A 72,089-nucleotide genomic window follows, 5' to 3' on the forward strand; every position below is an offset into this window, starting at 1 on the left:
CCAAGGACTCCCCCAGGACTCATGGTGATACTGCCGGATATCTCTGGTATTGTTGGGTTGTGGGTTTGTGTTTTTGTTAATTATAATTGTGGAGTTCCGGTCTTCCTCGTTTTCTTTACGTCCCAATCTTAGAAGGAGTGTTGACGGGAAGAGTAGCCATCCCGGCCCTGACACCCCCTTAAAAAAAAAAAAAAAAAAAAAAAAAAAAAAAAAAAAACGCACCGGACTTGCTTTTCAGCTACCACAGTGAAGACACACTTCTCCAGAGCTCCCAGCTCCCAGCACCAGCCAAGAATGGTACTAAACTTTAAACTTACAATATCAATCTCATACTAGATTAAAAAGAAGGTCCTAGTTTTCCCTCAATGTGTATAAACTCGAGTTAAATGATACCAGTATTATTGTTTTTTGTATATTAGGTTTTCAGGCTTCATTCCGCCAAGGAAAGGTGCTCTAGAAAGCCTTTATGATTACAAATACTTAGCATATTATCTTAAAAGATTACAATAATATAAATAAATATTCTCTGACACACACACACACACACACACACACACACACACACACACACACTATATATATATATATATATATATATATATATATATATATATATATATATATATATATATATATATATATATATATATATATATATATATATATATATATATATATATATATATATATATATATATATCAGGGTGTCTCAAAAAAATGTACTCACTCTTAGAATTATGAGAAAACCTTTATTTATGGACATAGAGTGAAATGAAATAGCATCGAATACATGAGACAAATGTGTTTGAAGAATCATGTTTGCGAATGTTCAAATTGATGACCATTATTGTCCAGACAACGCTGATAACGCGCACCAAGGGATTCGCAAACGTCGCGAAACATGTCATTAGGAATATCACGACATTGTCTTTCAATTTCTAATTTCAATGCATCAATTGTCCTTGGTTTGTTGGCATAAATGTTGTCTTTTAAGTATCCCCATAAAAAAAAGTCCATGTTTAGTGCCCTCTAAGGGGTGTGATGTTCCCTTGTGGCAGACGATAATTACAAATCCTATCACTGGACTAAGAGAAAAACAAATACTGACACTTTTATGATTTTTAATAAATAATGGAATAATCCGAAATAATAATAATAAAAAGAAAGCAATTCAGAAATACAAAATAAATGGTAGCGTATTCTTCAATTACATAAAAACTACGATGGAGATATTTTCGCGACTACTGAGTTGTGGGGGAGACCAGAGAATAAATAAATAAATAACAAATATATACCCAAAAAGTATGTATAGACCTGAGGACAGTCTCACACGGTGATCTCGAACCAGGTGGTTTCACTAGTCCCGTGGAGAAAACCAACAAAAAAGAACGAAAAAATGCGAATATCTATCCACTCAGAAAACAGTTTATCAACAGGAATATCTGAGGGGAATCCAAGAGGGTCTGAGGAGAATCCGAGAGAGACTCGCTTTAGTAAATTATTGTTAAATAAACACTTACTTAATATTACAAGAAATGGAGGAGGAGATTATCAGACTGCATGCTCACCTGAGGAGAATCCGAGAGAGACTGGCTTTGCTTGTGAGGAAATCGGCGGGAAACTAAGGATAAAGGTTTCCAATGGGGAAATTTATTAAGTTATAATTTTGTTTTTAGTAGGGGGGGGGCGACTAGGTTGTGAGTTCAGGGATGAAAAATATGAATAATTAAGTTACTGTTTACTTTATAGTTGTTACTTTAAGAAGTTTAATTCAATGGACTTTTGAAATCAATTGGGGAATTAGTCAAAGTCTGGTATCTCTTCCCGGCTTGCGTAGCAACAGGGGTAACAAGGCAGCGAAGCAAAGAAGACTTATCAGATTCGTCAACCTCATTGGCGCGGCGTAATTATCTGGGATTTGTTTGAGCTGGTTTAAGACCTTACCATTATAGAATTAATTTTATCGTATTAAGGGCTCCCCATTCTCTGGGATTAGGTGAAAAATTCGCCTCTATAACCTGGCCAAGCAGGAGAAATTACGTTTATTCACTGGGTAAATTTGTTATAGAAGTGGTCAACACAGTGACGCTGAGAGGGGGGGGGGGAAAGCAAGGACAAAAGGACACTGAGGAGAGGAGGGGAAGGGGAGGGGTTAGTCACATGGTACATGAGATTCTGGTCACCCCCGCACACTACATGGGCCCTAGCCTAGGAAAAAAAGTAGAAATATACATAATTAATTTCTCAGCACTACACGAGCCTTTCATCCGTTCTAGAATTTTTCACCTCTCTCTTTTCTCCTTACCAAAAAAAATAAAATAACACCTTCACATCCGAGTAATTAGAAACTCCCCTCACCACCACATAACCAAGCCAGGCTGACGAACTGCACGTGATCTCTGTCGGGAAATAACTCTGACATTCTCTCCCATACAATGGCTTGTGGGCCATATTACCACAATGTCCCTTGGAGACATAACTCGGCTCTTTCTCTCATCTCAAGGAAAAAGAAAAGAAATTCCACCCCAACCAGCCTCTTGACCTCCTGTGGTGTGAGGACTTAACCTTAAGTCACTCCGTCACTCTCTGAAACGAGATTCGGCCACCCCAGTACTCGGTTCCTTCCACTCGGACAGTCATTTACTCATCCACACATTCACTCATACCACGAGATACTACAGATGATTACGCGAAGCGCTCGCCACGTCCTGAAGTAATCCACCACAGTATGGCCCGAACGGGTTGTCGAGTGCAGTAGTAGTCTGCGAATTAAAGTGGTTCCTTATTCCTTCTCAAATTCTTACATCACCTCTCACATAGTACCCATACCCGTCATACCACGATTCATTACAACCAGTCCAGCCAGACCATGCAAAAGTAAGGGGGGGGGACTCTATTTACCCCAAGCACTCTGCTCTTTTCTATACCGTCTTTCCAGCGACATTAACATTCCTCAATATAGCGTCTGGGACGGTTACGCACTCTAGGCGGTAACACTTCAGTTTCTATATCAGGTTGGAACACTGTGTCTTGAGCTGCAACTACGTACTCTTCCTCACTGTGAAACTGTTTGATCTTTTCTGCCGCTCTTTGCACCATCTTTCCCGAGAAAGGGTCTTTCACCACATAACCACCGCCTCCTCTTAAAACTTCCACCACCTTATATGGGCCGTCCCAACGAACACACAGTTTCTTACACACTCCTGACTCTGTAGTTTCTCGCTTCACCCACACCAACGCCCCAATGTCTACCTTCTGCTCCTTGCGTTTCCTGTTGGCCGCATTACGGTATTTCCGAGTCATTTTCTCGTGTGTTTCCCGGATCAGCCGGCGGACCACATCCACGTCTTGCTCGTCACCATCAATTGCGGGTAGCCTGGCACCCACCACTCGGGGCGCATGCCGGGAGAAAAACGCGAAGAAAGGTTGTTGGGCGATACTGGTATGGACGGCGGCATTCATAGTGGCCTGACACACAGGGAGTAGGCGAGGCCACCGTAGCGGGTAACCTCGGCACATGGAAGCCAAGATGGATTTGAGCGTGCGATGGAGTCGTTCGGTGATGGCGTTCCCTTGCGGGTGGTAGGGAGTGGTGTAACAGAGGGTGATGAGGTGTTGCTGGCAGAATTGTTGGAAGATCTGGGAGGTGAACTCGCCCCCGTTGTCCAGGACGATGGAGTGAGGAGTCCCGAAGTCGGTAATGTACTGCTGCAGCGCCTCTACAATTCCCTCTGATAGTTTGTTTTTGAGTGGATAGAACTTCACAAATCGGCTAAAGTGATCTACGATAGTCAACACATATCGGTAGCCACCACTGCCTGCAATCATATCCGTCAGGTCTATACCTATCCTATCTAAGGGCTTCTCTACTGAAGGTAATTCCTGATAAGGCTGCTGTAACCCTGGAGAGGTTTTAAATCTTTGACAGGTAAGGCAATTCTTTACGTACTGGGTTACGTCAAACTTGAGATTACACCAGTAAAACAATTCTTCGGCCTTTTTAATTGTCTTTTTCTGACCCAGGTGGCCAGAAAGCTCATGTGCATGTTCTAAAGCTTTAGGAATCAGAACCTGAGGAACTACCAATGAATAATGAATGCTGCCATCAATGTTTTCCTTAGCGTAGTACAGCAACTCATCAATTATAGTGAACTGGTGCAATATACTCTTATGATACTTTTTGGTAGGTATAGACCCTCCTTCCAGATACTCTATCATGTCTCTCCACTTAATTTCTTCCCTTTGTTGAATCTTGATTTGTTCTAAAGTCAGGCCTAAATAGTTTGGAGTAGGACATCGCTGAATGATCCTCACTGGGCGAGAGAGCTGATCGGCCACGTAGTTATACTTTCCCTTCACATATTGGATGTTGTATTGGTATTCTCTCATCTCTAGTATCCAGCGGTTCATCCTGGCAGATTTGGTCTTTCTTTTGAATATACTAGTAAGAGGCTGATGATCTGTGAATATAGTGAAGCTAGTTCCCCACAAATAATGATGGAAATGTCTACAAGAGAGAAGTACTGCCAAGGCTTCTTTATCTGTAGCTGAGTACCTATTCTCAGTGGAGTTTAATTTTTTTGAAAAATAGCCCAAAGGTCTGACGGACCCATCCTCCTGAGTTTGACTTAAGACGCCTCCTACGTGGGTATTACTGGCATCAGTTGTTAAAATGAACGGCTGGTTACTTTGCGCTCTCGCTAGTATAGGGGCCTGGGCAAGAGATCTTTTTAAGGTATCGAATGCCTCCTGACACTTGTCTGTCCAAAGGAAAGGTTGATCTTTTTTCGTTAGGTTGGTAAGTGGAGTGGCTATTTGAGCGAAATTACTGATGTGTTTCCTATAAAATCCTGCCATACCTAAAAATCGTCTCACTTCCTTGACCTTAGTGGGCGGTTTCATTTCCAATACTGCCTCTACATTCTTTGGGTCGGGTTGACTACCTTCTTGTGAAATTTTATGACCAAGAAACGTAACTTCAGTCTTTGCCATTTCGCATTTAGATAAGTTAAGCTTGACTCCGTTTTCTTTAAGTAAAGCGAAAGTTTCACTGAGTCTTTCGCTGAGTGTGGTGAAGTCTGAAGCCCAAATGATTAGGTCGTCTAAGTAATTTTTCATCCAACCCTTCTTCACGAGAGGAGCTAACAATGAGGCCATATGTCTAGTAAAGATAGCTGGAGAACAGCTTAATCCAAAAGGTAGCCTTTTAAACCTATAGAGAGTCACCCCATCACTGAAGGCTGTGAGGTCTCTGCTACCTTCCTCCAATAGAATTTGAAAATAAGCCTCCCTCATATCTAGCGTGGCATAGAACTGATGGCCAGCTGCTTGTTCAACTAATTCTTCTAGGCGGGGAAGCGGGTAAATATCAGTAGTTAGGTGCTTGTTGACATGTCGGTAGTCAAGGCACATTCTTTTACTTCCATCCGGTTTATTGACTAATACTATAGGAGAGAGCCATGCAGATGTAGATTTTTCAATGATATCTCTGTTCTCCATATCTGTTAACATGTTTGATATCAGGGTTTTTGCTTCCTCGGGGTATCGGTACCTAGGACCACGACTAGGCTCTGGATTAGAGATATTAATTTTAGCAGGAGGCCCTTTCATTAATCCAAGTTCGTTTTTGTCTACTATGAATAAATCATGGTGATTGAGAATGATATTTTTTAAGATTGTTTTCTGCTCTCTAGTAAGGTTACTCCATTTCTGTTGTCTTATCAACTCCTCGAGTCTTTGTGGCCTACTCTTTGATTCCTGACACCTTGTTTGGTCGTTGTGTGGCAACAGATCATTGTGGATTTCTAGGGAAGGAGTGGCTTGCTTTTGGTGGATGACTCTGATCATCGGGGAGGAGATGTTTTCAAAAGTGCCTAATAGGGTTCCTGGTTTGATTGTTTTCCGGCCCTTAGTATCATTAATAAATGGGAGGGGGACCTTTTTATTCTCATCTACTGTCACAATCAAGGGGTGATGATTAGGCGTTAAACATGGCTGAGGCTGGATTAACAAAGTTTCTCCTGGGTTTTCTTTCACCGAGATAGGAAGAAACTGAGCTCGGTAGGGATCGCGTTTGATGGTATGAGTTAGACGGATGTGTTCTGTTTGACTGGGAGTGGTAGGAAGAATAGGTACCTCGTGAACTCGTTCCACCTTGCCTTTCTGCCTTTTGATATGATTAACAAGGTATGTGGTTTTACCCCACTTTACTGTATTTGTTTTACCATTCCATTGAAAAGGAGCTTGTGAAAGTATGTCTGTCCCGAGTAAGACGTCAGCGTCAAGGTAGCTATTCGGGACTACAGGGCACCATTGTTTGTGTATAGTCTCTTCACCTACTCCTATCTCTAGTAAGGTCATCCCCAAGATTCGTAAGGGTGAACCAGTTACCCCTTGTAGTATAGGTACTGCTCGCCTTTGTGATATAGTTCCTTCTAATTTCTCTACCGCAGCCTCTGTGATTAAAGTATAGCCGCTACCAGTGTCAATGACAGCTTTAAGAATTTTCTTGTTAACTATGAGATTGATAGCGGGGGATGTGAATCCCTGGGTGAGTCATATATTCTGATTTGGTTTTCCGGGGCAGCTTTTATTTCCTCTCCAGCACCCATGCTGTCTACAGTCAAAGCATGATCCACGGGCAGGTTTTCTCCAGCACTCTCTCAGCGTGTGACTATGGGTTCGACAGTGTGAGCAATATTTAGCGGGTTGTGTTGGAGAGGGGGAGGTTCTCAACCTTCCTACTTGATCAGTGAGACTTTTAATCTGCTGCTTAAGTTCCCAAATTTCCTTTGATTCCTTGGATGTTGCATTTGTTAGGTCTGGGGGATTTTGAGTTATTGGGTCAGGACTACCAATGAGTTTTGAATTAGATTTTTCCAGTTCAGGTTTAATTCTAGCAATGGGGGAAGTATGGGCAGCCTCGAGCAGTTGGCGCTCATGTTCTACCCTGTCAATAAATTTATCAAGAGGATAATCCTCATCCAGGAAACCTTCTAGTCTAGCCTTTGCTTCTTGGGTTAAGCCCTGCCACAACTTTCTTTTGATAATTTTCTTACATTTAGGGAGTTTCTCTCCTGGAAAGCTCGTCTCTAGAGTGGCATATTTGCAAGTGAATTTGTTGGCAAATGCTTGGGGAGATTCTACCCAATCATATGTCTGTGCATCTATGTCTCTCCACGCCCTGTCAAAGTTAACCTCGTGGGAGAATTGTGATAGAAGCAATTGTTTAATACTATTCCAGGTGTGACAATGATGTAAGGTTTGATGGTTATGTATGAGAGCTGCGAGCTCGCTGCTGACCCTACTCTTTGCAATTTGCACTTTGCGGGTGTCCTCATTGCTACTTTGCTCCACCAGTTCAATGAAAATTTGCAATTGGGTAGTTGAGTCAAGACCTTGTAGGTGGTGGAGTTCAAGAATTGGGATATCTCGGGGTTTGGTGGGAGTGCTAGGTGCTCTGTGTAAATTAGGGATGTTAGCCAAACGCCCAATTACCTGATTTTGTTGATTTAAGATTTGCTTTAGTTCCTCTACTTCCTGTTCTAAAGTGTTCAAGTCTTTCCCTTTACTTTCATGTTTAACTGCTCCCAGGCTCTCTCTGGTGTTATGATCCATTAAGTCCTGCCACGGGTCTAATCCACCCCCTGGGAGGCGAACATTATCAGTCATCTTTGCTCACATGGAAGTTTAACGTACTGGGTGTAGAACACAATCTCTCAGGGTGATTGTTAGGTGACCTGCGATACACAGTATGCGCTCAGGTTTTCTTCTTCCAGGACAATGTGTTCTACTCCATTGCCTCTCTATTGCTACTGTGACCTTCAATAACTCTTTTGATCTTACTGATTACTTGAGCTTGGCCTCTCTCATCCCAGTGAACACCATCCTCGCTCAGTTCTTGTACAAATTGAATATTATTAAAATGAATGTTTGGGGTCTTCAGGGCTCTCTTTACTCTATTATTGATTCCTACTTGGAATTTCTTATATTTCTCCACTGATATTCCCCTAGGGTTGGTCCTGGGTTCAATTTGGCAGACATGCACTAGTGATTGGCATTTGGCAGTGATTTCTTTGATGATGTTCTTAACATCGGAAAAAATCCTAGCGGGATTGGTAGATGTTTCTATGTCGTTGCTGCCTATCCACAAGATGGTCAAGTCATGTTGCCACTCGAGTACTCGATTTAATCGATCATCCTCAAAGAAAGTCCTAGCCTTTGCTCCAGGAGCTCTGAATATCCTAATTTGCACATTTGTTACCTCTAGATGCCGGGGAATCTGGCTATGCCCTACAAGTGCCACCTTCAACATTTACACTTATTTCCAGTCTCCACCTCTTTCGGTCAGTCGCGAAATAAATGCCACCGCTGCTCACCAGTTTAGTGCCCTCTAAGGGGTGTGATGTTCCCTTGTGGCAGACGATAATTACAAATCCTATCACTGGACTAAGAGAAAAACAAATACTGACACTTTTATGATTTTTAATAAATAATGGAATAATCCGAAATAATAATAATAAAAAGAAAGCAATTCAGAAATACAAAATAAATGGTAGCGTATTCTTCAATTACATAAAAACTACGATGGAGATATTTTCGCGACTACTGAGTTGTGGGGGAGACCAGAGAATAAATAAATAAATAACAAATATATACCCAAAAAGTATGTATAGACCTGAGGACAGTCTCACACGGTGATCTCGAACCAGGTGGTTTCACTAGTCCCGTGGAGAAAACCAACAAAAAAGAACGAAAAAATGCGAATATCTATCCACTCAGAAAACAGTTTATCAACAGGAATATCTGAGGGGAATCCAAGAGGGTCTGAGGAGAATCCGAGAGAGACTCGCTTTAGTAAATTATTGTTAAATAAACACTTACTTAATATTACAAGAAATGGAGGAGGAGATTATCAGACTGCATGCTCACCTGAGGAGAATCCGAGAGAGACTGGCTTTGCTTGTGAGGAAATCGGCGGGAAACTAAGGATAAAGGTTTCCAATGGGGAAATTTATTAAGTTATAATTTTGTTTTTAGTAGGGGGGGGGCGACTAGGTTGTGAGTTCAGGGATGAAAAATATGAATAATTAAGTTACTGTTTACTTTATAGTTGTTACTTTAAGAAGTTTAATTCAATGGACTTTTGAAATCAATTGGGGAATTAGTCAAAGTCTGGTATCTCTTCCCGGCTTGCGTAGCAACAGGGGTAACAAGGCAGCGAAGCAAAGAAGACTTATCAGATTCGTCAACCTCATTGGCGCGGCGTAATTATCTGGGATTTGTTTGAGCTGGTTTAAGACCTTACCATTATAGAATTAATTTTATCGTATTAAGGGCTCCCCATTCTCTGGGATTAGGTGAAAAATTCGCCTCTATAACCTGGCCAAGCAGGAGAAATTACGTTTATTCACTGGGTAAATTTGTTATAGAAGTGGTCAACACAGTGACGCTGAGAGGGGGGGGGGGAAAGCAAGGACAAAAGGACACTGAGGAGAGGAGGGGAAGGGGAGGGGTTAGTCACATGGTACATGAGATTCTGGTCACCCCCGCACACTACATGGGCCCTAGCCTAGGAAAAAAAGTAGAAATATACATAATTAATTTCTCAGCACTACACATGGGTGTTAGGTCTGGGGAACGCGCAGGGTATTCAATGGGGCCCCTTCGTCCAATCCATGTGTCGGGAAACACTGCATCAAGGTAAGCTCGTACATCGCGATGGTAGTGGGGAGGTGCTCCATCTTGCTGAAAGTAAATATCGCTGTCTTCACCAAACATCTCTGTAATTTGTGGACCAACAAATTCCTGAAGCAAGTTGAGGTAGCTCTCACCATTGACAGTTTCGTTGAAAAAGAAAGGTCCTATGATGCCCAATGCGGATATTCCACACCACACTGTTACTCCTGGTAAGTTTACATGGCGTTCAATTGTTACGTGAGGATTTGCAGGACACCAGTACGTGCAATTATGGCGGTTAATGGTACCGTTTAATTTGAAGGTTGCTTCATCGCTCCACACAATTTTGTGTGCAAACTCGACATCGTCTGCACATTTTGCCAGGTACCATTCACAAAATTCGACTCTCCGGTCAGGATCGTCTTCGTTGAGAGCTTGACACAGCCTTGGAATGTAGCATTTCCAATGCAGACGCTTCATGATGCGGTTTACGCTATCTTTTGAGATGTGGGTTTCCCGAGCAGTTTGGCGAAGTGATTTCTGTGGTGATCGAAGGAGTGTTTCCTGCACCTGCAGTTCTTTTCCAGGGGACGTAGATGTCCGTGGTCGTCCTGAAAGTTTATTGTTGATATTCTGAACGGTTCCATCTGCTTCAAATTTGTCTCTGATGCGGGCAATGGTCCGACGCGTGGGTGGCGGTTTTGCAAATTGATTTGTGAACCGGCGTTGCACTTCAGTGGCGTTTTCGGTCTTCCAATAGCATTTCAGGACAAACTTCCTTTCTTCGAAACTAAGTTGATTTCCTGCCATAGCTTCAGTAATTCAGGATATCTGCAACACAAAAAAAGACTGAGTACATTTATAATAGTCATCAATTTGAACATTTGTCTCATGTATTCGATGCTATTTCATTTCGCTCTATGTTCATAAATAAAGGTTTTCTCGTCATTCAAAGAGTGAGTACATTTTTTTGAGACACCCTGTATATATATATAGTTGAGTGTCATTGAAGAAGAGGGGATAGTTGTCTGGAAGGTTGTGTCGAGTTGATAGATGGAGGAATTGAGTTTTTGAGGAATTGAACAATACCAAGTTTGCTTTGCCCCAATCAGAAATTTTAAGAAGATCAGAAGTCAAGAGTTTTGTGGCTTCCCTGCGTGAAATGTTTACTTCCTGAAGGGTTGGACGTCTATGAAAAGACGTAAAAAAGTGCAGAGTGATATACATCAGCGTAGGAGTGGATAGGACAAGAAGTTTGGTTTAGAAGATCATTAATGAATAATAAGAAGAGAGTGGGTGACAGGATAGAACCCTGAGGAACACCATTGTTAATAGATTTAGGAGAAGAACAGTGACATCTACCACAGCAGCAATAGAACGGTCAGAAAGGAAACTTGAGAGAGAGAGTTACAGAGAGAAGGATAGAAGCCGTATGAGGGTACTTTGGAAATCAAAGCTTTGTGCCAGACTTTATCAAAAGCTTTTGATATATCCAAGGCAAGAGCAAAAGTTTCACCAAAATCTCTCAAAGAGTATGACCAAGACTCAGTATGGAAAGCCAGAAGATCACCAGTGGAGCGGCTTTGATAGAACCCATACTGGCGATCAGATAAAAGGTTGTGAAGTGATAAATGTTTAAGAATCTTCCTGTTGAGGATAGATTAAAAAACTTTAGATAGGCAGGAAATTAAAGAAATAGGAATTAGAACGGTCACCCTTTTTTAGGGACAGGCTGAATGTAGGCAAACTTCCAGCAAGATAGAAAGGTAGATGTTGACAGACAGAGCTGAAAGAGTTTGACTAGGCAAGGTGCAAGCATGGAGGCACAGTTTCGGAGAACAATAGGAGGGACCCCATAAGGTCCATAAGCCTTCCGAGGGTTTAGGCCAGCAAGGGCATGAAAAACATCATTGCGAAGAATCTTAATTGGTAACATGAAGTAGTCAGAGGGTGGAAAAGAGGTAGCAACTAGCCCAGAATCGTCCAAGATAGTGTTTTTAGCAAAGGTTTGAGCGAAGAGTTCAACTTTAGAAATAGATGTGATAGCAGTGCTGCCATCTGGTTGAAATAAAGGAGGGAAAGAAGAAGAAGCAAAGTTATTGGAGATATTTTTTGGCTTGATGACAGAAGTCATGAGGGTTTTAGATCTTGAAAGGTTTTGACACTTTCTTTTAATGAAGGAGTTTTTGGCTAGTTGGAGAATAGACTTGACATGGTTCTAGGCAGAAATATAAGGCGCATGAGATTCTGGTGATGGAAGGCTTAAATACCTTTTTTGGGCCACGTCTCTATCATGTATAGCACGAGAACAAGCTGTGTTGAACCAAGGTTTGGAAGGTTTAGGTCGAGAAAAAGAGTGAGGAATGTACGCCTTCATGCCAGACACTCACCTCTGTTATGCGCTCAGCACACGAAGACGGGTCTCTGACACGGAAGCAGTAGTCATTCCAAGGAATATGACCTAGAGCAAGTGGTGCAACACCCTACTTGTATTCCTGACCGTCTTGGAGATACGCCCCACATTCTTGACCTTTTCCTGACCTCTAATCCTTCTGCTTATGCTGTCACCCTTTCTTCTCCGTTGGGCTCCTCCGATCACAATCTCATATCTTTATCTTGTCCTATCACTCCAATCCCTCCTCAGGATCCTCCTAAGCGAAGGTGCCTCTGGCGTTTTGCCTCTGCTAGTTGGGGGGACCTGCGGAGGTATTTTGCTGATTTTCCTTGGAATGACTACTGCTTCCGTGTCAGAGACCCGTCTTTGTGTGCTGAGCGCATAACAGAGGTGATAGTGTCTGGCATGGAGGCATACATTCCTCACTCTTTTTCTCGTCCTAAACCTTCTAAACCTTGGTTTAACACAGCTTGTTCTCGTGCTATACATGATAGAGAGGTGGCCCACAAAAGGCACTTAAGCCTTCCATCACTAAAATCTCATGCACTTTATATTTCTGCCTGGAACCATGCCAAGTCTGTTCTCCAACTAGCCAAAAACTCCTTCATTAACAGAAAATGTCAAAACCTCTCAAGATCTAACTCCCCTCGTGACTTCTGGCATCTAGCCAAAAATATCTCCAATAACTTTGCTTCTTCTTCTTTTCCGCCTCTATTTTAACCAGATGGCACCACTGCTATCACATCTATTTCTAAAGCTGAACTCTTTGCTCAAACCTTTGCTAAAACTCTACCTTGGACGATTCTGGGCTTGTTCCTCCCTCTCCTCCACCCTCTGACTACTTCATGCCACCTATTAAAATTCTTTGCAATGATGTTTTCCATGCTCTCGCTGGCCTAAACCCTCGGAAGGCTTATGAAACTGATGGGGTCCCTCCTATTGTTCTCCGAAACTGTGCCTCCGTGCTTGCACCTTGCCTAGTCAAACTCTTTCAGCTCTGTCTGTCAGCATCTACCTTTCCTTTTTGCTGGAAGTTTGCCTACATTCAACCTGTTCCTAAAAAGGGTGACCGTTCTAATCCCTCAAACTACCGTCATATTGGTTTATTTTTCTGCCTATCTAAAGTTTTTGAATCTATCCTCAACAGGAAGATTCTTAAACATCTATCACTTCACAACCTTCTATCTGATCGCCAGTATGGGTTCCGTCAAGGCCGCTCTACTGGTGATCTTCTGGCTTTCCTTACTGAGTCTTGGTCATCCTCTTTTAGAGATTTTGGTGAAACTTTTGCTGTTGCCTTGGACATATCAAAAGCTTTTGATAGAGTCTGGCACAAAGCTTTGATTTCCAAACTACCCTCCTACGGTTTCTATCCTTTTCTCTGTAACTTCATCTCAAGTTTCCTTTCTGACCGTTCTATTGCTGCTGTGGTAGACGGTCACTGTTCTTCTAAATCTATTAACAATGGTGTTCCTCAGGGTTCTGTCCTGTCAACCACTCTCTTCTTATTATTCATTAATGATCTTCTAAACCAAACTTCTTGTCCTATCCACTCCTACGCTGATGATACCACCCTGCACTTTTCCGCGTCTTTTCATAGACGTCCAACCCTTCAGGAGGTAAACATATCACGCAGGGAAGCCACAGAACGCCTGACTTCTGATCTTTCTAAAATTTCTGATTGGGGCAGAGCAAACTTAGTATTGTTCAATGCCTCAAAAACTCAATTCCTCTATCTATCAACTCGACACAATCCTTTCTACTTCTTCAGTGACACTCATCTGTCCCCCTCTTCTACATTGAACATTCTCAGTCTCCTTTTTCTTATAATCTAAACTGGAAACTTCATATCTCATCTCTTACTAAAACAGCTTCAATGAAGTTAGGCATTCTGGGATGTCTCTGCCAGTTTTTCTCAACCCCCCTTATCCGTCCAGGTATGGAGTATGCTTCACATGCCTTGGGGGGGTTCCACTCATACCGCTCTTTTAGACAGGGTAGAATCAAAAGCTTTTTGCCTCATCAACTCCTCTCCTCCAACTGACTGTCTTCAGCCTTTTTCTCATCACTGCAGTGTTGCACCTCTAGCTATCTTCTACTGCTATTTTCTTGCGAACTGCTCTGCTGATGTTGCTAACTGCATGCACCCCCTCCTCCCAAGACCTTGTTGCACAAGACTTTCTTCTTTCTCTCACCCCTATTCTGTCCACCTCTCTAATGCAAGAGTTAACCTGTATTCTCAATCATTCATCCCTTTCTCTGGTAAACTCTGGAACTCCCTGCCTGCTTCTGTATTTCCACCTTCCTATGACTTAAATTCCTTCAAGAGGGAGGTTTCAAGACACTTATCCATCAATTTTTGACCACTGTTTTTACCCTTTTATGGGACTGGCATTTCAGTGGGCATTTTTTTTTTATTAGATTTTTGTTGCCTTTGGCCAGTGTCCTTCCTACATAAAAAGAAAAAAAAAAAAAGGTATATATATATATATATATATATATATATATATATATATATATATATATATATATATATATATATATATATATATATATATATATATATATATATATATATATATATATATATATATATATATATATATATATATATATATATATATATATATATATATATATATATATATATATATATATATATATATATATATATATATATATATATATATATATATATATATATATATATATTATAAGAGAGAGAGAGAGAGAGAGAGAGAGAGAGAGAGAGAGAGAGAGAGAGAGAGAGAGAGAGAGAGAGAGAGAGAGAGAGAGAGAGAGTTATAAGATGATAAGGATGCTGTTGTTGTCCATTATTGTTACTACTACTACTACTACTACTACTACTACTAATAATAATAATAATAATAATAATAATAACAATGATAATAATAATAATAACAATAATAATAATAATAATAATAATAATAATAATAATAATAATAATAATAATAATAATAAAGAATAAAGAATATTAGCAATAACAGCAAAAAGCGCAAAATTAGTGATAGCATTAATATGTATCAACACTACAATATTTTCTTCCATTATCGTTTGTGCAGTTATCAGAACCACATATTTAGCTTGTTATAACATTACTATCATTATTAATTAACCTTGCCTTTATAGCTAGTTACCTAAGGCTACAAGGGAAAAATAAGCAAGGAGCCCATTAAGGAATCTTCTGATTATTATATCACCCAAAATTGAAACGTAAATTGTGTATTATTGTTAACAGAGTAATTGAATATCATTCCTGGGCTAAATTTTGATATCATGCACGTTAACAGCGATACCTGCCTAAAAACAGTGTACCTCACCACCCACATAGCAGAGCAGGGATGAATGGTCGTCCGTTGTGGTCGGCGATTACTTTATAAATGACTTCGCTCTCTACCAAGGGCACCCCATAAATGTTTTTTTTTTTTTTATCTTCGACTGCCAGAGCCAAACACTTCCACACAATATGTACACTGTACTAAATTATATTAGTTTTTAGGAAAGTCAAATTGTCAGAGAATTTTCCCAAATTGAAATGTATGGGATGAGAGATCCTCTTGCCATGGGCTCAGTCTACATTCTGCCAGTGTAGTAGGTTCAAGTGACCAGTTAGTTTCAAGTGACCAAGTGCGTGCACAACCCAATTTTTACTCTTAGATATACGACGCATTCAACTCCCAGCCACGGCAAAGCACAGTCTTCAGCCGACACCATTTGACAGCAGCGGTAGTAGGCATGCCATATAGGTAAGGTTAGGTAATGTTACGTTAGGTTTTGCTACACATCATTTAGGTTAGATTAGGTAATGCTAAGTTAGTGTCCTATTATCTTAAAACTCGAACCATTTGTAGTAATGAATGGTTTGATAAGCTAAATAATCCATATCTAATGTTTGAATTCCAATAAAAGTAAAAAGAACTGATATATTGTGTGATGTGGTATAGTTGCTAATGGATCTCGGCCAACATATAAAAGTTCTTCCGAGGATAGAGTAGGGCACTGGGTGCCCTGCGGGAAGGAACAACATGCAATTTTGTCCATTAAAACATTGAAAAGCATTGGACTAAGGACTCCACCCTGTGGTGTTCCAAGCTCAAAGACTTGCTCAGAGGAGACTGCACCTTGAAACAAAACCTGTGCTGTTCTATTGTACAAATAGTCCCTGATCCATCCTAATAATCTACCTTTGACACCTTTGAGAATGAGTTCCTCCATAATAACATCTTTGTTGGGCCTGTCGAAGGCACCCTTGAGATCAATGAGAGCTCTGCAGGTAGCATCCTTACTTATAAGGCACTCAACAAAACAATGACCTATTAGGAAGCCATGTACATTACCAGAGAGTACATGGCCCAGCTTATATATAAGCCTGTTCAATATTACCCGTTCCATCATCTTACAAAGACAGCTGGTGAGAGAAATGAGGCAGAAGGTGCCATCACCTTTGGGGATTGGGATAATAATGGATGTTTTCAAGGGGTGGGGAAGCTTGCCTGCAGTAAGAGACATGTTAAATAGATCTAAGACAGGGTTGTCTACCTTTACCTCCAGGAGGGCATTGAGGATGTCATAGCTGATGCCATCCTTGCCAGGAGCTGTTGACTTGCCAAATTTAACTGCTGAGAGAAGTTCATCATGTGTGATAGGCACACAGGTGTCATCTGGCAGAGAAACACTGTGGCGAATCAACTCCATCCTTTGTGGTCTTTGCCGGTCGATCGCCTCCTGGTGTTCCACAGGAAGGCCAGAGAAGGATGAGGCTTCCTTTTATGGCAGGACGAGCTCTCATGCCCTGCTGGCAGGATCAGGGTCACACACCTGCCGCCTGGGCTTGCCCTGGACACTGTTGACATGGTGCCACACCTCCCAGAGGGACTGGGTCCTGTGCACCCAGTCCAGGAAGGAGACTCAGTACTTCCTTCTTTCCTGCTGCCTCAGATCCATGAGGTGTTGATCCACAGTAACCATAGCATCCCGTGACTCTGTGTCTGCTGGGTTAAGCTGCCAAGCAAGTGTCTGTTGGCAGTTCAGGATCACAGGGTCGGTAGCGTAAGTCCAGCAGCATGGAGTGTGGGTCCTTGCCAGAACCCTTGGTGTCATGATGAACCCCTCAATGGTGTGTAGCAGTCTGTCGTACAGTGCCTCTGCATTGGCAAAGGAGCCCTTCACAGCAGAGTACCACACCACCACATAGGCGACGAGGCCTGCCATCCTGGATGGTGGCACTATTAGGCGCTTCCTGGGCACTGCCAGTGCAGACTGCACCAGGAAGGTCGTCTCCAGGGCGAAGTGGTCACTTAGCAAAGACCTGACAAGAAGGGTTTTGGCAGTATATGTTAGCATATTGATAAGGGCTACATAGTCGTCTGCCTCCTTGTACATGTGTGGGTGCATGTTCCCCAGAGAGCACTGCTGTATCTGTGGTGTCAAGGAAAGCCTTCCAGCACACACCATTAGCATTGGTCGCGATGGCTTCCTAATTCCTTATGCCTGGCATTAACATCACCCATGATAACAGTCTGCTCCTCAAGGCATAATCAGGAAAATTTGCGACATTTAAAGCACCAGCATGAATGTACATGTTTACAAAGTAAATAACTTCACCCAAGGTGTGCAAGCAAACAGTAAGAAATTCAATACCCTCGGTGACCCCCATTCCCCTGAAAGTAACCGGAATCCCATGTCTAATGTAAGTAGCCATACCCCGACTATTGCCGTCACCACAACTAAAGGTGTGGGAGACATAACCCCACAACTCAGGCACCCGTGGCCCTACCTCCTGTAAAGCAATAATGTCAGGCTTATGGAGAATGACATGAGAGTTGAAGTCAGTGAAGCAAGCATGTAGACCATCGACATTCCATGTTAAAGTGCGGAAAGTCTTACTGTTCATTGTGATGGTGTTGCACCTGGGTCTTTAGGTCGTCCACGTCCCGTGTCAGGGGAGACATCTGTTCCACCAGTCTGCAGGGCTGACATCACATATCCTTGGTCTGGCTCGGGGCTGGCAGTTGGGACTGGAAAGGGGGTGGAGCAGCGCCTCTTCCTGTGGGTGACCAACGTCCATTCACCGGCGGCATCCCCATCACAGTCTGCCTCAGGTGACTTGTCCTCTGAGACAGGGGAAGCAGGAGCCATCCCCGAGCAGTCCCGGGGTTGTCGCGTGGCTCCCGTGACTGCTTGGCGGGGGCAGCCTTCCTTGGAGGGGGTGCAGCGGCACCTGCACACTGCCCTGCAACATTATCCTCTGCCTGGGGTGGATCACACACACTCTGTAGGCACACGTCACTATCTTCCTGGTCCTGCTTAGCATCACTGACTGGACACGGGGCGGGGGCCACCAGGCACTGTTTGTTGCTGCTTCTTAAAAGTGGCGGGAACACCGCAGGTGTGGCGGAAGTGCCAGTGGTGGAACAGGAAGGCTGGGGCAGGTGAGGGGCAGCAGACAGGAATGAAGGCCTATTCGTCCAAGCGTTGGTCTGAGGAGGTGGAGCCTGGCAGAACACGAGTCTGGGCCGAGTCACCTCATCAGTGGCAGGCTCGCTGTGGGGCCGAGGCCTGACAGTGCAGAGGGTGGAGTGGGTGTTGTGATCACCTCCACAGTTGCAGCAGCGAGGAGAGATTTTGGTGCCTTCCTTGATCTTGTCCAGGCACTGCACTGACTTGTGGGAACCAGCATAGTACCTACACCGAGGAGCAGACTGGCAACGGCACTCCTTGTGGCCCCAGCGACTGCAATGGCGACATAGGTCCGGTTCTGGCGTGTACCGCTCCACACGCCGGCGTGGAAGACCCAGGAGATGCACTTCACTGGGCACCTTCCCAGTCACCACGCCCAACAGTTGAGACCTTGGCTTCTGCCCCACCATCCTCCTCTTCAGGCCATGAAAGCCAGCTGGCAAATCAATAAGGTTAACATTAATGTGGGTCGACACACCATGTATGATGACCGCGTGAGTGCCCTCCTCACCAAGGCACTCCATAAATTTTGGCAGAATTTCTGAAAAGAAAGTAGAAAATTTGGGCAGAACATCAGACATAAAAACATGCAATTTAGAGAGAGAGAGAGAGAGAGAGAGAGAGAGAGAGAGAGAGAGAGAGATACCGCGTCTTGCAACACTGGCGACTGAAGGGATGGATGGTGGGATGAGATAGCTAAGGCTTTAGAAAATAGGAAACAAAGGAACCTAGCTAGACTGGCAGAGATTGGAGGAAGGTACGAAGCAGAATGGGTAGAGGCTTGGTATAGATATACGAGTATAGATGCCCTCCCCTTCAAGACCAAATTTACATAAAAGGACAATTGTTTCAGATGGTGAATGGTACTGAAATGCGACTGCTTCAAGAAAGGGACCAAAATAATCGTGTTCATCCAATTGATGTGTTGCAGCAAAATGCAACTTCAGAAGAAGAAGCTACGCAACACAGTATAATGCAATTACTGTAAGTGTTAATTATATTTCAGCAACTTATGTATGCGCTTATTACAAACCTGAAGTTATTTTTTAGTTCTATACCATTATAGAGAATGATACATTTATTTTCAATTTTGTGTAAGATTACAAAATAAACGGAAAATGTCCATACATTTATTGCATTATTACTTTAAGTGTTAATTATATTTCAGCAACTTATGTATGCGCTTATTACAAACCTGAAGTTATTTTTTTAGTTCTATACCATTATGGAGAATGATACATTTATTTTAAATTTTGTGCAAGATTACAAAATAAACAGAAAATGTCCATAAATTTTATTGCATCCTTACCTTAAGCAAACTGCTAGTCTTTCTTTTAGGGCTGACCGGAGTGCGGAATGGAGTATTTTCTTTCGCTATATACATTTCCAGAATGTTGAAAAGGTGAGAGAATTTTGAATACGTCATGCGAACGTAACGAAAAAACTTGACATCATCTTCCATCAAATCAGGGAACAATGTATGAAATTCTCCAAATTCCAGCCTTTTCCTGTTTATGTTGTGAATCCATGTTTTCCTTTTTTTAACTTTCTGTTCTTCTTCTGCCAGCAAACAGCTAACCACTACAATTTCTTCCTCTTCACTATCACTGTTCAACATTTTCACAACTTTATACACTAGAAAAATATGGAGTATGTCCTTCCAGAGAGAGAGCTCAGCTTCACAACTGCGGGTGGTGAATGGTCCAATGCCGACAATGTGCGCAGAAAATCCGATCCGTCCGATGCGTGCCGTCCGTACGATGCGGACCAATGTGCGCTGACCCCAAAAACAATCCGATGAGTACGATGCGTGCCGTCCGTACGATGCGAACAAGTGTGCGCCTACCTTAAGGAGGAACCTGGGTGGACCGGCAACACTCCAGGGGGTGAAGCTGAAGGTGGATGGCAGGGAGGCAAGCAGCGAGGAGAAAGTGGTGCCCATAGTGGAGGAATATTGGCGCAGGATTATTTGGCAGGAAGAGGAAGAGGAAACAGGAAATATGTCCATTTACAGTAAAAAAAAAAAAAAAAAAAATAGGGAGATGGAAGATGTTGAGAAAGAGGAGCAAGACAGCTTTAGCGGTGAAAAACCATCAAGATAGGGAAAGCAGTTGGGACAGACGGCATCATAGGTGAGTTCATAAAGTACAGTGGGGAAGCATTAAGATAGGCACTAACTGGACTGTTCAGGAAAATACTAGAGATAGGGGAGGTGCCTCAGGATTGGAACAGGAACAGAATTACACTCATACGCAAGGGAGGAGGAAAGCCAAGGGATGAGGTAGGTAATTACAGACCAATAGCAGTGGTAAACATACTAGCCAAGGCATTTGGACAGGTGATTGATAATAAATTGAAGACTTGGATAAAGAATAAGATGCTCAGAAAGGAGCAGAGTGGTTTTAGGCAGGTTAGGGGTGGCTTAGAAAATGCAATAATTATGAAGGAAATTATTGAAAGAAATATAAAGCTAAGGAAGAAGCTATACTTGATTTTCTTAGATGTAGAGAAGGCCTATGATAGGATAGACAGGAGCAAACTGCTGACATTACTTGCACACTGAAGGGTGGACACCAAGGTGGTGCAGGTAATTAGGAAACAGTATGAAGATAATGAGGTGAAGTTCACGTTAGGAGACATTAGTACAGGTTAGATGAAAAACAATTCTGGATTACACAGGACTGTGTGATGTCCCCAACCTTATTTAATATTTACATAGAAGAGCTAATAGCAAGGATTAGGGTGTCAGGGAAGAGTGTTAAAGGTGGGGATAGGAGATTAGGATGTCTAGCTTATACCGATGACATAGTACTGATGACAGAGTAAGGAAGACATGGAGTTGTTGCGGTTAGCAAGCGTATGTGGACGAGGGTGGGGTGTTAAGTATTGTGACAGGAAATGTAAGGTGATGAAGTTTAACAGTGAGGTAGAGGGACAGTGGGTATTAGGGGGGGGAACAGCATATTAGAGGTGGTGGAGAGGTATATTTACCTGGGGCTAGAGGTAAGCAAAGAAGGAATAGGAGGTGAAAAACAGATGAAAATAATGAAAGAAAAGTCAGGAAGATGTCAGGAATGATGATGAATGTAGGGAGTAGGATAGTTAACAAGTATAAGGTGGGCAGAAGTTTATGGAAGGGAATGACAGTACCTTACTGCTTGTATGTGTCTGAAATTACCTACTATCTGTAGGGAGATTTAACAAGATTAGAGAAGACCCAGAATATAGTAGGTAGGTGTGGGTTAGGTGTTCCACGCAACACAGCAGTAGAAGCTGTCAGAGGAGAGATGGGCTGGAGCACCTTCTGAGAGACAATAATTAAAGGGAAGCTGAGCTCTTGGAAGAAAATAGGACTCGATGAGGATAGGTGGGTGAAACAGGTAGTGAGGGAAAATTATTAGATCTTCATGGAGGAAGGAAATGGATAGGTGGAAAAGGAAGGAAAATCTTGATGAGGACTGGAGGAGGATAGGACACAGAGAGGTGAGGAAAAGGATAGAAAAAGGTGTTTTAGTTAGATGGCAGAGAGGGATAGAAACAAAGTCCACATTAAAGTGGTACAAGTGGAAGGAGAGACCAGAGGCGCTCCACTGGCTTGTAGGAGACTGGTGAAGTAAGTTGTTAGTGAAGGCAAGGACGGATGCTGGAGGTGAAAGCTAGGAACAGGGATGAGCTGGACCAGGGATGTAATACATGTAGAGGGGTGAGAGAGACTGGAACATTTCCTGGTTGAGTGTGTCATGTATGAAGAGAGAGATAGGTTGATAGGCTCCGTTACGGTAATTATAGAAGATGAGTGGATTAGGTTAGAGGAGGAGGATGGTGGAATCCTCACGGTGCTGGGCCTATCATCAAGAGAAGAGAGAGAGAAAAAAAAAAAGGATAGTAAGGGTAATGAAAGAGTTCCTAGTTTAGGCATGTGGGAAACGTCATATGTTAGATGTGTAGTTTTGTTCCCTGTGCTGTGCTCGCTGCTCTCCTTCCATAGATAGTGGACGGACCAGACCGTAACACTGAAGGAAAGGAGGACCTATCAAACGATAAAAAGCGGAAGAGGTCACAAGAAGAAGAAGAAGAAGTAGAAGACTAGTAAACAAAGTGACGCCGAGAAGTTACCGCCAGGAAGACCGCGTGTGTTGAGGGTTTGGGTGAGGGTGACCTGCCACTGAGTCACAGACAGCAGTGAGGGCAAACCTGAAAGGGCCACGAGGATGTTGCAGGACGAGGACTACGACTCTGACACTTCTGATGAGGATTTTATACCTGAAGGTGAGGGGGTCCTATACTTGATCGTTTTGAGCTCTTGTGAGCGTTTCCAAAGGTTACAAAGATGATATCATGTTTTTATGAGCGATTTCTCACACTAATGATGCAGAATCCTTCCTAAACTATCAAAAGCCGTAAAACACCTGGGAAACCACTGTAATTTCTACCAGAGGCTCTTGAAAGTTTTGGAGACGAGATGTTGAGAAGTTTCATAATACGAATCTTGTCAACACATAAACGAGAATAATACATTAATTTTAGCTAGTAAGAAAGAGAAAGAAGAAAGTACGACACGCATTCAGAATCAGAATCAAAATATTGAGGTGAGAAGGATGGGAGGGTGATTTGGTATTAGGACTCCAGCAATACAGAAAACGAGGACAATACATATAGTTTTGTTTGTAAAAGAAAAGGAAACGAAAGAGGGAAGACCCAGACAGTGAGAAGGTGAGGGTGATATAGTATCATGACTCCAGCAATACAAAAACAAGAACAGTACACAAATGTTGGCTAATAAGAGAAAACAAAGAGAAAAAAAAAAAAATAAGACCCAGACAGTGAGGTGATGGTCAGGGTGAGAGTGTGGGTGACATGGTATCACGACTCCAACACAAAAACAGTGCAAATCATCAGTTTTGGTTAATCCTCTCACTGCAGTTCACCACATCTTCCTTTAATTACAAACCACTCCAGGATGTATCTTTTGTTCTACAAACTCCTCTAAACATCATACTGGCTAAAAATTGAGAAATACATTTAATCCTTTTTTCTTCTTTTCTTTCTTGTAAGTGTGTGTAAAAATTTTGGGATATAGAGATAAACGTAGCCTCTTCTGAGGTTAATCCTTATATGTCAGATATAATTAAGGCTGTAGAATATCATGCAGTATATATCAACTTCCAGAAACTTGTTAAAGCAAAAAAAAAAAAAGGCAAAAGGTCAATGAACTGATGTATCCCACATCACACCTTCCCCTTCTGAGTGCTTGAGAGTCACTGGTAGCTGCCTGGCTGGCTTCTGGAGCTGTGTGGGGCAGGGCAGAGTTAGCTGTTACAGGAATCAGAATACTTAGCTATTTTAATTTCTTGCTTAATTATGAAGAAAAAAACTAAAACAAAGGCAAGGGTTAGGTTAGTTTAGGTTAGGTTGATGTTAGGTTAGCATTAACTTCAAATAATCAAGTACTCTGATTCCTGTAACAGTTGCTCTGGCAGCCGGCCAGGCAGCCAGCAGTGAGTCAAGCACTCGGAAGGGCAGGGTGTCACACAGGGATGTGTCAGTTTATTAACCTTTTACCTTGTTTTTTTTTTTCTTTAACAAGTTTCTGGAAGTTGATATATATTGCATGATATTCTACATCCTTAATTCAGTTAGATATGTAAGTATTAACCTAGGGAGAAGAGGCTAAGGTTATCTCCATATTCCCCAAATTTTGTACTGTAGTTTCATTTATATTTCTTGTTTATCTGGACCCATTCAACTGAAGCACTTTGCAGGACCCACTTATCTTATTATTTTATTTTTTATCACTGATATACATAATTATGCATCATGTAAAGTGAAGTGATTAAAAAATTTTGTGTAGTATTGTACCAAGGTAAATATGGTAGCAAAATATAAGATTGCATAAAAATACCAGTGATGTTAAAATGAAAGTGAAAGTAACAAAAATATGATATAAATGAAGTTTCAAAGAATAAAAAAAAAAATAAATAAATAAAATTTAGTCCATCAATTGATGTTTAACACAGTGAATAGGTTAATAAGAGAAAAAGAAAACACAAAAGTCAGGCAGTGAGAAGGGGCACATCAAGGAGTGCTGCTTCAAAGGCTACACTCCCAAGCAACAGCTCAACTCAGCTCAGCCAGTAATGTGTTGCTATGTTGTGCATCAGGTGGTGTTGTCATGGCTGTTGGGTGTTGTAGGGGTAATGACAGGATTATATTCAAATAACATTAGTGCTTTCATGTGAGGGTTAGGTTTGTTCATGTTTAGATTCATGGATTTTACTGGTGATCTCTTCATAGTATGGATTGCAATATGAAGAAGCATCATATAAAGTCACTGTCTGAAAAATTAGTAGTCTAAGGTCATTTCCATACTCCCCTGATGATAGAGAATTGCTAGCAACACACACTCATTCACCTGGTTTATAACCTGGCTCATCTCCCATTGTTGTGTCTGGAGGCAAATGAGGGTGAGGTCCAGGGATACAAGGCAGGTGATCTCAACCAGCATGCCACTACCCCAGGGCCTGTAATGACAAGTAAACTCTGAGAGGTGGTAGGGAACTATATTTGAGAATGAGGAGATTGAGCCCCACAGTTTGTGGCAGAATTTCCAACATCAACTAGCCTAGGTTAGAATCTCACACACCCATTACACTTATTCCTCAACATGCTTAACTGAAATGGCCTGCTGATCCCTCACTGGTCTTCCATTATTATGACACACTTACACATTGCACCTGTGAATCCTTTTTAAGTTTATTGACGTTTATTGAGAATTACCTATTGCTTAATCCAATCTTTATCAGGAGTGGTGGAGAGTGACGATGAAGCAGCGAGTGATGGAGATGAGGAGGATGATGAGGCAGGTGAGGGAGATGAAGGAACAACACAAAAGGGAAAGAAGAAGAAACAAAGGAAAAAAGGCAAACAAAAGAAGAAGTCATCAAATGGTGTAGAAAAAGAAGAGGAAGATGAACCCAAAAAGGAAATAAGTACAGAAGAAAGCAGAAAGAAGGAAGAAAGTATTTGGGCAGGTTAGTTTTTTTTTGAGTGTTCATTGTTGCCATTTCAAAAAGCTGCATCAGCGTATTATCTAGATAGAGAAATTAATTTGTATCGGAAAAAATATAACTGAAGGTCTGAACATGGCCCTATTACTCCTATGAAAGCACGTCACCTGAATTCTTAAATCTTGCACTGATCACCTAAGGAGAGTGGAGGGTACAGACTTGAGAAATGGAAAGGTGTAATAGTGAGATACTTTTGTTCCTCTTTATGCCTTGGAAAATAATCAGGTAATTGTACAGCTGTGGTTAGAAGTCAATTTCCTGCACTTCTTTCCACTGTATCAAGCATTTGCTCAAAATATTAAGTTCTATATGGTAACGATTCGCTTACAGTAACTTAACTCATGGTAGATCATCAGCAAATAGAACTTCTGATTGAGGGGAGATGGTAAACACAGTGGAAGTGAGTATGGGTTTTTATTCGACTACTGACTAAGACTGTATTTCCTACTCTTAGTGTGATAGAAGGGGGGCACATCACTCCCTCACAGGTCACATCACTCTCTCACACTTGCATCAGTCACCACAACCTTACAGCACATATACATGATACACAAAGATGGTATAGGATTCAAACTCATGAGAACTTAAGAAAATACAGGAAGCTGCAAGAAGCTATCAGGCCTATATGTGACAGTCCTTGCATGAAACATACTTACTTATTTCCACTTTTTCATTGCTGAGGTTATTTCATTCATCTATCACTCTGTTTGAAATCCAATTCCTTCTTGTTTCTTTAAAATCTAATTCAATGAAGCTTCAACCCATTATATCTTGTCCTATCTTGATTACTGACCCTGAAGATCTTGCTTATGTCACTTGTTATATTCCTTTACAGACTTTTTGGCAGATGTTGAAGACAAGCCCAGCCCTCCCCCAAAACCCAAGACCTCCAGCTGGGGAGCCCTGCTGGGGAACAAGAAGCCCACCACCACCACAGACACCACACCTGGTAAGGTCATCCCTTTCAATGGTAAACTTGGGAATTCCCTGCCTGCTTCTGTATTTTCTCCCTAATTGTGATGTAGACACTTTAGAGAAGGGTTTCAAGACACTTCTCTAATTTTGCCTATTTCTTTTGGCTCTGGTCTTTTGGGACTGGCATTTTCAGTGGGTCTATTTTTTTTTTTTTTTTTTTTTTTTTTTATATATATATATATATAATTTTATAGACCCTGGCCTGACCCTTCTTAAAAAAAAAAGAAAAAAAAAACTTGTCACTGTGTGTCTGCAATGTAAAGCCTGGTAGATAGTGTGTGGTACCATTTATATTCATGGTGGAGATAGAAAGGTTTGGTTTAAAGGAGAGTTAAGAAGATTTAGAATTAGAAGAATGTTGGAGGGTCAAACTTGCTTTTGACTAAATGGTACAGAATTAAAAGCATTACAACAAGCCAGATTGAGGAGAAACAGTCAGTGAAAGAAAATAAGGGTGATTGTAACAATGGACAGTTTTATTTCAAGGAATTACTTGACAAAATTGGATGTCAGATATTATTTTTAAAGCAATCTTAATAAGTCATCCATTTAAAATTTCAGAATCAGCTGTAGTCTTTCATCATTCGAACACCTTATCAAGAAAATAAAACCTAACTTAATTCTGCAAACTGTTAACCCTTTCATCATTCCACACCTTGCCAAAACAACTAAACCTAACCTTACAAGTTATTAACATAAATCGTTTTCCTCTTGGTCAGCCATCTATTTCAGATTTAGGAATCAGAGGACACCTTTTATTACTCTGCACTTTACCAACCAAATTAAACCTAACTTGACCTCATGCATCACTAGCACAGCCTGTTTTCCTCCTGGTCAGCCATCTGTTTCAGATTTTGGAATCAGCACACACTCTTACCAACAAAAGTAAACCTAACCTGATCTCATGCATTACTTATACACATTTTTCTCCTTGCCAGCCAAAGCTCCAGCTCCTGCCAAGAAGGAGAACAAGGAGGGCAGCAGTAAGCCAGAGAAAGTCAAGATCACTCAGGTGTTTGAGTTTGCTGGGGAGGAAGTGAGGTGAGATTAGTACCTTTCTTGTTGCACCTTTCTTGTTGCACTAAAGAATTTTGGCTTTCTCAAATACAGGAGCTGGTGTAGAATTGTGTAGTTCAGTGAATCAGCCTAGTTAGGAGCTAAATTTATGTTGCTGTTCAAAATTCGTTGATATTCACTTGATGATGATGGTAGCAGTAGTGATAGTGGTGGTGATGTTGACTCCAGTTACTGCTTCACAGGGTAGAGAAGGAGGTGGACGCTGAATCATTAGAAGCCCAGGCAGCCAAATGTAGTGCTGCTCTTGCATCTCAGAGTCCTGGCACCACAAAGGCACAATCTGGTGGGTTTTGTCACTAGCTCTTGTTTTATATTAATTTTTCATCCTCATAAACAATCTGCTAGGTGTTTGTGTCTGATATATATATGTTTTAGGAGACTCTTTGCCTCTGCTATCCCCTTGTGTGAGAGTTGGCTTGTTATATAGGTAGATAGAATCATGTGGTTATCAGCTATGAATGAAGTAGATAGTAATTTTAGGTATTGATTTCTTGGCTACTTGCAGGTGTGGGAGGCATCAAGCGAGGTGCGGGGCTTTCTGGTCTGGTTAGTCTACTGGATAGCAAGAAGCAGAAACTCACCACACTGGAAAAAACTAAACTGGACTGGAACAGCTTCAAGTCTGAGGAAGGCATTGATGAGGAGCTGGAGAAGCACAAGAAGAGCAAGGACGGGTACCTGGACAAGCAGGCATTCCTGGAGCGAGCTGACCTGAGGCAGTTTGAGATAGAGCGGGCGATGAGGATGAGCAAGCGATCCAACAGATGAGAACTATGATGCAAATGTTGCAGTATTAATGTAAGGGACTAACTTCTCCCTTCCATAGTCACGTCATCCATTTATCGGTCTATTTTGGTAATTTTTTTTACAATAAAGTTAATTTTGTGTTTGTAACAATTCTTGTATATCATTGATTTTTGCTTGTATTCTCTTAAATTCACATAGAGTTTTATCAGTCTCATCTTTGTGAATTCTTTCCATCACAATCAGTTATGTAATGGTCATAATTTCCACTTCCTCAACACCAGGTACCTTTTTTTTTTTTTTTTTTTTTATGTAGGAAGGATACTGGCCAAGGGCAACAAAAATCTAATAAAAAAAATGCCCACTGAAATGTCAGTCCCTTAAAAGGGTCAAAGCAGTGGTCAAAAATTGGTGGATAAGTGTCTTGAAACCTCCCTCTTGAAGGAATTCAAGTCATAGGAAGGTGGAAATACAGAAGCAGGCAAGGAGTTCCAGAGTTTACCAGAGAAAGGGATGAATGATTGAGAATACTGGTTAACTCTTGCGTTAGAGAGGTGGACAGAATAGGGGTGAGAGAAAGAAGAAAGTCTTGTGCAGCGAGGCCGCGGAAGGAGGGGAGGCATGCAGTTAGCAAGATCAGAAGAGCAGTTGGCATGAAAATAGCAGTAGAAGACAGCTAGATATGCAACATTGCGCCGGTGAGAGAGGGGCTGAAGACAGTCAGTTAGAGGAGAGGAGTTGATGAGACGAAAAGCTTTTGATTCCACCCTGTCTAGAAGAGCAGTATGAGTGGAACCCCCCCAGACATGTGAAGCATACTCCATACATGGACGGATAAGGCCCTTGTACAGAGTTAGCAGCTGGGGGGGGTGAGAAAAACTGGCGGAGACGTCTCAGAACACCTAACTTCATAGAAGCTGTTTTAGCTAGAGATGAGATGTGAAGTTTCCAGTTCAGATTATAAGTAAAGGACAGACCGAGGATGTTCAGTGTAGAAGAGGGGGACAGTTGAGTGTCATTGAAGAAGAGGGGATAGTTGTCTGGAAGATTGTGTCGAGTTGATAGATGGAGGAATTGAGTTTTTGAGGCATTGAACAATACCAAGTTTGCTCTGCCCCAATCAGAAATTTTAGAAAGATCAGAAGTCAGATGTTCTGTGGTTTCCCTGCGTGATATGTTTACCTCCTGAAGGGTTGGACGTCTGAAAAGACGTGGAAAAGTGCAGGGTGGTATCATCAGCATAGGAGTGGATAGGACAAGAAGTTTGGTTTAGAAGATCATTAATGAATAATAAGAAGAGAGTGGGTGACAGGACAGAACCCTGAGGAACACCACTGTTAATAGATTTAGGAGAAGAACAGTGACCGTCTACCACAGCAGCAATAGAACGGTCAGAAAGGAAACTTGAGATGAAGTTACAGAGAGAAGGATAGAAACCATAGGAGGGTAGTTTTGAAATCAAAGCTTTGTGCCAGACTCTATCAAAAGCTTTTGATATGTCCAAGGCAACAGCAAAAGTTTCACCAAAGTCTCTAAAAGAGGATGACCAAGACTCAGTAAGGAAAGCCAGAAGATCACCAGTAGAGCGGCCTTGACGGAACCCATACTGGCGATCAGATAGAAGGTTGTGAAGTGATAGATGTTTAAGAATCTTCCTCATCATCATCATTATCATGACTTCTTTCCTGCAGCAGACAACAGCTGATGAGGCCTTCTTATACTTTAATTTACTATTTTATTGTATGTTTTCTTGGATTTGGCTGTGTTGGAGGAAAAAGCAAGTACTATTAGAGACTAATATGATCAGTATTCATCTTCTTTGTCCCTCCCTCAGACTTAACACTGATCATGGTCCACTGACCATTACTAAATGTTCAGTTACGATGGGCACAAACCGTGTCTTTGATGTTTCTTGTTTAGGTTGACATTTATGTTGCGTTGGCTTCCAGTATTACACTATAAGTGACTGAATTGACTGAATGGTGCATTCTATAGTCTTCTATAGCAGGACTTAGTTGTGAAATGAAAGTTAAGGGTTAAGAATTGAAACAGTTGAAATGATCTTGTATGAGAAATGCCTGTGGTGTGGAAACAAATGATGAATGTAGTGGAAGTGTGCATGTCAAGTGAGGATAAAGGAATGAAATATGCGATTGTTTGAAGGTGTCAAGAGCAGCACTCTAAACTAGTTTGACTTAGAAAGTATAGTGGGAGATGAGATGACTAAGAGAGTGTATAATAGATGCTGTGGGTAGAAACTGAAGACCTATGAAATGAGAGAGGAGTACCAGAGTGCCTTAGAGAAAGGGAAGGAAGAAGAATGAGAGGATTAGACCATTCAAGAAGAGAATACAAGGACAGGAATAAATGTTTATATTTTTTGTGGCCATCACCTTGTGAGAGTTCTTTTCTCCATATCAAAATATTTACTGTTAATTGGGGTGTTTGCTATGGGCTGAGTTGCTGGTGATCACTGGCTGTTTTAATGCAGGGGTCAGTCAACACTCCCACAGTTCTCTGGAAAACTGGATGATACAAAACATTAATCCTAAGTGTTTATGGTAACAGTCTCTACGGGATCTGATGATGGACTTATTATAAGCTAAATACTCATAACTAGGCTCTCAGTGTTTCCATATTTATTTCTAGTCTCCAGCTACATATTTAGTTTGAAATATTTTCTTCTGATTTCTACAGGGACTAATGATTTATCCGGCAAATCCCCCCAGAAACTTTAGCAATTACTATTTATGCCGCCAGACCATTGTGAGGGCCGAAACCATGCTGAGATGAAAGGACTGGCCGATATCAGACATGCCAACTTCTCGAAAACATTGGAAAAAACCCGTGGCAAGAGATATGAGTTTGCAGTGCTGTTGTTAAACCCAGGTCTATTTATGTGCTGTGGTTGATTTCATGAACATATCATGAAAGAAAATCCAAATTGTAAAAGGATGGCTTGTATTTCCAAAGAAGAAAGCAGCAACTCAGGGAAGACATTGGGAGACATGATGTAAACAGACAACAACTCAGGGAAGACACTTGGGAGACGTGATTTAAACAGACAAGCAGCAACTCGGGAGACACTGGTGAAGATTGTCTATTTAAGACAATGTTCACCAGTATCCTGCTATGATTTGGTATCAAAGCATGGTTATTTCTCTTGTATGTGCCAGAAGTTATAGTTTTATGTTAAGTGTATAACTTAAATGAATAAAGTAAACTTATACAGTGGAAAAAAAAATTAATCCCGAGGTGATGATATATCCCAAACCCAAAATAATGTGTATAGCATTTAGCTTGTTTTGCATATTTTTTTGCTCTGCTTGATGATGGTAGCTAAAAATGTTTATAATATTTTATTCATTGGTTTGGTAACACAAATGACAAAGATTTTTTTTTCCAGTTGACTGCCTTTTATTTGTAACATTCAGTTGGCTAGTGGCAGTTTTTCCAGACCATAGCATATGCCCCAACAGGAAAAGTATCTTGCAGCTTTGTTTCACTATTTTATTTATTTATCCATTTATATTTTCTAGTAAGAGAAAAATGAGATCACTTTAGTGGTTCTTTGAAATAGAAGAGATGTGTTTAGGAGACAATCATCTGTTACAAAACACAGGCTGTTATAATTGTAAGATGTAAACAACATTCCATAGATGTGTTTATAATGGACAGTTGTGGACAGTTGTAGGAGTGGCACCAGCCAAGGACAATAAAGCAATAAGAAAAAAAATGCTCACTGAGGTGCTGGTCCCCAAAGTGAGTCAAAAAACGGTCATCAGAATTTAAAGGATAAGTGTCTTGAAACCTCCCTCTTGAGAGTTCAAGTTATAGGAAGGAGGAAATACAGAAGCAGGAAGAGAGTTCCGGAGTGTACTAGAGAAAGGGATGAATGATTGAGAATATTGGTTAAATCTTGTATTAACATAAGAACATAAGAACATAAGAAATAAGGGAAGCTGCAAGAAGCGACCAGGCTTACACGTGGCAGTCCCTGTATGAAATATACCTACCTATTTCCATCTATTATCCCCATCCATAAACTTGTCTAATCTTCTCTTAAAGCTCTCTAGTGTCCTAGCACTAACAACATGATTACTGAGTCTGTTCCACTCATCTACCACTCTATTTGAGAACCAGTTTTTTCCTATCTCCTTCCTAAACCAAAATTTTTCAAGCTTGAATCCGTTATTTCTTGTTCTACCCTGGTTGCTGATCCTAAGAATTTTGCTTACATCCCCCTTGTTATAACCCTTATACCACTTAAAGACTTCTATTAGGTCCCCTCTTAACCTATGTCTCTCTAAAAAACGTAAATTTAACAGCTTCAACCTCGCCTTGTAAGGAATACTCCTCATCCCCTGTATCCTTTTAGTCATTCTCTGTACTGATTCTAATAGACCTATATCTTTTCTGTAATGTGGGGACCAGAACTGCACAGTGTAGTCTAGATGAGGTCTGACCAGCGCCAAGTATAACTTTATAAAATATTTCATGTAGCAGAGTGTAGATAGAGAGGTGGATAGAATAGGGAAATAGGGGTGAGAGAAAGAAGAAAGTCTTGTGTAGAAAAGCCATGGTAGGAGGGAAGGCATGCAGTTAGCAAGATCAGAAGAGCAGTTAGTGTGAAAATAGTGGTAAAAAATAACGAGATGCAACATTGTGATGATGAAAAAGAGGCTGAAGACAGTTAGTTAGAGAAGAGGAGTTGATAAGATGAAAAGCTTTTGATTCCACCTTGTATAGAAGAGTGGAACGAGTGGAACCCTCCCCAGACATGTGAAGCATACTTCATACATGGATGGATAAGTCCCATGTACAGAGTTAGCAGCTGGAAGGGTGAGAAAAATTAGTGGAGATATCTCAGAACACCTAACTTCATAGAAGCTGTTTTAGGTAGAGGTGAGATGTTAAGTTTTCGGTATAGATTATAAGTAAAGGTCAAACCGAGGATGTTCAGTGAAGAAGAGGGGGACAGTTGAGTGTCAATGAAGAAGAGAGGATAGTTGTCTGGAAGGTTGTGTCAAGTTGATAGATGGAGGAATTGAGTTTTTGAGGCATTAAACAATACTAAGTTTGCCCTGCTCCAATCAGAAATTTTAGAGAGATCAAAAGTCAGGTGTTCTGTGGCTTCCCTACATGAACTATTTACTTCCTGAAGGGTTGGATGTCTATGAAAAGACATGGAAAAGAATAGCTGTAAGTCAGACCAGAAACTGTAACAAGAGACTATTAAAGGCATCCCTCTTGTTCATCTTATGTATTGAACCAGGACCTTACAATTACAGTGTTCCAGCCAGTCTCCAACAGATGGTTGTGTGGGTGTGCCTGTGACCATCTGAGCTTGGAAGGGAAAGAACCAGCGTGTACCTCCTGCACTGGGATATTTAATATACACACTTTCCATTGAGGATTATTGTGTCTGTGGAGAGTTTGGCAAAGTGTGCTCAATGACTGGTTTCAGGTGCTGGTGGTATCTTACAAGGGGAGTAGCCATTTGTAGAAAAGTATATCATTGTCTCCCACACATCACTTTAGATCATTGCTCTTCAAACTTTTTCACTGTGACCTAGTTTGACTTTGTATACTATCTTCTTGACCCTGTACATCCATTCTATTGTATCTCTCCCTTTAATATGAAACACACACACACACACACACACACACACACACACACACACACACACACACACACATTATTACATTTCACTTGCTGTTTATAGATCTGTCTATAATATGAACAAGTGCTTGTGACAGTACAGGATTCTGACCCATACTTTGAAGATCCCTGCTCTAGATGAGATGAAGATGTGAACCTTGAGGGTCCTGCACCTCAGCTTACTAGCATAATCTTGAGATCTGAGATAAACCTTTTCTGGAGACACTGTCCAGTGTCACTTTTGGTTATATTTAGCAGTATATTATACAGTGCAGAACCACAGGCACAGCCCTTCAAACACTCATAACATTACCAGGAGAGGATTGGTTAGTTGAGAACTGTAGTCACACTTTGCTTGTAACTAGTTTGTAATAAGATATGTCAGATAAGAAGGAATGGGATGTGCTTAGATGAGACCAAAACATGAGGCAGTTGTTATTCCATGATAGCAAACAGTAATAGTGCATAGCAGTTTTGACTTTTATAGGCAGACTCTCATCTGCCAAGACTCGTAGGTATAGTGGAAGGTGTGCTACAGTGAATATAATAGAATACTATGATTATTTACTCAATGTCCATTTGACTTTTAAGAAATGTAATGAGAGTGTATTTTTAATGTATAATTAACTCAGAATATGTTTGTTTTATTGACTTTTTATAGGCTCTTCCTTTCCACATGTAATCCACGGAGGAGGCAGTAGACACCTGCCGAAACGATAATTACTCCCAGTGAGGTCTAAAGCACTGTTCAGGGGGTGCTGTGAACTTATCATTAAACCCAGCTGTGACCTCACTGAACGTTTCCCTTTGTGTCTCACAACACAAGGGGGTAGTCACAGCCTGCCCTCTAAAGACAACTCTCTTCCTCCACACAAAACTACAAGCACCTAATAACACACACACCCTTCACTCAAAAAATTTTAAAATCATGGCGACTCCTATACCAGCCTCGGAGTCCCCATCTGGGGAGGGGACCATAAATGTCCCCAGGTCGGACTGCCTTTCCATCGACGACCCTAAGTGTCTTGACACCCCCCCTCAACTTTTTCTTCATTAACTTCTGCAACATTCGCTGTCTAAGATCTAATTTTCAATCTGTAGAACACCACCTCTCCTCTTCTAAACCTCATCTTCTTTTCCTCACTGAAACTCAGGTGTCTGAGGCAACTGACAGTAGCCCCTTTTCTGTTCCCTCCTACTTTCTCTATCCTCATTTTCGATCCAAAGCTGGATGCTGCGTTTATGTGCGCAATGACTTAACCTGCTCTCGTGCCCACGCTCTTGAATCTTCTGAGTTTTCCACCATCTGGCTACGACTACAGAGTCATTCTCATACTAAATTTATCTGTGGTGTATACCTCTCTCCTAACTCCTCTGACTATAAGAAATTCTTCGACTACTTAACTTCCAAAGTGGAGCACATTCTGACCCTCTTCCCTTTTGCAGAAATCTCCATTCTTGGAGACTTCAATGTTCACCACCAGCTTTGGCTTTCCTCTCCCTTCACTGACCATCCTGGTGAACTAGCCTACAACTTTGCTGTCCTCCATGACCTAGAGCAATTGGTGCAACACCCTACTCGTATTCCTGACCGTCTTGGAGATACACCCAACATTCTTGACCTTTTCCTGACCTCTAATCCTTCTGCTTATGCTGTCACCCTTTCTTCTCCGTTGGGCTCCTCCGATCACAATCTCATATCTTTATCTTGTCCTATCACTCCAATCCCTCCTCAGGATCCCCCTAAGCGAAGGTGCCTCTGGCGTTTTGCCTCTGCTAGTTGAGGGGACGTGAGGAGGTATTTTGCTGATTTTCCTTGGAATGACTACTACTTCCGTGTCAGAGACCCGTCTTTGTGTGCTGAGCGCATAACAGAGGTGATAATGTCTGGCATGGAGGCGTACATTCCTCACTCTTTTTCTCGTCCTAAACCTTCTAAACCTTGGTTTAACACAGCTTGTTCTCGTGCTATACATTATAGAGAGGTGGCCCACAAAAGGTACTTAAGCCTTCCTTCACCAGAATCTCATGCACTTTATATTTCTGCCCGGAACCATGCCAAGTCTGTTCTCCAACTAGCCAAAAACTCCTTCATTAACAGAAAGTGTCAAAACCTTTCAAGATCTAACTCCCCTCGTGATTTCTGGCATCTAGCCAAAAATATCTCCAATAACTTTCCTTCTTCTTCTTTCCCTCCTCTACTTCAACCAGATGGCACCACTGCTATCACATCTATTTCTAAAGCTGAACTCTTTGCTCAAACCTGTGTGAAGTATGAATGCTTCATTGTTACGGGGCTTCACTGTATTGGTTAGGGTTCATAGTTTGTATTGGTTTCATGCTTCACTGTTTCACTAGTGTTTACTTCGCCCCTTGCTCTGTATTAATCATTGAGTTCTGTACCACGCCGCCACCGGCTCGCACCTACGTACTTGTACTTGTCTACACATTAAAAGCACTGGGAACTTGTGACTTTATGTTGCCCGAGAACCTACAAGAAAGATACATGGCGCAGTGAGTAGTGCAACTCACAAGGACCTGGCAGCGAGACAGCGTGAAGGTGCCCCAACTAGCCGGTGGTGTGCGGTGCGTCTCCCGGAGGAGCCTTCAGTGTGCCGGCGCCATGACTAAGCCTAAAACCAGGAGGCAACAAGATCCGGCACCCCTCTCGCCAGCTTCGTCCACGCCCTCGGCTATGGAGCAGGAGCAGGCAACTGGAGTCTCTCAAGACGCGCTTCTTCAAATGCTGCAACTGTTCCGTGACGAGTGTGAGCAGAGACGACAGGAGGACGAAACGAGGCGCCAGGCCGAGGAGCAGCGCTTCAATCAGCTTGTTGCTACGCTTGGAACGCAGCCTTCACAGCAGGCAGGCACACCCGGCGCCGTTAGTGACAGCCTCGCCAACCCGCCCTCAACCATGCTCCCGATGCCGTCCACGCCTGTCCCCAAAGCGACCGTCGTTCCGCCTCCCCCGCTCTCACAGGACGCTACGCTGCAGGCCTTCAAGGAATGGAGACAGCAGTGGGAGGACTATGCGGTGATGGTGGACCTGCAGAAACAGCCGCAGCCCAAGCAGCTCATACAGTTGCGGGCCTGCCTCTCGTCCGAACTGAGGCGCACGCTCGAGGTTAGCTTGGGCGTACCCCCGGGCTCGACCTTGAGCCTGACTGAAGTGCTGGAGCGCCTTCACGAGCATGTGAAAGGGCAACGAAATGAGGCACTGAGGCGCCTATCCTTCTTCCAGTGTAGACAGGCCGAAGGAGAGAAGTTTAACGACTTCTACGTGCGGCTGAAGGACGCTTCGGACGAGATCGACTTGTGTAAGGCCCACAACCCTGCCTGTGTAGAGACGCAAATGAAACACGCAGTGTTGATGGGCGTCAGAGACGAGGAAACGAGGCAGCGCTTGTTGGAAACGCCGTCTGACGCCACACTGGAGAAGGTGTTGACAGTGTGCAAGTCCCGCGAGGCCGCCGAAACCACGTCACACGAGCTCAGGCCACTCCAGTCTTCCACATGTGCAGTGTCGGCGTATAAGAAAAAGAAAAAGGACTGTTGGAAAAGGGACTGTCTGAAAAAGGAATCGCCCAAGGCAAACGGTCATTCTAGTGGTTCGAAGCCGACTAACGCAAAGTGCGGTAACTGTGGTTATGGGCCGCACTCCAAGGACAAGTGCATAGCGATTGGTGAACGGTGTCGTTTATGTAACAAAATGGGTCATTTCGCAAAGTGTTGCCGCTCAAAACCGCTCACAAGTGCCAAGAAGCCGCCGAGTGACCGTGTAAGGTGCGGCAAAGTGTTGTCTGTAACGGGGCACCAGCGCGGCGCTGCCCCGCCCTCCGGCGGCACTGCCCATACCGCCCACGCACGAGCGGTGGACAACGCGCCACCGGTCGGCCCCACGTCTCCGACCATAAAGCTTCAGGTGGAAGCATGTGGCAGGTCAGGCTGGGTCGAGTGCGTGCCAGACACGGGAGCGGACACGACAGTCATGGGTGACGAGCTTCTTCGGGCACTTGGCCTGTCGGCTGACGACCTGCAACCCTACCAAGAGTTGGGACTGAACAACCCCGACGGGACGTCAATGGCCTGTCGGATTCTCGGGTCGTTATACGCCACTATGACGTATGGGGACACCACCATCCAAGGCCGGATGATCGTGATGAGGGGTCTGCCCAAGCCGCTCCTCTCGTACGGCCACACAAAGCAGCTGAGGATCGTTCCCCAAGACTATCCACGGCAGATCGGAGTGCGAGGAGCCCGGCGGCAGGAGGGGGAAGGGCAGGTGAGGCAAGTCTCTACTCTTGGCCCGCCGCCGCCCGCCGCGCCGCAGCCTCGCACCTCATCCCTCCAGCCGCCACTCACGCCACGACTTCCCCTACCCTCTGCTTCATCTGCGGAGGCCAAAGCGTTTTTCCTGCGAGAGTTCCCTGACGTGCTGACAACTAAGGATGACTTTCGTCATGGATCCGAGCTGAGGGAGATGTGTGGCCCTCCGATGCGTATATACCTGAAGGATGACGCCAAGCCCTTCGCGGTAAATACGCCGCGACTCATTCCTCTCGCCTGGCAGGACGCAGTCAAGGAGGAGTTAGAGGCCATGGTGAGACAGGGCATCATAGTACCCGCCGGCGATCACCCGTCCCAGTGGTGCCATCCCCTCGTGACCGTGGCCAAGCCCAAAGGAGGTGTAAGGATAACTGTGGACCTCACGGGGCTAAACAAGCAGGTGTTACGCCCCGCACACCCCTCTCCTACACCCCACGCTGCCGTGCGCCGTGTTGGACCAGGGGCACGATTCTTCTCCACGCTGGACGCTCTGTATGGGTATTGGCAGATACCACTGGCGGAGCAGGACCAGCACCTCACCACCTTTATCACCCCGTATGGCCGCTTCCGGTTTTGTCGAGGACCAATGGGTTTCGTGGCCACGGGCGACGAGTTCTGCCGCCGTGGTGATGCGGCGCTCGACGGCGTGCAGCAGTGTGCCAAAGTGGTAGACGACATTCTGCTTTGGGACGAGGACTACGAAACACACATTCGGCGTGTCTACGAGGTCCTGGTGCGGTGCCGCACCCACGGCATCACTATCAACGCGGAGAAGTTTGTGTTAGCGGCTCCAGACGTGACGTTCTGCGGGTTCAAGCTGTCAAGGGAGGGCATTGCTGCCGACGAAGAGAAGGTGCGCGCAATTGCCGACTTTCCCAAGCCGGCAAATGTGACGGACATGCGCTCATTCTTAGGCCTGGCACACCAACTAGCAGAGTTCACGCCACAGATTGCTGCGTCAGTAGAGCCCCTGCGTCTTCTCTTGAGCCCCCGCCGAGCCTTCACATGGACTCCGGACCACGACTTGGCCTTTGAGAAGGTGAAGATGGCACTCTCGCGACCGCCAGTGCTCGCACACTTCGACCCGTCCCTCCCCACTGTGTTGCAGACGGACGCCTCGCGCCTGTATGGCGTGGGTTACGCCCTTCTACAGGACCACGGAGACGGTCAGTGGCGTCTGGTGTAGTGCGGGTCGCGCTTTCTAGCAGACGTGGAGACGAGGTACGCAACTATCGAGCTGGAGCTCGTAGCTGTGGTCTGGGCCATAGCTAAGTGCCGGTATTACCTACTAGGTCTGCCTCGCTTCACCATCGTGACAGACCACAGGCCCCTCGTTCCCATCCTCAACTCGTATACGCTCGACGCCATCGACAACCCTCGACTGCAACGCCTGAAAGAAAAGATCATTGGGTATGTTTTCACGGCAGAGTGGCGTAAGGGTAAGTCTCTCGCCATTCCCGACGCCCTATCCCGTGCACCGGTGGACAAGCCGTCTCCTGAGGACGTGGCGCTTGGGAAAGAGGCCTACGCACACGTCCGTGTCGTGGTAGCTATTCGTGCTGCTACACTGGATGCCAGATCGCCTACAGGAGACCTGGTGCTGGACGGGATACGCACAGCAGCTCGAGAGGATGTGATCTACACCAGACTACTTGAGTGCGTAACCCGAGGCTTCCCCTCTACCCACGACAGCCTAGACCCTGTCTTACGGCCCTACTGGAAGGAGCGTCACAGCCTCTACCACGACGACGAGTTTGTTCTTCTCGGGCCCCGCATTGTGGTTCCCTCCACCCTTCGACGTGAGGTCTTGGCGCGGCTTCATGACAGCCACCGCGGAGTGGAGGCCACGAAGCGCCGTGCGCGTCAGACAGTGTGGTGGCCCGGGATCAACTCAGACATCACCAACGTAGTAAGGGCGTGCAAGCCGTGCCAGGTGTTGCAGCCAAGCCAGCAGCGGGAGCCCCTGATGACTGAGGAAGTGCCTTCCAGGCCGTTCGAGTGTGTGTCTGCAGACTTTTTCAGCACGGCGGGGAAGTCCTTCCTCGTGTACGCAGACAGGCTCTCGGGGTGGCCTGTGGTGGCTTTGTGTGGGTCTGACACCACCGCCTCCGCCACCATCGCCTTCTTCAGGAGGTTCTTTCGAGACCTTGGTGTACCTGTGCGACTTCGGACTGATGGGGGCCCGCAATTTACCAGCCGCGACTTTCAAGACTTTCTGCGTCGCTGGGGCGTGCGGCACGAGGTTTCTTCGCCGCATTACCCCCAGAGCAACGGCCACGCTGAGGCAGCAGTTAAGTCGGTGAAGCAGCTGGTGATGAAGACGGCCCCTTCTGGCACGCTCACCGAGGACTTCGACCGCGGGCTGCTGGAGTTACGAAACACACCGCGACAGGACGGCCGTTCTCCTGCCCAGGTGTTGTTCGGCCACCCGCTACGCTCCTGCGTCCCCGCCCACAGCGTCTCCTTCACGGCTGAGTGGCAAGAGAGGACCGAGGAGTGTGATCGTCGTGCTGCCGCGCGGACCGAGGCTGTCAAGGAACGCTATGACGCCCACGCCCGCCCCCTGCCACCACTTGACCTTGGCGCCCACGTCAGGCTCCAAGATCCCGTCACTAAGCGATGGGATAAAGTGGGCGTAGTCATGGGGATTGGCAAGAGCCGCGACTACCTGGTGAAGACTACCGCTGGACGCGTATTGTGGCGGAATCGCCGCTTCATTCGTGTGGTCCCTGCCCCATCTACCGCGGAAAGAGACAGTCACGACGGGCAGCCCTTACACCCCCCAGCTCAGAAGATCCCCGATCCCGCCACCCCAAACGCACGCCGACGCCGCCGTTGGGAAGTCGACGGACCCATACGCCGCTCAGCGCGTATAGCCTTACGTTCATAGCTAGTTAATGAACGTGAAGAGGAAGGGGGAGATGTGTGAAGTATGAATGCTTCATTGTTACGGGGCTTCACTGTATTGGTTAGGGTTCATAGTTTGTATTGGTTTCATGCTTCACTGTTTCACTAGTGTTTACTTCGCCCCTTGCTCTGTATTAATCATTGAGTTCTGTACCACGCCGCCACCGGCTCGCACCTACGTACTTGTACCTGTCTACACATTAAAAGCACTGGGAACTTGTGACTTTATGTTGCCCGAGAACCTACAAGAAGGATACAAAACCTTTGCTAAAAAACTCTACCTTGGACGATTCTGGGCTTGTTCCTCCCTCTCCTCCATCCTCTGACTACTTCATGCCACGTATTAAAATTCTTCGTAATGATGTTTTCCATGCCCTCGCTGGCCTAAACCCTCGGAAGGCTTATGGACCTGATGGGGTCCCTCCTATTGTTCTCCGAAACTGTGATTCCGTGCTTGCACCTTGCCTAGTCAAACTCTTTCAGCTCTGTCTGTCAACATCTACCTTTCCTTCTTGCTGGAAGTTTGCCTACATTCAACCTGTTCCTAAAAAGGGTGACCGCTCTAATCCCTCAAACTACCGTCCTATTGCTTTAATTTCCTGCTTATCTAAAGTTTTTGAATCTATCCTCAACTGGAAGATTCTTAAACATCTATCACTTCACAACCTTCTATCTGATCGCCAGTATGGGTTCCGTCAAGGCCGCTCTACTGGTGATCTTCTGGCTTTCCTTACTGAGTCTTGGTCATCCTCTTTTAGAGACTTTGGTGAAACTTTTGCTGTTGCCTTGAACATATCAAAAGCCTTTGATAGAGTCTGGCACAAAGCTTTGATTTCCAAACTACCCTCCTACGGTTTCTATCCTTCTCTCTGTAACTTCATCTCAAGTTTCCTTTCTGACCGTTCTATTGCTGCTGTGGTAGATGGTCACTGTTCTTCTCCTAAATCTATTAACAGTGGTGTTCCTCAGGGTTCTGTCCTGTCACCCACTCTCTTATTATTCATTAATGATCTTCTAAACCAAACTTCTTGTCCTATCCACTCCTATGCTGATGATACCACCCTGCACTTTTCCACGTCTTTTCATAGACGTCCAACCCTTCAGGAGGTAAACATATCACGCAGGGAAACCACAGAACATCTGACTTCTGATCTTTCTAAAATTTCTGATTGGGGCAGAGCAAACTTGGTATTGTTCAATGCCTCAAAAACTCAATTCCTCCATCTATCAACTCGACACAATCTTCCAGACAACTATCCCTTCTTCTTCAATGACACTCAACTGTCCCCCTCTTCTACACTGAACATCCTCGGTCTGTCCTTTACTTATAATCTGAACTGGAAACTTCACATCTCATCTCTAGCTAAAACAGCTTCTATGAAGTTAGGTGTTCTGAGACGTCTCCGCCAGTTTTTCTCACCCCCCCAGCTGCTAACTCTGTACAAGGGCCTTATCCGTCCATGTATGGAGTATGCTTCACATGTCTGGGGGGGTTCCACTCATACTGCTCTTCTAGACAGGGTGGAATCAAAAGCTTTTCGTCTCATCAACTCCTCTCCTCTAACTGACTGTCTTCAGCCCCTCTCTCACCGCCGCAATGTTGCATATCTAGCTGTCTTCTACCGCTATTTTCATGCCAACTGCTCTTCTGATCTTGCTAACTGCATGCCTCCCCTCCTTCCGCGGCCTCGCTGCACAAGACTTTCTTCTTTCTCTCACCCCTATTCTGTCCACCTCTCTAACGCAAGAGTTAACCAGTATTCTCAATCATTCATCCCTTTCTCTGGTAAACTCTGGAACTTCCTGCCTGCTTCTGTATTTCCACCTTCCTATGACTTGAATTCCTTCAAGAGGGAGGTTTCAAGACACTTATCCACCAATTTTTGACCACTGCTTTGACCCTTTTAAGGGACCGGCATTTCAGTGGGCATTTTTTTTATTAGATTTTTGTTGCCCTTGGCCAGTATCCTTCCTACATAAAAAAAAAGAAAAAATCAGAAACAGTTCATATTCTTAATCACCCTATTTTTATTCATATTAACATGTTTTGCTTAATTTTCTTATTTTCAATCTTACTTTTTTTTTAGAGTTAACTGTATGTAGTCCTTTAAAGTGTGATCATTGTAACCTCACACTCTGCCCATAATTTTTCAAAGACTTGTTACATTTACAATCTCTGGCACACCATCAGCTTTTGTAGTGACTTAGCAGTGAAATCCAGACCCTTTCAGTGGCATCAATAGTTTAGGAAACAATCATAAATCACAAGGAACCGCATGTGGTGAGCCAAAATTCAGCCAGGGACTCATAATGTAGTTGCTGCCTCATGCCAACTTCTTGCACCATATCAGTATTTCTAGATCAAGCAGCAATGCCACAGCTTGGCACAATTTATCCTTTTGAAACTTGTATTTCTGCCACATTCAGTAAGAGGAATTTGATCCTTACCAGTCCCCATTGGTACAGATTTTATTCTTTCAGTATCAGTGCTTCAATATACCTGAACTGAAAACACCACACATTGGCTTTCCTAGATAATTTTTTTGCTTATATATGTTGAATTACTGGTGGACTATGATTGTGTGGGTGTCCCCTAAACTGAAGATGCGAATGAAAGAATCCCAGTTTGAGAGGCAAGGAGATTATCATATCATACAGAGTACAGTAGCCCATCTGGTAGCCATTCTGAAACAGGACTTTCAAGAATGTTTTAGCAATAGAGGGACTGATGGGCTGATTGTGTTGGATCAGAATTGGCACATCTTGAAAGATGTTAAAGTTAAAATCTAAAAAGTAAGCAGCCTTTTGTCCCTCTATCTAATTCAGATTTTATTTTAACAAACTGCATATATATATATCAGTTAAGTTAGATAATTTAGGAAGACATTTGGGCATTGAAATGGGAAATAATTTTGGGGATTATGGAAATAACTTTAACTTAATAATTTTGAGACAGTGACAATGGACAAAAAATGTGATGCATTTTCAAATTGTGATCTCTACAAGGAAGGGATCAGCAGATAAATTAATGAAATTAATTAACCGAACAACCAAATATAAGCTAACTAAAACAATTCTAACATAATGTGACCTAACCAAACACAAGCTAACTAAGGTATCCTAACCAATTCCATAGATGATAATGCTAATGTTATTTCATTATTATTCATAATATTTCTATACATAAATTGTGGAGGTAAATCTCCCACTACCAAAGATTTCCAATTAAGTTATGTAGATTTCACAACATTTCGAGAAAACAGTATCATGCCCTGCTAGACTAATATACTGTATGTGACCAGATTTTTTTCTGAGCTATATGGTGGTACCTCCGGTTACGTCCTTAACCCTGCTGTCTCCGGCTTTCCTGGATTATCACTCTTCTTGAACAGGGTGATTGTGTATTAAGTACAAGTAAACACACTGTATATATATATATATATATATATATATATATATATATATATATATATATATATATATATATATATATATATATATATATATATATATATATATATATATATATATATACTGCCTCCTGTAGGAGGAGGCAGTAGACACCTGCCGAAACGATAATTACTCCCAGTGAGGTCTAAAGCAGGCAACTAGCCAAAAACTCCTTCATTAACAAAAAATGTCAAAACCTTTCAAGATCTAACTCCCCTCGTGATTTCTGGCACCTAGCCAAAAATACCTCCAATAACTTTGCTTCTTCTTTCCCTCCTCTATTTCAACCAGATGGCACTACTGCTATAACATCTATTTCTAAAGCTGAACTCTTCGCGCAAACCTTTGCTAAAAACTCTACCTTTTGACGATTCTGGGCTTGTTCTTCCCTCTCCTCCATCCTCTGACTACTTCATGCCACGTATTAAAATTCTTTGCAATGATGTTTTCCATGCTCTCGCTGGCCTAAACCCTCGGAAGGCTTATGGTCCTGATGGAGTCCCTCCTATTGTTCTCCGAAACTGTGCCTCCGTGCTCGCACCTTGCCTAGTCAAACTCTTTCAGCTCTGTCTGTCAACATCTACCTTTCCTTCTTGCTGGAAGTTTGCCTACATTCAACCTGTTCCTAAAAAGGGTGACCGTTCTAATCCCTCAAACTACCGCCCTATTGCTTTAATTTCCTGCCTATCTAAAGTTTTTAAATCTATCCTCAACAGGAAGATTCTTAAACATCTATCACTTCACAACCTTCTATCTGATCGCCAGTACGGGTTCCGTCAAGGCCGCTCTACTGGTGATCTTCTGGCTTTCCTTACTGAGTCTTGGTCATCCTCTTTTAGAGATTTTGGTGAAACTTTTGCTGTTGCCTTGGACATATCAAAAGCTTTTGATAGAGTCTGGCACAAAGCATTGATTTCCAAACTACCCTCCTACGGTTTCTATCCTTCTCTTTGTAACTTCATCTCAAGTTTTCTTTCTGACCGTTCTATTGCTGCTGTGGTAGACGGTCACTGTTCTTCTCCTAAATCTATTAACAGTGGTGTTCCTCAGGGTTCTGTCCTGTCACCCACTCTCTTCTTATTATTCATTAATGATCTTCTAAACCAAACTTCTTGTCCTATCCACTCCTACGCTGACAATACTACCCTGCACTTTTCCACGTCTTTTCATAGACGTCCAACCCTTCAGGAGGTAAACATATCATGCAGGGAAGCCACAGAACGCTTGACTTCTGATCTTCCTAATGTTTCTGATTGTGGCAGAGCAAACTTGGTATTGTTCAATGCCTCAAAAACTCAATTCCTCCATCTATCAACTCGACACAATCTTCCAGACAACTATCCCCTCTTCTTCAATGACACTCAACTGTCCCCCTCTTCTACACTGAACATTCTCGGTCTGTCCTTTACTTATAATCTGAACTGGAAACTTCACATCTCATCTCTAGCTAAAACAGCTTCTATGAAGTTAGGTGTTCTGAGACGTCTCCGCCAGTTTTTCTCACCCCCCCAGCTGCTAACTCTGTACAAGGGCCTTATCCGTCCATGTATGGAGTATGCTTCACATGTCTGGGGAGGTTCCACTCATACTGCTCTTCTAGACAGGGTGGAATCAAAAGCTTTTCGTCTCATCAACTCCTCTCCTCTAACTGACTGTCTTCAGCCTCTCTCTCACCGCCGCAATGTTGCATGTCTAGCTGTCTTCTACCGCTATTTTCATGCTAACTGCTCTTCTGATCTTGCTAACTGCATGCCTTCCCTCCTTCCGCGACCTCGCTGCACAAGACTTTCTTCTTTCTCTCACCCCTATTCTGTCCACCTCTCTAACGCAAGAGTTAACCAGTATTCTCAATCATTCATCCCTTTCTCTGGTAAACTCTGGAACTGGTTAACTCTAGCGTTATAGAGGTGGACAGAATAGGGATGAGAGAAAGAAGAAAGTCTTCTGCAGGAAGGCCGCGGGAGGAGGGGAGGTATGCAGTTAGCAAGATTAGAAAAGCAGTTAGCATGAAAATAGCGGTAGAAGACAGCTAGAGATGAATCATTGCGGCGATGAGAGAGAGGCTGAAGACAGTCAGTTAGAGGAGAGGAGTTGATGAGACGAAAAGCTTTTGATTCCACCCTGTGTAGAAGAGCAGTATGAGTGGAATCCCCCAGACATGTGAAGCATACTCCATACATAGACGGATAAGGCCCTTGTACAAAGTTAGCAGCTGGTGGGGGGAGGGTGAGAAAAACTGGCGGAGACGTTTCAGAACACCTAACTTCATAGAAGCTGTTTTAGCTAGAGATGCGATGTGAAGTTTCCAGTTCAGATTACAGGTAAAGGACAGACTGAGGATGTTCAGTGTAGAATAGGGAGACAGACAGTTGAGTGTCACTGAAGAAGAGGGGATAGTTGTCTGGAAGATTGTGTCGAGTTGATAGATGGAGGAATTGAGTTTTTGAGGCATTGAACAATCTCAAGCTTGCTCTGCCCCAATCAGACCCTGCGTGAAATGTTTACTTTCTGAAGGGTTGGACGTCTATGAAAAGACGTGGAAAAGTGCAGGGTGGTATCATCAGCGTAGGGGTGGATACGACAAGAAAAATAATTATAATATATATATATATATATATATATATATATATATATATATATATATATATATATATATATATATATATATATATATATATATATATATATATATATATATATATATATATATATATATATATATATATATATATATATATATATATATATATATATATTGTACTGACCAGTACAAAGGAAATTAACACCTCACTGTGGCAAGAAATAAATAGAACAGGCAGGTACATTCAGTTATGTGTGGTAGGAGATTTTAATTTTAGGAATATCAACTGGAGCCTGATGGTGGGTAACAAGGAAGCAGAGGAATTTCTTAAGGTAATTCAGGATAATTTTTTGAAACAGGTAGCCATAGAACCCACAACGGGGATAATATTCTAGATTTAATTCTTACTAACAGGGAGGAAGCAGTCGCGCAGGTAGAGGTTGGAGGATAGGTAGGTAAGAGTGACCATAGGGAAATTAGGCACAATTTAAAATGTGAAGAAACTTTTAGAAGCAAAAACACTAGTAAAATACATGGCTTTAGGAGAGCAGATTTTGAGGAATTAAAAAGGTACCCCAAGGAGTTAACTGGCAACGGATGCAGGGTGAGGTCAGGTCCGAGACGGAGAGAGATAAGGCAAGATGAGAGAGGTGAGGTGAAGTGTGAGGGTGTAGGACAAGAGGAGGGAAGATGTGTCCAGAAGGGGCGGAGGAGAGAGGTGGGGAAATAAGTGTGAGTATGTTGGAAGGTCAGGTCATGCTGAAATGGGAGAGGTGAGGTCGAGTCGAGTAGATGAGGGAGTGGAGAGGATGGTAGGGGACGAGATGAGGGGATTAGGTGAAGTAAATGTAGATGAGTTATATAAATATTTCGTAAAGTTCATACAGGTCAGTTAGCAAACATCCCGCATAGAGCAATAAGATCACAGAAAAATGATCCTAAATGGATGACTGCTAGGTTAAAACATTATATAAGGTGGAATTGAAGTATATATAAAAGATTAAGGGCAGGTGAAGTTTTAAGTCCACAATATAATGAATTAGTTAAGAGAGTCAGGAGGTTAACGAGGAAAGCTAAGGGCAATTATGAATTAAAGGTTGCCAACCAGGCGAAGATGGACCCCAAGTGATTTTATCAGGTATACAGGACGAAGAATAATGATACTATAGGTCCATTAAAGGCAGCAGATGGGGAGCTGGTTAGTTCTGGGGACTAGATTAGTAAAATTCTGAATGAGTACTTTTTAACTGTCTTCACCTAGGAAAAACATGCAGGATATACCAAATAGTGAACAGGTGTTTAGAGCAGATGAGAATGAGAAGCTGACATATTTCCATAACTAAGGAGATAGTGGAACAGGAGACAGATAGGCAAAAAAAGTTCAAGACACCAGGACCCATAGTATATCCCATAGTACTATCCCATAGTATATCCCATAGTACTTAAGGAATGCAGAGGTTATTAGTGAGCCGTTAGTTTCTGTCTTTAAGAAATCACTTGAGTCAGGTGAGGCACCAGTAATGTGGAGGCAGGCTAATGTAGTACCCATCTTTATAAAAGGAGATAAAACTTTAGCGTCTTATTATAGACCTGTCAGCTTAACTTCAGTTGTAGGTAAAATATTGGAGTCAATAATAGCGAGGAACATCAGGAAACATTTAGATAATCATAACTTGATAAATCAGTCACAGCATAGCTTCACGAAGGGGAAGAGTTGCCTGACAAACTTCTTAAGTTTTTATAGTAGTAGTGTACGAGGCAGTAGATAATGGTGATAGTTATGACATCTTATACTCGTATCTGGACTTTAGTAAAGCATTTGACAAGGTACCTCATCAAAGGCTCCTGAGAAAGGGTAGGGCACATGGGATAGATGGGAAGGTGTTAGGCTGGATAAGGTCATAGCTTAGCGACAGGCGAGAAAGAATTGTAATACGTGGCTTTAAATCTGAGTAGGGTCATGTAACTAGTGGGGTGCCACAAGGATCAGTATTAGGGCCATTGTTATTTCGAATATATATATCAATGATTTATAAACTACAAGCACCTAATAACACACACACCCTTCACCCAAAAAATTTAAAATCATCATGGCGACTCCTACACCAGCCTCGGAGTCCCCATCTGGGGAGGGGACCATAAATGTCCCCAGGTCGGACTGCCTTTCCGTCGACGACCCTAAGTGTCTTGACACCCCCCTCAACTTTTTCTTCATTAACTTCTGCAACATTCGCTGTCTAAGATCTAATTTTTCAATCTGTAGAACACCACCTCTCCTCTTCTAAACTTCATCTTCTTTTCCTCACTGAAACTCAGGTGTCTGAGGCAACTGACAGTAGCCCCTTTTCTGTTCCCTCCTACTTTCTCTATCCTCATTTTCGATCCAAAGCTGGATGCTGCGTTTATGTGCGCAATGACTTAACCTGCTCTCGTGCCCACGCTCTTGAATCTTCTGAGTTTTCCACCATCTGGCTACGACTACAGAGTCACTCTCATACTAAATTTATCTGTGGTGTATACCTCTCTCCTAACTCCTCTGACTATAAGAAATTCTTTGACTACTTAACTTCCAAAGTGGAGCACCTTCTGACCCTCTTCCCTTTTGCAGAGATCTCCATTCTTGGAGACTTCAATGTTCACCACCAGCTTTGGCTTTCCTCTCCCTTCACTGACCATCCTGGTGAACTAGCCTACAACTTTGCTATCCTCCATGACCTAGAGCAATTGGTGCAACACCCTACTCGTATTCCTGACCGTCTTGGAGATACGCCCAACATTCTTGACCTTTTCCTGACCTCTAATCCTTCTGCTTATGCTGTCACCCTTTCTTCTCCGTTGGGCTCCTCCGATCACAATCTCATATCTTTATCTTGTCCTATCACTCCAATCCCTCCTCAGGAACCCCCTTAGCGAAGATGCCTCTGGCGTTTTGCCTCTGCTAGTTGAGGGGACGTGAGGAGGTATTTTGCTGATTTTCCTTGGAATGACTACTGCTTCCGTGTCAGAGACCCATCTTTGTGTGCTGAGCGCATAACAGAGGTGATAGTGTCTGGCATGGAGGCGTACATTCCTCACTCTTTTTCCCGTCCTAAACCTTCTAAACCTTGGTTTAACACAGCTTGTTCTCGTGCTATACATTATAGAGAGGTGGCCCACAAAAGGTACTTAAGCCTTCCATCACCAGAATCTCATGCACTTTATATTTCTGCCCGGAACCATGCCAAGTCTGTTCTCCAACTAGCCAAAAACTCCTTCATTAACAGAAATTGTCAAAACCTTTCAAGATCTAACTCCCCTCGTGATTTCTGGCATCTAGCCAAAAATATCTCCAATAACTTTGCTTCTTCTTCTTTCCCTCCTCTACTTCAACCAGATGGCACCACTGCTATCACATCTATTTCTAAAGCTGAACTCTTTGCTCAAACCTTTGCTAAAAAACTCTACCTTGGACGATTCTGGGCTTGTTCCTCCGTCTCCTCCACCCTCTGACTACTTCATGCCACCTATTGAAATTCTTCGCAATGATGTTTTCCATGCCCTCGCTGGCCTAAACCCTCGGAAGGCTTATGGACCTGATGGGGTCCCTCCTATTGTTCTCCGAAACTGTGCCTCCGTGCTTGCACCTTGCCTAGTCAAACTCTTTCAGCTCTGTCTGTCAACATCTACCTTTCCTTCTTGCTGGAAGTTTGCCTACATTCAACCTGTTCCTAAAAAGGGTGACCGCTCTAATCCCTCAAACTACCGTCCTATTGCTTTAATTTCTTGCTTATCTAAAGTTTTTGAATCTATCCTCAACAGGAAGATTCTTAAACATCTATCACTTCACAACCTTCTATCTGATCGTAGTATGGGTTCCGTCAAGGCCGCTCTACTGGTGATCTTCTGGCTTTCCTTACTGAGTCTTGGTCATCCTCTTTTAGAGATTTTGGTGAAACTTTTGCTGTTGCCTTGGACATATGAAAAGCCTTTGATAGAGTCTGGCACAAAGCTTTGATTTCCAAACTACCCTCCTACGGTTTCTATCCTTTCTCTCTGTAACTTCATCTCAAGTTTCCTTTCTGACCGTTCTATTGCTGCTGTGGTAGACGGTCACTGTTCTTCTCCTAAATCTATTAACAGTGGTGTTCCTCAGGGTTCTGTCCTGTCACCCACTCTCTAGACGTCCAATCCTTCAGGAGGTAAAGATATCACGCAGGGAAGCCACAGAACGCCTGACTTCTGATCTTTCTAAATTTTCTGATTGGGGCAGAGCAAACTTGGTATTGTTCAATGCCTCAAAAACTCAATTCCTCCATCTATCAACTCGACACAACCTTCCAGACAACTATCCCCTCTTCTTCAATGACACTCAACTGTCCCCCTCTTCTACAATGAACATCCTTGGTCTGTTCTTTATTTATAATCTGAACTGGAAACTTCACATCTCATCTCTAGCTAAAACAGCTTCTATGAAGTTAGGTGTTCTGAGACGTCTCCGACAGTTTTTCTCACCCCTCCAGCTGCTAACTCTGTACAAGGGCCTTATCCGTCCATTATTGGAGTATGCTTCACATGTCTGGGGAGGTTCCACTCATACTGCTCTTCTAGACAGGGTGGAATCAAAAGCTTTTCGTCTCATCAACTCCTCTCCTCTAACTGACTGTCTTCAGCTTCTCTCTCACCGCCGCAATGTTGCATATCTAGTTGTCTTCTACCGCTGTTTTCATGCTAACTGCTCTTCTGATCTTGCTAACTGCATGCCTCCCCTCCTTCCGCGGCCTCGCTGCACAAGACTTTCTTCTTTCTCTCACCCCTATTCTGTCCACCTCTCTAACGCAAGAGTTAACCAGTATTCTCAATCATTCATCCCTTTCTCTGGTAAACTCTGGAACTCCCTGCCTGCTTCTGTATTTCCACCTTCCTATGACTTGAATTCCTTCAAGAGGGAGGTTTCAAGACACTTATCCATCAATTTTTGATCACTGCTTTGACCCTTTTATGGGACTGGCATTTCAGTGGGCTTTTTTTTTATTAGATTTTTGTTGCCCTTGGCTAGTATCCTTCCTACATAAAAAAAAAAAAAAATATGGTGGAATTAGCAGTGATGTTAGTAAATTTGCAGATGGCACTGTGAGAAGTCAGGCGGAGCTAGACGCATCGTGATGAGCCGCTTAGCGTGGGGTTTGATGGGAAGTGTTTGTTTTGGAACGGGAGGGATTTTGGCGCGGAACACGGACACTTGAGGCGTTGGTTTAGATGTCTGGATTGTGTGGCTTTGTCAGCATAGCAGGAGTTTCACGGTGATGCTTAAGGACCGTAGCCGCAGCCGTCTTCACCAGTGTGTGCCTGTCTACTGGACGAGTGGTGTAGTGTGTGGCCACCCTGAGCCCTTTCAGTATGTGGTGACAAGAGGGAGACGTCTGTCATCACTGTCAGCAGGGGACCAGAAGCGTATGTGTGAACGAGGGTTACCCATCGTGTTCCTCAGCTGGAAGTTTTGAGGTGTATAAGTTTTATTTAGTCATTTCTCTTTGCTGTGAGTTTACACGAGTTGTGTATTGATTTATTTTGATATCCATTAAAGTGTTATTTGTATGTTTCATGTTTGTTTACCTTGGCAGGAGATTTGTTTTAGTTTTCATTTCATTGGTGAAGTTAAGGTGAGCCCAGGCTGGCTGGTGGGCAGCTGGTACTTCATTACAATACAAAGATAGGTAGATTAATTAGGTCAAAATCGGTTTCCATCGCCTTGCAGGGAGATTTAGATAGGATGAATCAATGGACGGACAGATGGCAAATGCGGTTTAATATCAACAAATACTTAGCGTATGTAGAGGAAACCCACACAGTAGGTACACATTAAAGAACGAAACACTGGTAGGTACAGGGTACGAGAAAGATTTTGGAGTTATAGTTAGCTCTGAACTCCGTCTAGGAAAACAATGCATAGAGGTCAGAAACGGATAATAGGGTACTGGGATTAATTTTTAAGAGTGTTAAAGGCCGGAAGTAATATTAAAGTTATACTTGGCGCTGGTCAGACCTCATCTAGACTACGCTGTGCAGTTCTGGTCCCCACATTACAGGAAAGATATAGGTCTATTGGAATCAATACAGAGGAGAATGACTAAAAGGATACAGGGGATGAGGAGTATTCCTTATGAGGCGAGATAGAAGCTGTTAAATTTACATTCTTTAGAGAGACGTTGGTTGAGGGGACCTGATAGAAGTCTTTAAGTGGTATAAGTTATAACAAGGGTGATGTAAGCGAAATTCTTAGTATCAGCAACCAGGATAGAACAAGAAATAACGGGTTCAAGCTTGAAAAATTTAGGTTTAGGAAGGAGATAGGAAGAAATTGGCTCTCAAATAGAGTGGTAGATGAGTGGAACGGACCCAGTAATCATGTTAGTGCTGGGGCATTAGGGAGCTTTAAGAGAAGATTAGACGGGTTTATGGATGGGGATGAAAGGTAGACGGGTTTATGGATGGGGATAATAGATGGAAATAGGTAGGTATATTTCATACAGGAACTGCCACGTGTAGGCCTGGATATATATATATATATATATATATATATATATATATATATATATATATATATATATATATATATATATATATATATATATATATATATATATATATATATATATATATATATATATATATATATATATATATATATATATATATATATATATATATATATATATATATATATATATATATATATATATATATATATATATATATATATATATATATATATATATATATATATATATATATATATATATATATATATATATATATATATATATATATATATATATATATATATATATATATGTTACAGTCAGAACCCGAAATCAGCCAAAACTAGTTTCAACTAGTCAGAACTAGTAGTATAATTCATTGTTTGTAAAAACTAGTATTACCTAGGCAAAACTAGTTTCTTAACATAAAGGCTCGGTAAAACACGAAATGTATTTTACACCTAGTTTTACCTACACACTTCAGTCAAAACTAGTTTTAACAATTGTTAAGTTTGGGAAAACTAGGTTAGACTAAAAGTGAAACTGGTGTAGTGCCGGGGAAAACATTTATATGTATAAGTAGCATTAGGGAGTGGCGTGAACCATGTGGGGACCATAAGGGTGGGACTCGCTTGACAAACACCGGAAGTGAGGACGCTGGCTTGTCAGTTTTTGTATGTTTCAGTCCGCTGTCCTCTTGCATTGACACAGGTTAGCACGTGTGTTGTCCTCTGATATCAGATTATTGCATTGCCGTTTACTATAATTGTTATTTCTTTGTTAGATGTTACTGAGTCATAGTTTGTAGGGTGGGGGAAGGGGGGGAGGATTCATTCTCATTTACCTGGTTCACTGATTTACTTCACCTTTCAGTTGTTCGTGAGCCACTAATACAACAAGATGGCAACTTGGAGCTCACCTGACCATCCTGAACACCCTCTTGACCATCCTCCTAACCAGGCAGCTGACACTGAATGGGAGACTATGTTTTTACAGACCATACTGAAGTGGGACGTGCAACAAGAATCACACTACAGCATACTTACTGCAGAAAAATACGGTTCACTGTTGCAGGAGGTAAAGGAGGCTAAAACTGCTAAGAAGAAAACGTCTCTACAGTACAGAAGACTGAAGCGGTTTGATGTCATTGAAAATGGTGGTGTTCAAAAACTGATTGCAAGTAGCAAAAATGACGAAGTTCGTTATTACGTTCCTGCTCCCGAGATTTTTGAAGTCATTAAGACATCTCATATAGCAATCGGTCATGGTGGTCGAGATAGACTGAAATGTGAAATTAACAGGAAATATGCAAATGTGACAGCCGATATGATAAAGCTCTTCTTGACCATGTGTGAAGTGTGCCAAAGTAAGAAAAATAAAAAAGAAAAGAGGACTTGTTTCCAAACCAATCTTACACTCAGAGCTAAATAGTCGGTGTCAAGTGGACTTAATTGATATGCAGACACAGGCAGATGGAAAATATAAATTCATAATGGTTTATCAAGATCATTTAACTAAATTTGTGATACTATGTACATTGCAATGTAAACGTGCTGAAGAAGTTGCTTATCACCTTGTTGATATTTTTTTTAACATTTGGAGCATCCTGTATTTTACAGAGTGATAACGGAAGAGAATTTGTAAATAGTGTTATAACGTCCTTAGCTTCTTTGTGGCCAGAGTTGAAAATTGTGCATGGAAAACCAAGACTTAGTCAAAGTCAAGGGTCTGTGGAACGGGCAAATCAAGATATTGAAAATATGTTAAGTGGATGGATGAAAGACAATGATACAGCAGGGTGGTCCGAAGGATTACGCTTTGTACAATTTATGAATGAACAGAGCCCATCATTCTGGTATAAATCGAAGCCCATTTTCGTGTTGTGTGTGTGAAATGGAAATAAGTGAAGGTCACTACTGCTCGAAGTGTGGCTCACATATTCACGAATCTTGTGGAATAAACGTTGAGAGCGGCAAGGATGGCTTTGGATCTAATGTTATATGTTTAAACTGTAATTCTGAAGCACAAATATCACATGATAGGCAAGTAGCTAGTACTAGTTTGAAAAAGCAGGCAAAAAGAATGAAGACAGTATCTGATGCGTCTCACCCTCCAGCAAGTGTGGGACAAAATGTCACTGTACCAATTCCAGATGTTGACAAGGGAAAAGGAGATTTGCGGAATATCATTGCAGTTGTTTTAAACAGAAGTGAGAATGAATTGTATAAGTTAGGTACTAGAGACGGCATTCTTAAGAAATTGTACAGTCGGTCTGAATTTGATGTGTGTAAACAGTTATTCCTAGATGTGAAAGATATACCTACCGACAAAGAAATATCTTTAAGAAGTGCAGCAACTAGTTCAAGTGTGGGAACAGGCCAAGGATTCTTTAGATGTCATTGTACAAAACATTGTGCAACCAACATTTGCAAATGTAAAAAAAATAAAGTCCTTTGTAATTCAAAGTGTCACAATAGTATGTCATGTAAAAACAAATAATGTATATCTTTGTAACTTCAATTACTATTGTTTTATTGAACAGCATGACATGAGTTTCATTATTGTGTTGTATTTTTAGTTTGAACTGTGAATTGATTATTGTTTTAATGAATATTAATAAATTTCTTAAAAATAAATGTAAAAACTTGTCAGATATTATTTACACTTGTAGCGCTTTGTCTTGGGTCTGACACAGTTTGTTTTATTGAAGAGTATGAGATGCGTTTCATTATTATTGTGTTTTATTTTAAGTTGGAATTATAAGTTGATAATTGTTTTAATGAATTTTAATACATTTCGTTAAAAATAAATTGTGACAATTTGGCAGAGATTTTTTTTCCTATATGTTATCAAAGGTACCGCTATATAATTTTGATAGGAATAAAAGCATGTTTATCATTGCATGTCCGATTAAACATTTGTTACTACACTTAGTGTGGGAAATATATTTCCACATATGTGAATAGACCAATAAACGTTTCAGCCACCTAAAAAGGTACTAAAATGAGCTACAAACACAAACAAATTATGTTTGAGTTCCCCAAAAATGGTACTCAAACGAGTGGTCATATCCCTCACCTACTTTTGACATTCAGTACCGTTGTTGAATCTAGTTTTAACTTACACGATCAGATAAAATTAGATTTAACTAGTTAAACTTTGATATTTCTAGTTATATCAAACACATTAAGGTATAACTAGTTTTGCCTAGGTAATACTAGTTGTTCACCAACACATTGAAAATACCTAGTAAAAACTAGTTTTGACTGATTCCGGGTTTTGACTGTAGACTGTAACATATATATATATATATATATATATATATATATATATATATATATATATATATATATATATATATATATATATATATATATATATATATATATATATATATATATATATAATATTATATTGGCTACATATAGTTTCATAGTGTATACGGGAATGTATTAAGTGCAATGCCAGTGTTCTTTGTTTATAATTCCTCTTAGTAGAGTATCAGTAAAAATTATGTAGTATTTACACATCTCTTACAACAATATATGTAGGGCGTCGCTGCTCCCTCATTGGTAATGCTTACTCTTGTCGCCTTATGATGACTCTGCAGAATGGTGCTCTGAAGCTACTATACTAGATTGGGGAGAAATTAAATATTTTTTCTGTCGTAATCGATTATTTTTTATTGCATGTCTTACCCATAATTAGACAGCAAAATGTGCATCTACTATTTTATATAAAGACAATAGATATTAAAGTGGAAGCGGGAAGGTCTGCCTTACTGGCATATTCCATTCCTGCAGGCGCCACCACTCCTACACGCAGAACCTTCTGCAGCAGGTTTTCCTGTACGTCGGGTGTACGTATACAGTAAATTTCCTACTCGTTTTTTCCACTGACATACCAAATGGACGCAAAGTGAGTCATCTGATGCATTCTTGGAAGCGTAAGCCTTGCTTTGTCCTGTAGCTGCCTGGCACTGCTGGTCCATACTGAGCTTCTCCCCAGGTAGCGCAGATGACAGCGCGATCTGGGCAGTACCCGAGGTAGTGTGGAGGCAGGTGGCTTTCTTTCCTGAGATATACTTCTTCATCATTATTTTTGAACAGGAAGAAAAAAAAAAATTGTTTTCATTACCTTGCACATAACTCATGATGTAACCGTCATCCCAGGAACATTTCTTGGAGCCTCCTTTACCGTCATGAGGGGACCCCAAGTTATGTGCCACCTCGTGAACGGCGGTGATCACGCCCGTGTAGTAAGAGGAGTCCTCGCCTATCGCTGTGTTGAAAGAACGCTTAATAGCCGGTTTCAGGACGCAGGCGGCGCCTCTCCATGAGATGCCTGCCAGGCCTTTCTGAATCTCACCATTCTTTTCAACAACCATGTCCTTACCTGTCATGAGGTAGACCATGTCGTGAGATGGCAATGACCTTTTCTGCTGGAACACCCAGTCGCTCAATGAGAAAAGTGTCTTCTTGCCGCCAATGTAGTTTTGAGTTAAAATGTTTTCATTGATATAGCTCTCGTCATAAGAGTCGCGGACAATAAGTGCGCCAACCAAGACCAGCTTGATCTGAGGATCAGTGATAGTGGCGAATCTTAGATTGACGGCGTTCCAGAACACCCCAAGGTATTGTTTAACCTTCTGATTGGATCCTAACTTGGCTGCCAGAGTACTGTCCACAATGATGTACATTTCAACGGTGGCGGTGGTCACACCCGGGCTGATTTTGGAAGATTGGTAGTAGATGTTTGTTTCCTGAGGCATCTCCAAGTAGTCGTTTGTACCATCCTCAGGCTTATCCTCATAGTTTTGGCGCACGGCCTCGTGTTGCCCGTCATCATTGATCTTCAGTGCGAGTGAGGGTGAGATGAGCCCCTCCACACCAGCTGCTGTTAGACGCACCACACCACCAGCTTCTGGGTCTTCATATAATTCGTTAACGTCATCTTCGTTCTCGATTTCTTCAAGAATGAGGTGCCCATGTTTGTCTCTAGATGTCGTTTGTAGCCTAAATCCGTCAAGAAAGGGTGAGTAGGACGGCTGCAGGCGGAGGTGGTGTTGCTGGTTGAATGCTTCTACATAGATGTGACGAGGCCCCATCTCTAAACGGACGGAAGCAGACGATTGTGTCTTCAATACGGAGGCATGGGCATGCGCTGCCCAAATGCTCAGCAAGACGAGAAGTGTTGAAATCATGCTGAGGTGCGACGAAATACCGTTAGTCTGTGTGTGGTCTTTTTATAGTAACCTCGTGAAAATTATTCTATTTATGTTGTGAACAGCTGAACCACTAACCTAAAGCGAAATGTTTGCTTCGCAAAAAAAAAAAAAAAAAAAAAAAATGTATATATAATATATACACACATCAGGATAAGCCTTGAGAAAATTGACTATTTGGCCCGGTAATGACAACTATAAGAATGAGTTAAAAGGCGCAGGTGTGTTCGTGTGCCAAAGCGGTGGGACGCTAATGACATAATGACGGCGATGCACTGAAAGTCATAGTAAAAACATACTCAAGGTTAATAGCAATGAATATATAAAGTATGGCAGTTCCAAACCCAAAACACCATTGACTAATGAAAATGTAAATATAGGTGAATCCACCTGTCTTTAGAGGTTCACACATGTCCGAGATATATATATATATATATATATATATATATATATATATATATATATATATATATATATATATATATATATATATATATTATATATATATATATATATATAAAGACCCTAGCCCATAAGGGGCACCATAATAAAATTAAACAAAAGCCGACACATGTTATGACGGTGAGTAACAGTATGTTAACTGAAAAATAAATAAAAACAGCAGAGACAATGTATAAAGCAACAGTGATATATTAGTGAATATATTAGACACTGATACTGGACGAAAATCAAGTGAAATAAATGAGTGAGTAGCTAAGTGGAACAGACCTGGTGTGCACTCGCTGGTAGAAGGGTGAGGACTGACAGAAGGTAGTGTTGTGGGAGTTAGATTGATTACTATCTCAGAAATCGAAGCACCGAGCAGAGTTTATAAAAGGCACAATTGAGATGATGATAATCGGTTATTTAATTGAGGTTTTAAGTGTTTAATATAAATAGCTTCTAATATATTAATTAATATTTGTATGTACATCTACTTTATGTAATATTCTGAAGCCTTTTTCCGGAAAAGGGTGGTCATGTTCGTGGGAATATGTTCTTATTACTGAGAATGGAGGAAGAGCTAATCGTTTCTGTGTACGTATCAAATTACTTTTATTCTGTGTATTAGATTCCTCTTGGTTTCTCCATTATGTCGAGTCTTACAACTCGAACAATTAAATTAATAAATGATGTTGGAGATAAGTTCAACAGAAATACAAACTTTAAATTTAAAGAAAGAGGCAATAGTAAAGTTAATGGTAAAGATGAAAATGGATTTAGTGTCTGGATAGTGTTTTAAATATGTTATTGAGTATTTTTCTAATAGTATAACAAAGGTGGCAATAGTAAGGCAATTTTGTGTATTTCTTAGGTGTCATGTGAGTGTCATTTGAGGAAAGCATATTAAATTTGCTGTCAAGAAAGTTATAGATGCTATTATTGATAATGCTTAGCGGAAACCCGTTGTTAAGGGAAAAAATCCTTAAAAAGTTAATCTTAGGATCAAACATGAACCAATTTGAGTATAGACTGTAGCAACGATATAAGGGAGTTCTAATCCAATTAATCTTAAATAATTAAGGAATAAAAGAAAGATAATTAATCCCCAAATCAATGAAAGTTGGTTTACGGTAAACTATTATGTATAATTGAATGTTATTACGAGTCACCAGTACATATAAAAACTCGATAGACCCATTGTTTTCTGTGTCGCATGTTAATTTAATATTGGGATATTTAGAGTTAAAATAGCTGAGAAATTTAGATATGTGTTGAGATTGTTTGAATAAAGGGAAGATGTCATCAACGTATCTTCTGTAAAACATATTTTTGTATTCAGTAGGTTAATCATTCAACCAATAGCTTTCATGGTGATATAAGAAAGCATTAGCAAGAGTGGGGCCAAGAAAAGAACCCATGGCCATGCCATCAACTTGGACATATAATTTATTATCAAACAGAAAAAGGGAGTCTTTAATTGCTATGTCTAATAAGCTGATAAACTGTTTTTTAGTATAATTAAAATAAGTGTCATTGTCCTTAAATAGCTAGTTCATTGCAGATGATCGGAATGGTTTCATAATATATATATATATATATATATATATATATATATATATATATATATATATATATATATATATATATATATATATATATATATATATATATATATATATATATATATATATATATATATATATATATATATATATATATATATATATATATATATATATATATATATATATATATATATATATATATATATATATATATATATATATATATATATATATATATGTATAAGGGACACTGGCCAAGTACAACAAAAATCCAATAAATAAAAAAAGCCCACTGAGATGCCAGTCCCAGAAAAGGGTCCAAAGCGGTAGTATAAAAATTGAAGGATAAGTGTCTTGAAACCTCCCTCTTGAAGGAATTCAAGTCATAGGAAGGTGTAAATACAGAAGCAGGCAGGGAGTTCCAGAGTTTACCAGAGAAAGGAATGAATGATTGAGAATACTGGTTAACTCTTGCATTATAGAGGTAGACAGAATAGGGGTGAGAGAAAGAAGAAAGTCTTGTGCAGCGAGGCCGCGAGAGGAGGGGACGCATGCAGTTAGCAAGATCAGAAGAGCAGTTACCATGAAAATAGCGGTAGAAGACAGCTAGAGATGCAACATTGCGGCGATGAGAGAGAGGCTGAAGACACTCAGTTAGAGGAGAGGAGTTGATGAGACGAAAAGCTTTTGATTCCACTCTGTCTCGAAGAGCAGTATGAGTGGAACCCCCCAGACATGTGAAGCATACTCCATACATGGACGGATAAGGCCCTTGTACAGAGTTAGCAGGTGGAGGGGGGGCGGTTGAGAAAAACTGGCGGAGACGTCTCAGAACGCCTAACTTCATAAAAGCTGTTTTAGCTAGAGATGAGAAGTGAAGTTTCCAGTTAAGATTATAAGTAAAGGTCAGACCGAGGATGTTCATTGTAGAAGAGGGGGACAGTTGAGTGTGATTGAAGAAGAAGGAATAGTTGTTTGGAAGGTTGTGTTGAGTTGATAGATGGAGGAATTGAGTTTTTGAGGCATTGAACAATACCAATTTGCTATGCCCAAATCAGAAATTTTAGAAAGATCAGAAGTCAGGCGTTCTGTGGCTTCCCTGCGTGAAATGATTACTTTCTGAAGGGTTGGACGTCTATGAAAAAACGTGGAAAAGTGCAGGGTGGTATTATCAGCATAGGAGTGGATAGGACAAGAAGTTTAGTTTAGAAGGTCATTGATGAATAATAAGAAGAGAGTGGGTGACAGGGCAGAACACTGAGGAACACCACTGTTAATAGATTTAGAAGAACAGTGACCGTCTACCACAGCAGCAATAGAACGGTCAGAAAGGAAACTTGAGGTGAAGTTACAGACAGAAGGATAGAAGCAGTAGCAGGTTAGTTTGGAAATCAAAGCTTTGTGCCAGACTCTATCAAAAGCTTTTGATACGTCCTAGGCAACAGCAAAAGTTTCACCAAAATCTCTAAAAGAAGATGACCAAGATTCAGTAAGGAAAGCCAGAAGATCACCAGTAGAGCAGCCTTGACGGAAAACCATACTGGCGATCAGATAGAAGGGTATGAAATGATAGATGTTTAAGAATCTTCCTGTTGAGGATATATTAAAAAAAAAAAAATAGATAGGCAGGAAACTGAAGCAAAATAACGGTAGTTTGAGGGATTAGAACGGTCACCCTTTTAAGGAACAGGCTGAATGTAGGCAAACTTCCAGCAAGAAAGAAAGGTAGATGTTGACAGACAGAGCTGAAAGAGTTTGACTAGGCAAGATGCAAACACGGAGGCACAGTTTCGGAGAACAACAGGAGTGACCCCATCAGGTCCATAAACCTTCCTAGGGTTTAGGCCAGCGAGGGCATGGAAAACATTATTACGAAGAATTTAAATAGGTAGCATGAAGCAGTCAGAGGGTGGAGGAGAGAGAGGAACAAGCCCTGAATCGTCCAAGGTAGAGTTTTTAGCAAAGGTTTGAGCGAAGAGTTCTGCTTTAGAGATAGATATGGTAGCAGTGGTACCATCTGGTTGAAATAGAAAGGGAAAGAAAAAGAAGCAAAGTTACTGGAGATATTTTTGGGTAAATGCCAGAAGTCACGAGGGGAGTTAGATCTTGAAAAACTTTAACACTTTCTGTTAATGAAGGAGTTTTTGGCTAGTTGGAGAACAGAATTGGCATGGTTCCGGGCAGAAATATAAAGTACATGAGATTCTGGTGATGGAAGGCTTAAGTACCTTTTTTGGGCCACCTCTCTCTATCATGTATAGCATGAGAATAAGCTGTGTTAAACAAAGGTTTGGAAGGTTTAGGTCGTGAAAAAGAGTGAGGAATGTACGCCAGACACTATCACCTCTGTTATGCGCTCAGCACACAAAGACGGGTCTCTGACAGGGAAGCAGTAGTTATTCCAAGGAAAATCAGCAAAATACTTCCTCAGGTCCCCCCAACTAGCAGAGGCAAAACGCCAGATGCACCTTCACTTAGGGGGTTCCTAAGGAGGGATTGGAGCGATAGGACAAGATACAGATATGAGATTGTGATCGGAGGAGCCCAACGGAGAAGAAAGAGTGACAGCATAAGCAGAAGGATTAGAGGTCAGGAAAAGGTCAAGAATGTTGGGCGTATCTCCAAGACGGTCAGGAATACGAGTAGGGTGTTGCACCAATTGCTCTAGGTTGTGGAGGATAGCAAAGTTGAAGGCTAGTTCACCAGGATGGTCAGTGAAGGGAGAGGAAAGCCAAAGCTGGTGGTGAACATTGAAGTCTCCAAGAATGGAGATCTCTGCAAAAGGGGAGACAGTCAGAATGTGCTCCACTTTGGAAGTTAAGTAGTCAAAGAATTTCTTATAGTCAGAGGAGTTAGGTGAGAGGTATACAGCACAGATAAATTTAGTTTGAGATTGACTCTGTAGTCGTAGCCAGATGGTGGAAAACTCGGAAGATTCAAGAGCGTGGGCACGAGAGCAGGTTAAATCGTTGGGCACATAAACGCAACATCCAGCTTTGGATCGAAAATGAGGACAGAGAAAGTAGAAGGGAACAGAAAAGGGGCGACTGTCAGTTGCCTCAAACATCTGAGTTTCAGTGAGGAAAAGAAGATGAGGCTTAGAAGAGGAGAGGTGGTGTTCTACAGATTGAAAATCAGATCTTAGACAACAATATATATATATATACATATATATATATATATATATATATATATATATATATATATATATATATATATATATATATATATATATATATATATATATATATATATATATATATATATATATATATATATATATATATATATATATATATATATATATATATATATATATATATTAGTGACTGGACAGCCGGCTAGCCACTCGACGCTAATCCTCGTGGATCCCCTACAGGAGGAGGCAGTAGACACCCGCCGAAACGATAATTACTCCCAGTGAGGTCTAAAGCACTGTTCAGGGGGTGCTGTGAACTTATCATTAAACCCAGCTTTGACCTCACTGAACGTTTCCCTTTGTGTCTCACAACACAAGGGGGCAGTCACAGCCTGCCCTCTAAAGACAACTCTCTTCCTCCACACAAAACTACAAGCACCTAATAATACACACACCCTTCACTCAAAAATTTCGAAATTATTATGGCGACTCCTACACCAGCCTCGGAGTCCACATCTGGGGAGGGGCCATAAATGTCCCCAGGTCGGACTGCCTTTCTGTCGACGACCCTAAGTGTCTTGACACCCCCCTCAACTTTCTCTTCATTAATTTCTGCAACATTCGCTGTCTAAGATCTAATTTTCAATCTGTAGAACACCACCTCTCTTCTTCTAAACCTCATCTTCTTTTCCTCACTGAAACTCAAGTGTCTGAGGCAATTGACAGTAGCCCCTTTTCTGTTTCCTCCTACTTTCTCTATCCTCATTTTCGATCCAAAGCTGGATGTTGGGTTTATGTGCGCAATGACTTAACCTGCTCTCGTGCCCACGCTCTTGAATCTTCTGAGTTTTCCACCATCTGGCTACGACTACAGAGTCACTCTCAAACTAAATTTATCTGTGCTGTACGAGTATACCTCTCACCTAACTCCTCTGACTATAAGAAATTCTTTGACTACTTAACTTCCAAAGTGGAGCACATTCTGACTGTCTCCCCTTTTGCAGAGATCTCCATTCTTGGAGACTTCAATGTTCACCACCAGCTTTGGCTTTCCTCTCCCTTCACTGACCATCCTGGTGAACTAGCCTTCAACTTTGCTATCCTCCACAACCTAGAGCAATTGGTGCAACACCCTACTCGTATTCCTGACCGTCTTGGAGATACGCCCAACACTCTTGACCTTTTCCTGACCTCTAATCCTTTTGCATATGCTGTCACTCTTTCTTCTCCGTTGGGCTCCTCCGATCACGATCTCATCTCTGTATCTTGTCCTATCGCTGCAATCCCTCCTCAGGATCCCCCTAAGCGGAGGTCCCTCTGGCGTTTTGCCTCTGCTAGTTGGGGGGACCTGAGGAGGTATTTTGCTGATTTTCCTTGGAATAACTACTGCTTCCGTGTCAGAGACCCGTCTTTGTGTGCTGAGCGCATAACAGAGGTGATACTGTCTGGCATGGAGGCGTACATTCCTCACTCTTTTTCTCGACCTAAACCTTCTAAACCTTGGTTTAACACAGCTTGTTCTCGTGCTATATATGATAGAAAGATGGCCCACAAAAGGTACTTAAGCCTTCCATCACCAGAATCTCATGCACTTTATATTTCTGCCCGGAACCATGCCAAGTCTGTTCTCCAACTAGCCAAAAACTCCTTCATTACCAGAAAGTGTCAAAACCTTTCAAGATCTAACTCCCCTCGTGACTTCTGGCATTTAGCCAAAAATATCTCCAATAACTTTAGTTCTTCTTCTTTCCCTCCTTTATTTCAACCAGATTGCACCACTGCTATCACATCTATTTCTAAAGCTGAACCCTTCGCTCAAACCTTTGCTAAAAACTCTACCTTGGACGATTCTGGGCTTGTTCCTCCCTCTCCTCCAACCTCTGACTACTTCATGCCACCTATTAAAATTCTTCGCAATGATGTTTTCCATGCCCTTGCTGGCCTAAACCATCGGAAGGCTTATGGACCTGATAGGGTCACTCCTGTTGTTCTCCGAAACTGTGCCTCCGTGCTTGCACCTTGCCTAGTCAAACTCTTTCAGCTCTGTCTGTCAACATCTACCTTTCCTTCTTGATGGAAGTTTGCTTATATTCAGCCTGTTCCTAAAAAGGGTGACCGTTTTAATTCCTCAAACTACCATCTTATTGCTTTAATTTCCTGCCTATCTAAAGTTTTTGAATCTATCCTCAACAGGAAGATTCTTAAACATCTATCACTTCACAACCTTCTATCTGATCGCCAGTATGGGTTCCGTCAAGTCCGCTCTACTGGTGATCTTCTGGCTTACCTTACTGAGTCTTGATCATACTCTTTTAGAGATTTTGGTGAAACTTTTGCTGTTGCCTTGGACATATCAAAAGCTTCTGATAGAGTCTGGCACAAAGCTTTGATTTCCAAACTACCCTCCTACGGCTTCTATCCTTCTCTCTGTAACTTCATCTCAAGTTTCCTTTCTGACCGTTCTATTGCTGCTGTGGTAGACGGTCACTGTTCTTCTCCTAAATCTATTAACAGTGGTGTTCCTCAGGGTTCTGTCCTGTCACCCACTCTCTTCTTATTATTCATTAATGATCTTCTAAACCAAACTTCTTGTCCTATCCACTCCTACGCTGACAATACTACCCTGCACTTTTCCACGTCTTTTCATAGACGTCCAACCCTTCAGGAGGTAAACATATCATGCAGGGAAGCCACAGAACGCTTGACTTCTGATCTTTCTAAAGTTTCTGATTGGGGCAGAGCAAACTTGGTATTGTTCAATGCCTCAAAAACTCAATTCCTCCATCTATCAACTCAACACAATCTTCCAGACAACTATCCCTTCTTCTTCAATGACACTCAACTGTCCCCCTCTTCTACACTGAACATTCTCGGTCTGTCCTTTGCTTATAATCTGAACTGGAAACTTCACATCTCATCTCTAGCTAAAACAGCTTCTATGAAGTTAGGTGTTCTGAGACGTCTCTGCCAGTTTTTCTCACCCCCCCAGCTGCTAACTCTGTACAAGGGCCTTATCCGTCCATGTATGGAGTATGCTTCACATGTCTGGGGAGGTTCCACTCATACTGCTCTTCTAGACAGGGTGGAATCTAAAGCTTTTCGTCTCATCAACTCCTCTCCTCTAACTGACTGTCTTCAGCCTCTTTCTCACCGCCGCAATGTTGCATATCTAGTTGTCTTCTACCGCTATTTTCATGCTAACTGCTCTTCTGATCTTGCTAACTTCATGCCTCCCCTCCTTCCGCGGCCTCGCTGCACAAGACTTTCTTCTTTCTCTCACCCCTATTCTGTCCACCTCTCTAACGCAAGAGTTAACCAGTATTCTCCATCATTCATCCCTTTCTCTGGTAAACTCTGGAACTCCCTGCCTGCTTCTGTATTTCCACCTTCCTATGACTTGAATTCCTTCAAGAGGGAGGTTTCAAGACACTTATTCATTAATTTTTGACCACTGCTTTGACCCTTTTATGGGACTGGCATTTCAGTGGGGATTTTTTTTATAATATTTTTGTTGCCCTAGGCCACTGTCCTTCCTACATAAAAAAAAAAAAAAAAAAAAAAAAAAAAAAAAAAAAAAATATATATATATATATATATATATATATATATATATATATATATATATATATATATATATATATATATATATATATATATATATATATATATATATATATATATATATATATATATATATATATATGTATACTTTTTTTTTATGTAGGAAGGACAGTGACTTGACAGATACCTTGAAGCAACTGAAGAAAGCACCGTGGACATGGTAGCGTAACAGTAGCAGGTAGCCAGAAGGTAATGAAGCTGAAGTGGCTGGTGAGCAGGCAGAGCAGCTTCAGTAGTGGGTCAGGAGAAGGAAGACAAGGATCGGTTGCATGACGCCAAGTCGAATTCATTCCACCGCGGCTACCATATGTATAAGATTTAACTTGTATGCTTGGTGTAGTGGGGACACGAGAGGGGAGGACATGAGAGGGGAGGAGGGGCAGCGCCCGGGCAGGAAAAAAAGGTATGTACTCGTATATTGTATGTTTGAGCTGTGAGAAAAAAGGGCACTATGCCAAAGTGTGTCACTTAGGAAAACAAACTACTTCTGCAGCTGCCAGTCAACATTCTACCGCCATGCTTGCTATCATGGCTGCGGCTTCACTCTCTTGCCTGCAGAGGTCTGTGCGCTCCTCTAAAATCAATGGGTTCTCTGTTCAAGCACTGATTGACACTGGAAGCTCACAGAATTTTATTGGTAAATTAGTGGTAGAGTTGCTGCAGCTCTTTACCTAGACCAAGGACAAGTGACCATGGCAAATACTTCCCTTTCAGCAATTTGGGCATTTGCACAGTGAATCTGGAACTCGAGGAAGAGACTTATAATGAAGTGATGCTTAAAGCATTGTTGAGCTTTTGTAGTGGTGTGGTTTTAGGACATGAGTTTTTACAACAGTACTTTTCCCTTGAAATGAAGTTGGAGGAGAGAGGCCCCCCTCTCTCTCAAAGTATACGGATTAGCAACTGTGCAAGTTCCTGTCCCAACACTCTTCAGCAACTTTATTCCTAACTGTAAACCAACTGCAATCAAATCTAGGTAATACAATGAACTTGACAGAAAATTTATTGCATAGGATACTTCTAGAATACTGAGGGAAGGAACAATTAGGCCTCGTAACTCTCCTTGGAGCACACAGGTGCTGGTGGTCAGTGGGGTCTACCACAAGAAAAGGATGGTTATTAATTATTCGCAGACCATTAACAGATTTACTAAACTTAATGCATATCCTTTACCACGTATGAAAGACATTGTTAAGAGAAAGAGAGAGCTACCCATGCTAACAAGGTCACCAGTGAGGGAACAGACTAAATGGTTTCCTGAGTTAGGCTGCCAGCATAGGACAACGGTGCCGCTCACCAGAAGGGCCAATTTTTTGAGGTCGTCCTGTGTTGGATAGTTGGGTGTCTGAGCTGGGATGCGTTGTGGAGGGAAGTCTTAACTCCATCGAGGACAAACTTTCAAATCATGAGGGGCCAGTTTTTAAAACGAGTGGCGCCCATGGCGATTAGGTACCTCGTCCGCGGCGGCCAGCGCTCGCTCCCTTCGTAGTTCCTGTAGGCGGTTTCTCTTGGTCCCTAGAGCCATTTTACTTTTATAATATCCTATGAGTAAACATAATAATTCCTCAGGTCTTCGAGAGGCGGTCGACCAGGCCCTCAAGACGTCACCCTATGGTCATGATGATGATGATGTGCAGGCAGGAGCTAGTATACCCCCTGCTTCTGTTTCCCATGGTGGAGGTCCTCGTTGGTAAGATTGTTGAGTCTTGTCTACACATTCTTATGATCATTAATATGTATGGCTCCATGGCATACTGTGCTATTCATAATTCTCCATATCCGTTTCAAATATGACGGCGATTGTCTCTCTAATCGGTGGTATGTGACATATGAAAAAAATATGGTAAAGGTGTATTGATCAGAGGTAAAGGTTTAACGCAGGCAATGATGCTCCTCCATCTACCTTGCCCTTCTGATGGGATTTTCGAATCAATCAAGCCACACCAAACATTCAGTTACTGCAAAGAACGCATTTACAACCAGGACCTGTGCGAATTCTCAGATGACATCCTTCAGCTATATCCTGATAATATTCAACGAGTAACCAAGTTAGAGGAAATAGTAACATGATCATGCTCACTTTCTATGGTTCTATTCTCCATGATCATGTTAAGATTGGTCCTCTTTCTCTCTCAGTAAAGGCTTTTATCGATCGTCCTTTACAATGCTATTGGTATTATGAGTTCGGTCATGGGAGGAAGAGCTGTCCAAATCCCGTTGTGGTCACTGTTCAGCCCTCGACTCACAACCTACTCCTGAATGCGAATCGGAACCTTATTGCTTCTGTTGTGAGGAAGCTCACCCGTTACGTTCCCGACAATGCAAAAGGTACTGTCTTGGGCAGGACATTCTTCACCTGGCTGATTCTCTCCCTTACTGGGAACCGCCTTGTGTTGGGGGAGGGGGGAGTTTGTGTGTTCCTATGACCTGGCAAGCGAGGCTAGAGAGGGCTTCAGCTACGCCCTACTTAAGGGGGAGAGGGCTACACATGCGAACAAGATCTACAATGAGGGACCAGACTAAATGGTTCCCAGAGTTAGGCTGCCAGTACGGGTCAACGGTGCGACTCACCAGAGGGTCCACTTTTTGAAGTCGTCTGGTGTTGAATGGTTGGGTGTCCGGGCTGGGATGCGTTGTGGGGTTAGGTCTCATCTCAGTCGTGGACAAACTCTCGAGTCATGATGGTCCACTTTTTAAAATGAGTAGCCTCCATGGGGACGAAGTACTCCATTCACAGCGACCAGCGCTCGCTCCCTTCGTTGTCCCAGTAGGCGGTCTCCCTTGGTCCCTGGAGCCAATTTATTTTTATAATATTTATATGGGTAAATATGAAAACTCCTCTGGTCCTCGAGGGGCCTTCGACCAGGCCCTCGAGATGTCACCCTCTGGTCGTGATGGTGTTGTGCAGGCATGAGCTCGTACTCCCCCTTCTCTTGTTTTCCAAGGTGAAAGACGCCTTGTGTCAGCTGTTGAGTCCTGTCTTGACACTCTCATAATCATTAATGTCTATGGCTCCATGTCATACCGTGCTATTCACTCAGTTCTCAAGCCTTTCGGAACAGTTCTCCGTATCTGTCTCAAATATGATGGCGATTGTCTCTCTAATCGATGTTACATGACATTTACATCAGACGTTGCTGCCAAAGTTGCTCTTGAGGCAATAAATTTTCTGCGTCTTGGAGAAAACAACTTAATTGCTGAAGTCATTCGATCAAGCAATGTGGCTGACAGCGAGAATGATTATTGTCTAATGTCTTCGATGATGCAGAAGAACGAGCTTCCAAACTTCGCCATCTACACCTTTGCTGGTTTGTAGCATATTATAGGGAAGGTCGAAGAAACTTTATTCACGCTGCCAAGTATCTAGAAAGGGAGATTGGAGCACTCTCTACAAATAACATCAAGAAATATGGCAAAGGTGTTAAGGTCGGTTGTGTGCAGGGGAGCCAAGAGGCTGACGGTCCTCAGGGTGTCTTGCGTGGAGACGAAGAATCCCTTCAGTGTGATGGAGGAAGTAAAGGAGGAGGAGGTGGACATGGCGGGAGGAGACAAAAAGGAGGGGGAAGACACAGTTACCCTGCCCCAAGGTAGAGTGCTTGTGCTTGGTGATAGTCAGGTAAGGCACTTAGATAGTGTGTTTTGTGCCAGAGATAGGAAGCGTAGGTCGAGGGTGTGTTTGACGGGGGCTGGGATAGGAAAGATAGCTGATAGGCTAGACATGTGCTTAGAAAAAGATAGGACCAAGCCCATTGTTTTTCTCAGCGCGGGAGGGAATGACCTTGGTAAGGTCAAGAGTGAGGAACTGTTCGGGAGGTTTCGACAAGCTTTTGGATAGGATTATGGACAAGGGAGGGATCCTTGTGGTATGTGGTGTCTTGTCGTGGAGGGGAGTTGGTGCTGAGTGGCTGTCCAGGGTTATTACAGTGAATCGCAGGCTCGCGAATCATTGTAAGAGTAATGGATGGACGTTCATCGGCAACTGGGACCTCTTCTATGGTACGGACACCTTGTACGCCAGGGATGGAATGCATTTATCACGCCAGGGTGTTCGTGTTTTGGCTGGAACACTCGAGCGGGAGCAATCCAGCGCTTTTCATTAGTCTGGAGGGAAGAAGGGGTTGTGAGGACAAAACGAAGGACAAATTAGTTAAATCTAGAGAGGTAACTAGCTCAGGGAAGGTGAGGAAGTGTTTACTATAAGTGTTTACTACACAAACTTTAGAAGTATTTTGA

At 42.3% G+C, this 72,089-nt stretch overlaps 2 protein-coding genes across 4 annotated transcripts; one reads left to right on the forward strand and one right to left on the reverse strand.

Annotated features, from left to right (window-relative positions):
- Window positions 1-20,549: 20,549 nt before the first annotated feature.
- On the forward strand, window positions 20,550-34,115 carry LOC135111513 (craniofacial development protein 1-like). 3 transcript variants are annotated; one of them, XM_064024878.1, is made up of 7 exons: window positions 20,550-20,685; window positions 22,542-22,822; window positions 25,357-25,584; window positions 26,456-26,569; window positions 27,534-27,636; window positions 27,855-27,955; window positions 28,178-34,115. In XM_064024878.1, exons 2-7 carry the CDS (start codon window positions 22,765-22,767, stop codon window positions 28,438-28,440), a joined length of 867 nt encoding a protein of 288 aa, XP_063880948.1. In that variant the 5' UTR covers window positions 20,550-20,685; window positions 22,542-22,764; the 3' UTR covers window positions 28,441-34,115. The 3 variants fall into 3 exon arrangements, with proteins under 3 accessions (XP_063880948.1, XP_063880950.1, XP_063880947.1); XM_064024880.1 differs by lacking the exon at window positions 20,550-20,685 and having other exon boundaries at window positions 22,447-22,822; window positions 28,178-28,470; window positions 31,177-34,115; XM_064024877.1 differs by lacking the exon at window positions 20,550-20,685 and having other exon boundaries at window positions 22,449-22,822.
- A 23,671-nt stretch (window positions 34,116-57,786) lies between these two features.
- On the reverse strand, window positions 57,787-58,970 carry LOC135111906 (venom metalloproteinase antarease-like TtrivMP_A). Its single transcript, XM_064025603.1, has 2 exons — window positions 58,001-58,970; window positions 57,787-57,893 (listed from the first exon to the last, which is right to left on the reverse strand). The coding sequence occupies exons 1-2, from the start codon at window positions 58,968-58,970 to the stop codon at window positions 57,787-57,789; spliced, it is 1,077 nt and encodes a 358-aa protein (XP_063881673.1).
- Window positions 58,971-72,089: the final 13,119 nt, after the last annotated feature.

Source organism: Scylla paramamosain, chromosome 22 (genome assembly GCF_035594125.1).
Source record: "Scylla paramamosain isolate STU-SP2022 chromosome 22, ASM3559412v1, whole genome shotgun sequence".
NCBI classification, from domain to species: domain Eukaryota; kingdom Metazoa; phylum Arthropoda; class Malacostraca; order Decapoda; family Portunidae; genus Scylla; species Scylla paramamosain.

What these genes read in the sequence shown, in the direction of transcription:
- LOC135111513 (XM_064024878.1), top strand. Translation starts at nt 22,765, where the DNA reads ATGTTGCAGGACGAGGACTACGACTCTGACACTTCTGATGAGGATTTT. An exon ending in TTTGCTGGGGAGGAAGTGAG is followed by an intron (nt 27,637 to 27,854) that starts GTGAGATTAGTA and finishes ACTGCTTCACAG; the next exon opens with GGTAGAGAAGGAGGTGGACG. An exon ending in CACCACAAAGGCACAATCTG is followed by an intron (nt 27,956 to 28,177) that starts GTGGGTTTTGTC and finishes GGCTACTTGCAG; the next exon opens with GTGTGGGAGGCATCAAGCGA.
- LOC135111906 (XM_064025603.1), bottom strand. Translation starts at nt 58,970, where the DNA reads ATGGGGCCTCGTCACATCTATGTAGAAGCATTCAACCAGCAACACCAC. An exon ending in CATCATGAGTTATGTGCAAG is followed by an intron (nt 57,894 to 58,000) that starts GTAATGAAAACA and finishes GGTACTGCCCAG; the next exon opens with ATCGCGCTGTCATCTGCGCT.